The sequence below is a fragment of the Durio zibethinus genome, chromosome 15, assembly GCF_047325235.1.
Source record: "Durio zibethinus cultivar Kanyao isolate XHJ-2024 chromosome 15, ASM4732523v1, whole genome shotgun sequence".
In the NCBI taxonomy this organism is placed as follows: Eukaryota; Viridiplantae; Streptophyta; class Magnoliopsida; order Malvales; family Malvaceae; genus Durio; species Durio zibethinus.
In genome coordinates, this window is record NC_143176.1 from 7,325,579 (window position 1) to 7,397,667 (window position 72,089).

At 29.0% G+C, this 72,089-nt stretch overlaps 1 protein-coding gene, 3 long non-coding RNA genes and 2 pseudogenes across 5 annotated transcripts; 3 read left to right on the top strand and 3 right to left on the bottom strand.

Moving 5' to 3' along the window:
• Positions 1–4,978: 4,978 nt before the first annotated feature.
• Positions 4,979–6,463, bottom strand: LOC149514635 (uncharacterized). The gene is made up of 3 exons (XR_016327964.1): positions 6,088–6,463; positions 5,288–5,372; positions 4,979–5,171 (listed from the first exon to the last, which is right to left on the bottom strand). It is a non-coding gene; the product is annotated as an uncharacterized LOC149514635 (long non-coding RNA).
• An 18,157-nt stretch (positions 6,464–24,620) lies between these two features.
• LOC111302339 (putative disease resistance protein At4g27220) lies at positions 24,621–37,465 on the top strand. Its single transcript, XM_089744532.1, is given in 9 exon segments — positions 24,621–25,233; positions 25,331–25,413; positions 26,622–26,771; positions 26,867–27,962; positions 27,965–30,052; positions 30,931–31,440; positions 32,649–33,167; positions 35,572–36,195; positions 36,594–37,465. Coding segments are annotated over 6 exon segments (4,917 nt in total). The 5' UTR covers positions 24,621–25,233; positions 25,331–25,413; positions 26,622–26,771; positions 26,867–26,894; the 3' UTR covers positions 36,702–37,465.
• On the bottom strand, positions 31,199–39,640 carry LOC149514636 (uncharacterized). 2 transcript variants are annotated; one of them, XR_016328164.1, is made up of 3 exons: positions 39,424–39,640; positions 39,232–39,334; positions 31,199–31,333 (listed from the first exon to the last, which is right to left on the bottom strand). It is a non-coding gene; the product is annotated as an uncharacterized LOC149514636 (long non-coding RNA). The 2 variants fall into 2 exon arrangements; XR_016328163.1 differs by lacking the exon at positions 31,199–31,333 and adding an exon at positions 37,748–38,453.
• A 1,351-nt stretch (positions 39,641–40,991) lies between these two features.
• On the top strand, positions 40,992–42,412 carry LOC149514637 (uncharacterized). Its single transcript, XR_016327965.1, has 4 exons — positions 40,992–41,060; positions 41,146–41,228; positions 41,953–42,013; positions 42,154–42,412. It is a non-coding gene; the product is annotated as an uncharacterized LOC149514637 (long non-coding RNA).
• A 19,488-nt stretch (positions 42,413–61,900) lies between these two features.
• On the bottom strand, positions 61,901–66,581 carry LOC149514638 (uncharacterized; annotated as a pseudogene).
• Positions 66,582–70,833: 4,252 nt separating this feature from the next.
• Positions 70,834–72,089, top strand: part of LOC111301714 (disease resistance protein At4g27190-like) — a 7,121-nt pseudogene continuing 5,865 nt past the window's right edge.

Genomic DNA, 72,089 nt, shown 5'->3' on the forward strand with positions numbered 1-72,089 from the left:
TGTACAATTTTTTTTTTTTTCCAAAATTCAAAACCATGCAAATCTTTAACTTTGCTATGAATCTATTTGTCTCTCATTTCTCGACCAAGTCCTCCTCCACACTTCCTCTGTTCATTCCTAGAGTCTCCAAGACCCTCTCTTTCAGCTTTTTGTTTTTTCTTTTATTTTTTTCTCTCTCAATTTATGTTTTCAAAGTTCTAAAAGAAGCTGAGTTCCTAAGGTCACCTTAGCTTTGTTTTGTTTCCATTTCGGGGTATCTTTTGCTGGGTTTGCGACTTTTGGACCTAAATGCGGGACATTCACTTTGTTCTCCAACACATGCATGGAATTCAACAACATAGTTTATGCCTTTCAAGTACACTAGCAGAGACAGATGGTTATACAAGCCTGAAAGCTCTTTGAACCCTTAAAATTTAAAAAACCCCAGTAACATGAGGCAGAGATGAATGGTTATACAAGTCAAAAGGGGTCTTTGTCTCATCCCAAATTTTAAGAATAACCAAGAATCAAATAATCTATAAGTTCCACTCTTCATATGAATACTTTATATCTAGTTCACTCAGTTAAATTAGCTAATAATATTTTGAAATCCGAATGGCTTATTTGTGGAAGAACAATAAAGAGATATTGTAAAGACGTTTTTTGGGCAGTTAAAATCTATGCATGTTTATGCTTATGGGTGCGAACCTATCTTATGCAATAGTTTAAGAAAGATTAAAATCATATTATTTTTTTTGTTTATTTGTTATACCAATCAATTATTACTTACAAACCCTTAAAATCAAAAGCTTTGTTATAATAATTAGCAAGTGTATACTTGTTACAATCATAATTATATTCATTCAACAAAAGTCAAATAGACTTTCTAGTTTCTTCATAAGACTCCAAATCTATAATTAAGTATCAAACTTTTTTTTCTTTTTAATCAACCGCAACTTCTCTCCATGTAATTTTCATTTTTAATTTTATTTTAGATTTTTTCTCTTGTTATAACGCATTTTTTTTATTTAAGACAAAAGTTAGATTTGAATAACCTTTTAAAAGGTTAAAATTTTAATTACTTCTAATCTCAAAGTTTTAATTTTATTCTTTTAATGGTATATTTTTATTTTTCCTGTTTTGATAAAAAAAAAAGTTTTTTGGCAATTGGTTTTTTTTTTTAAAACCATTCACAATTTTAAGTAAAATGATTTATTTGATGTATTATGTTTCTTTATACAAATTGATAAAATTTATAATTTTGTAAGTTAGGTTTAGTATATTTCTATTTATATTGATAATATATATGGTAGGTTACTTGCGAAGAAAAAAATTAAAATTCATGTAATATTTTATGACAAAAAGGACAAAAAAGCCTCCGAACTAAATTCAATAATCATCTAAGTCTTTTTTTTTAATCTATTAAACCTTTAAACATTTATTTTCATTAATTGAACTCCTATTAGAGAAAAATGGTTAACTTTTTTTGTCTAATTGAGGGCTTAATTAAGTGAAAATATATCTATAAGGATTCAACTAAGTGAAAACAAATGTTTAAAGATTCAATTAGTTTGAAATAAAAGATTTAGGGCTTGATTAATTGCATTAAAATATGAAAAGCTTAATTGATAAATGATTTTTTGTTTGAGGGATTTTTTTACCCTTAAGCCAATATTAATTGACTCTCTCAAAATTAAATATCAAGATCCACCACTATACACTGACCAATTGCATTTTACTTCTTTGAGAGTTTGGTTGTCAACATTTTAGTTATATTCCCAATCAAGAATGCATTTCATATTTGAATAATGAATCAAATTTTATTTAATTATATAATTAATTTAAAACTCAACAATTTGATCCAAATTAACCTAAATTTGATGATCCAAACTTAGAAAACATCAATATCAAATTTAAAAAATTTTGAATTCAAAATAGTTTTTTTTTTTTTTAATTTGAAATAACTCAATTTGTCCAATTGTCATCTTCTTAAAGTATTAAGTTTAAGTTAGGAATACAATAAATATAGAGAGATTGGATTGTTTCAATCTTCAATTTCCTTTTCCTACTAAGGATGTTGTTGGCATTTGGATTACTAAAAGTGGAGATGGAATTGATTGATTGGTTTTTCTTAAGTTAGGCATAAATTTTCTTAATTTGAATGATGGTTTGCTTTTTATTAGGTCTTTGAAATTACTTTTAATCTTTACTTTTACTTTCTAATTTGGAGCAAAATGGAAGAATCAACCATAAATTAATTATAACAAATAAACTTTAAGTTTTCAGTAATTCTTTTTAATTTTCATATGTTTCCTTTTAGTTACTTCTATAAACTTAAAAATTCTTTTTATTTTAATTGTAAAATAAGAAAAAAAGATTAAATAGATATTTAATTTGAAAATTTAAGATGTAAATTGTATATTATTTTATTTAAATATTAATTTTTTATTGTTCTAAGTAACATATGTGTAATTAACTCAATGCAAATATAAAAGTTCCTAATCAAATCAAGCCATATGAAATTTCTTGCCTTAATATTAAGTATTAGCCCACCTTAATTTTCAAACTTTTAACGCCTTTATCTTGAGTTATAACACATGTAATTTTGATCAATATAAAATAAATTATTATTTTATTTTAATCTTTACACACATCAAATATAAAATAAGATAATATTATTTAATCTAATTCTATTGTAATATCATTTTATCATATCTTATCATAATTTTATATAATAAACACATTAAATCTTATAATTTAAATATTATACGAGGCAAAGAGCAGTAACATAAAAATATAGAACTGAGAAATGCTTCTTTATCCTTCTCTCTCTCTAAAAGTATGGAATTAATTTTTGGATGAAATAACAATATGGACAATATTTCTAAACCCTAAACAGCAATCCCAAAGCTCAGTTTGTGGGTTTTAGACGGGAGAGAATAACGGGGACCAATTATAACCTCAGTCTTAGCCCCAGCCGTCGATAGATAGAGACAAACAAAAGAGTTTTGAGTTTAGGGAAAAGACAGAGAGGGCTTTGCCCAACCAAAGACGACGATTCAAATAGCACCAGAGGGCTCTTTATTCTTCCTCTTTCTCTTGATTCTCACCTCTCACGCATCTAATCACCCTTCCAATTGGCTATTGTTCCACGTGGCACAACTCTATTCGTTGCATTGCATCACTCTGTCGTTATGTCTCTCACTTTTGTTCTCTTTATTGCTGGGCGACATCCTTTCTGTGACGGTCATGGACATATGGAAGTGTTTCTGATAATTTTAAATACATCGACATTTAGAAAAGAGTAAATTTTATCTTTGGTTACTGAATTAAGCTTTTATTTTTATTTGGATCACTTAATTTTAATTTGTATCAACAAAATCATTAAAACTTATTAAATGTAACAAATATGGCCACTTTAACTATTTTTATCCAAATTACTAATAAAAAAGTGATATGACCTCCACATTTTATGCCACATAAGTTTAAATTTTTTTTTTTCATTTCTTTTCTTTCCTTCCCTTAAATGTCACTCTTTCTCCGTTTAATTGTTCAGCCTCCATCTGCAGCCACCCAAAACTAACATTCCACCACCTCGTAAACGGGCCTAAAGTCGACTTATGAGCCCAGCAGAGTTAGTGTTACCAGGCTAGAGGCAGAACCACCCCAGCAAAGCCAAAAAAAAATCTCCTCCTTTGTTTGTCTCCAGTTGGTGCCCCTAAATAGAAGAAAGAATGTTTTAGATTGTTTCTATAACAGAATGTTTTAAAAATTGTTTCTTTGCTGGCTATATTTCTTGATTTTAACTTTATCAATGATAAAAAAGAAGAAAAGAAAGGTGCCCTTGTTTTAGCTACTCATAAATTATTACAACACTAATTCTACTAGATTTTATTTCAAGACTAATGTCTAATGGTATACATTTGTTTATTGAATGTGGGTGGAATTATGAGTGTTCGTGGGGGATTTCTCCTTTTTAACTTGATAATAATTTTCCCTTTTCTGATTTGGAAATGGGAAAATGAATTATAGTTGTCTAAATGGTGGTAGAAGGCTGAACAGATGGTAGTAGATCTTATTTTCAGGTTAGATCTAGGATACTTTAGAAAGTTTAAGGAGGAAATGAGCCAAGAAAAGAATGAGGAGGCTGAAATTAGCAAACAATTAAATTCTGATGAAGATCACATGCCGACAAATGACGATTGATGGCAGAGAGAGCCACGATACAGCGTCGAAAATTGAGTTTTGAATGGTGGCTGGCCAGTGTTGAAATTCTTTAGGAGAAAAGAGAGAGGGGGAGGGAGAGAAAAGAAATGAAAAAAATAATAATTTAGGCTTAGCTTATGTGACTGTTTATGTGGCATATGACATAACAGTCACATCATTTTTCTGTTAATAATTGGGATTAAAAAGTTAAGTGATTAATTATATTTGTTACATTTAGCAAATTTTAATGATTTCGTTGGTACAAATTAAAGTTGAGTGATTTAGATGAAAATAAAGATACAGTTTAATAATTCGGTGGTAATTTGTCGATATTCCGTAAGTAATTCATCAATATTTGGTTGATAATCAATCAATAAGGTTGATTTTCTTTGTCAACTTTGTCAGTATTTCGTTGATATTTCATTGATATTCCATTAATATTTTATCAACAATTTTTTATGTCCATCATTAAAAGCAAAAATTCTGTCATTGAAATCCATCAGTAAACTTCAAATTTTATCTGTAATTTGATTAATTTCATCTATAATTATTTAAGAAATTATTAAATTAAAAATAAAACATGTATAATTATTTTAAAAGTCTATTATTTATCTATTATTCATTAAATGATCAAATCCACATCATAAAGTTTGTTTATTATTCATTAAATGATCAAATTCACATCATAAAGTTTAAATCCACAAAAATTCTAAAACAATCCAAATTATAAATTTAAAATCCGTTAAATATAGTATTGAAATCCATAAAATCCATAAAATTCATAATACAAGTCTTGAATAATATAGTATTGAACTTCATCAATTACATCATTTACATCATTTGATCCATGAAACATCTAAGCTCACTCCTCAAAAAAATCATCACCATCTTCTTGCATGTTGCTTTACCAATTGTTATTGAAGACATTGATTGCTTGAAAACTTGTCTCACGCCAGAGATGCAACCGATTCAGTATTGCCACACACCTAAAAAATGCATTAATGGAGAAAAAAAAAATATGAAGTATAATATTACATCCCTCTACCCATCCGTCTTTTAGTATCAATAGCAGTTTAGAACAGACAAGCTAATAACATCTCACCGCTGTGGCATTTTTTGGCTGGTACTTATCAGTCCATAAGCTATTATAGAGCTGGATACTGCAACCAAGATAACATGGCACAAACCTACAACCAGTAATATAATGAAAAGGATCTTGCTTAGCATAATGGCAAACTTACATACGCAAAGGCAGAATCCATTATAGCAAGCAGCATTTTTTTTTTATAAATAAACTAAATTATTATTAGTATGGCTAATAGTTGCAGGAGTTTGTAACATTGACTATGACCATAAAACCAAGGCTTTAACAAGTTAGTGGGTACTAACTGGACTGGTTCCATTTGGTTAGCAAGTTTCCTCATTATTAAGGTGCAAATCCTATTTCTAACATAAATCTATTCTGCAATCTTTGAATTGAATAGTTGCAGAAACTACAGTAGCAAACGAGATTCTTTTAGTGCACACATAAAGTAGTTGTAATAAGAGATATATTAAGATAATCCTAAATCAACATATCAGAAAAGGAAGTTTAAAAGAAGGGCACAAAAGTTTTAATTCACAAAACTCCAAACTTTCTTTAAGTAGTCAACTTGGTTGTTCAGACTCTGAATTTTCCACATTATCAGCCTGCATAGAAAGGACAGCAACTTCAACTACTTGACCGTCCTGGCAATAACAAAATTATAGTGACAAATAAATCAAAGAACATTTAAAGTTACGATTAATCTTAAAAATCCTAATAAAAATTAACTATTAATTAAAAAAAAAAAAACCAAAATGCACGGCAGCCACAGATTTTGCAAAGCAAAGCAAAAAAACAAAGAAGCCGACGGGCTATACCTGTTGTAAGAGCCAACGCCAGACGACGGACGACATCATCGGACGAGGAAAGGAACCAACCGGACGACTGACGACGATCGACAGCACCGGAAAAGCCGATCAACGGCGTGGCGGTGAGGGGAGAATGGCAGAGATAAGTCGCGCAGAGAAAGGTGAAAAGGAGGGTTTAGGGATTTCAATGCAGGGGAGAAAATAAGAAAGGATTTAAGGATTTCATTTTTATCCACCTTACCGACAGAAGTTCTATAGGTAAATTAATTCTTTTTTTTTTTAAATTTGATTTAATTTAATTTTTTCCATAATAATTTATCAATGAAATAATCTGTCTGTATTACCTTTACTGATAGATTATTCTATCAGTATTTCTCGCACTAAATTTTTTTTCTCACTAATAATTTATTAATGAAATACTAATGAAATAATTTTCGTCAATAAATTTTTTTGATATTCTGTTGACAAATATTGAATTAATTTATAATTATGTTCTGTTAATAATTCATCGGTGATTCATTAATAATTATTGATAAAAATTTTTCATGAGCAAATTTTTGATTATGTTAATCATCTTAAGATTCTTGATAAAATAACTAAGGGGACTCATGACATCAATCAAAATTGTAATTTCATTATCAATCAAAATTGTAATTTCATTGAAAAAATTTTTAGATTCTTTGTCAAAAAGATATTAAAATGATAATTAATTTTTTATATATATGTAGAATTTAATATTTTTAACTTTTATGTAAATGATTTTACTATATATAAATAAAATGAAAATCACTAGATTGATCGAAAATTTAAAGACTAAATTATGTAAAAAATAAAAAATAAAAACAGAAGCTCTAAATGAAATTCATTTAATAGTTGATGAATGGTGAAAATTTTAATATTTTTTAGTTAAAGCGCCCATTGAAAACAACCTAGAGACCTGGCAATAGGCCTACCAATGGATTATCAAAAAAACCTAACCAAGGAAACCCACTCGCTTATTTACAAATGATCGAATAGGAGACACGTAGTATAACCTCAGTACAAAATTAGACTGATCAATTCTCAGATATACAAATAAGCTGTGGTACCATTTACAAACAGATTGAGATCATCACTCTCATGAGTTTCCCATTGCCGAAGCTTCAATGGTGCCTTGAGTCTGGAATGCAAACTAATTCTACATTGGACACTGATTTTCACCTTTTCTGGAATGTAACTATACCAATTCTCTTTGTTACTCATTTCTGCGGATTAAAATGTATGCAAATTCCAGTTTCACTTTTCAATTTCCCTTCCTCTAGACCAAGTCGTTAATATTCAAACTTTTGAGCTTAGGAGAATGTATTATGAAGACTTAATTTTTGGTTTTCTTGCTCTTTCAGAGAAGAGCTTAATTCTGGATTCAACCCATCTTTTAATTGCAGATGCCAAAAGTAATGTCCAATATTCATTCTTATGTACAAGCATTGAATTGTTTCCTGATTTGCAATGGCTTGCATATACTATGAGAGAAATTGTTGACATGTTTCATGTTGCAAATATTTCACCACCATCCAAATCCATTTCAAAACAATTCTCAGATGTAAGCCATTGTTCCTAAGGCCATAGCCTCCCGCTTTTAGAAAGTTGGCCCAGCGATGGCAAAATCTTTGCAATATTTTGCTAGAAATAACATGGGCGTAGGCACTTGGAGAAAGCTGCTATTTCATTGTTGCTAAGGCCATTAGCAAGATCTTCGGGAAGGTCTTGGAATGGTTATTATTTTCATAAGTAATGCTTTCAGTGTTAGCAGTTTTATTGGAATGGTTATGATTCAAATTAAAAGAATCAGGTTATAATAGACTGTATAAAACAAGGAATAGATGACATACCACCTTCAAATAAACTACACCATATTTTCCATTGGAAAGAAAGAATCTGGATTTAATAAAGTTGAGTCTTATACTTTTTTAATAAACTACACTATTTATTTTTTCACTTTAAAAATTTTTACTGGATTTAATAAAGTTGAGTCTTATACTTTTTTAATTAAAAATAAAAATATTTTATCTAATTTTTCTAACTAATTATTTAGTAACATGTCTTTTTTTAGCATTAAAATTACAAATTCATTAATATAATTCATAAGAACAATTTTTATGTAAAGGGTGGTGAATTTTTCTTTTGAATAAATTTTAATATGTAATTATATTAAAACTTAAGAACCTATTATTCTCTTTATGTCTTTTATATATATATATATATATATATATATATATTTATGTATATGACATATTTTGATTAAAAGATTCATAAATAATATTTAGCTTAAATGTCATAGAGCAAAACCACTTAAATATAATTAATATAAGTCAATTTTAAAGAGTTTTGGTCTAATGATATTTTTGTAATAATTGGCATGATTGAATTTTTTTGAATTCAACTCCTCAAAAATAAGTTTTTTTAAGAAATATAGATTTTAATGCAATTATAAATTATAAGAATTTATAATGTATCTTATTACTTAGATTAACAGTACAATATGTGAGTACATAAGATTTTCACTAATATTTTTTACATTTAATTTTGTTTTTGTATTTATCAACATATAATTTGTATTGTTTATAATAATAACAAGATATTATCATATTTTTAGATAAATAAATCACATCATTTATCAAAAAAATAAAATTAAAATAAATTAAAATCGTGATACAAATAATATTTTTTTCATCATCAAATAACTAAAAGAACAATAAAACTAGCATTTATATTTAAATTATTAAGGTAAAGGGAGCAATTTAATGCACTTTTACTATTGAGATTTTTCATATTTATATTTAAAATTCAAGTACAAAATTAAAAAAATAAATATTAATGATACAATATAAATTCGTATTATTAATAAAATTTTATAAATTCTAATACTATCTAATTATAAAATTAATTGCACAAAGCACGAATATAAAAAATGAATAAAATATAGAAATTTATTGTGCATAATGACATAATAAAGAGGTAAATCCAACGTCATAAAACAAAAATTAATTAAGTACTGCTATAGTTTGTACGAATTAATAAAGTCTACAGCAACAAGTCGAACAAACTCATTAGAATTTTAAATGCCGAGGAGAGAGAAGGCAGCAAAATTTAAAAATATAAATATAACATTTTGATATATAGAATTGGAGTGAATTAAAAATATAAATTTCCGTGTTTTCTGTTAATTGTTTGACAAAAGTAAAGAAGAAAAGCACGCATGAAGATGTTACTTCCAATTAATTTTGCCCAACTGCCACGTAGAGTGAGAGGTAATAAATGAAGAAACAAGAGAGGACGGTGAGTCGCTATGTTCATTTATTAGGATATTCAAAGTGTTGTGTTACTTGAAGCAAACACATTTATTACGTTTTTTACATAAAAAAACATAATTATTAATATTAAAAATTATATTTTTACATAAAAATATAGTTAAAATATTTTATTATAATTATGTTATTTATTATTATGTTTTTATATTTAAAAATATTGTTCATATTAAAAAATATTATATTTATTTTATTATTTTTTAAACAATTAATTACGTTTCATATGTAAAAATATAATATTTAAAAAAATAAAAAATTATCATTTATCAATGATTACATTTTTATATCAAGAAACATAATTATTAATATACACAACATTTTGTATTTATCAAATACTATATTTTTTAACATAAAAAAATGTAATTAAAAGTATCATAATTATTATATTATAATATTATATTAAAAGAAAAATTCACTACCCTTTACATAAAAATTGTTCTTATAAAAAATAATGTTTTAAACTATATATGTTACTCGATTCATGTAAGCATATACAGGTATGTATGTGCTTGACATTTAATTGTTCTTGCACCAAACCCCAGCTTACTTGTAATGCAAATTATTCAGATAGGAAAACAAAAACCCTTTATAGCAATTGTTTTCTTATATTTGAGAAAACCCTGTGATGCTGCAATTAACTTTGAAAAAGAATGGGACTATTGCTGTTGACATCAATTTTGTCCCCAAAAATAAAAATAATAATATTATACGAAATATAAAAAAATAAATACCAAAAAAATAATACAAAACAAAAAAATACAAAAAAAAAAAGAACAGCAAAAAAACAAAAAAAAATAATCGAGGATGGCAGTGGTGCCATCCCCGACACCACTGCCACCAAGCCCACCACCCATCCCATACCCTGTTCATTTTACCCTACTACCAGAAAATACAGAAGAAATAAAGAGGCATGGGGCTCGTGTTTACATCCCGTGACCGAGCCCCATGCCTTTCCCTCCAAACGCGTATGGCTGGAGCTCTATAAATAGAGCTCCTAGCGAAGCCAAAACAGAGAAAAAGAAGGAGGGGGAGATTTTGTCAAAAAAAAAGGAAAGAAAACCACAAAAAAAAAAAAATCAAACAGTCCTTTCCACAGGGAGGAACCTAGCGCCGAGAGCCCCTGCACAAAGAAAAATCAAAGTCAGTTCAAAAAAAAATAAAACCAGAATACAAAAAAAAAAAAAATCTGACTGAAACTTCACTAGCAGATCTAGGGAAGTGGGGACGCTTTTTGGTGAAAAGGACCCCAAATCTGAACTCAGGAGGTCGAGGGGAACGTTTTGGTATTTTCTGAGAATTTTTCGACCACTGTCAACGGCGGTCGGTGACAGACGAACAGCGGCGGTAGCGACGTCAAAACGGCCGGCCGACCATTTGCGTCTGGTCGGAGAGAGAAAAAAAACGAGAGAGAAAAGGAGTTTTTTTCTGAAGAGTGAAAGGAATGAAGGAAAAAAAAATTTTTAACTTTTATATAAACTGTCAATAGCCAAAACGACGTTGTTTCAATAAACGCCCAAAACGACGTCGTTTAAACCAAGGAGGATCCGCCTGTCGACCCGAACCCGACCCGGGATCCGCGCAACCGACCCGCTAACCCGACTTCTCAACGGCTTTGGATCGATTTGATCAGACCGAACCGAACCTATCTCTGGACCGACCTGAACCGCTGAACCAACCAGACCGAACCATCTAGCTGAACCGCCGTTGACCGGACTGTTGACTGGTCCGGTTCAGGTAAAAATTTTTTTTTTTGAATTTTTTAATTTTTTTATATAATATTATTTTTATTATTTTAAGTATTTTTTATGCATAAATGTTTAAATTTATTATGATAAATATTTAATTGTTATTAATAATAATAAAATGAAAACAATATAAAAAAATAGTATATTTTAAAAATGTTTAAATAGTAATAATAATGAAATAAGCCTTTTATTTTCCCTGTCTAGATGTTGGAGGGAATAAAAAATATCTCTTCAAACAAATAATTTCGCCTAGATGTTGGGGAATTATTATTAATAAATTTTCATAAAAGATATATATATAAAAGAAAATTTTAACTAGTTTTCCAAAGTTATAAAAAAATTTTGAACTTGCTCTGAAAGTCTGCCTAGATGATGGAGATTTTTAGAGATGTTCGCGTTTTAATTAAACCTCAAACCCTGAACTTAAACCCTAAAATTTTACCCTTAATTTATTTCAAAACTTTAAGGACACTTGTGGAAGTCTCACATGAGATGGTTTGTTCCCTAATACTGCCTAGATGATGGGGTATTTAAGAAATTTTATTTCATTAAGTTTTTCACACTGAGTTCTAAATTCATTAATAATAAAATTAATAAATAAAAAGTATAATAAAATTGGGATCTTAAATATAAACAATCGCACCTAAGCTCTGCTTAGATGTTGGAGAGTCGGAGTGGTCTCATTATACTTAAGAATCCAACTTTTAAATTACATTTCATGTTATATAACATTCGTTGGCATACATACGTTAGCATGTTTGCACTATTCTGCCTTTAATTTTTATTTACTACTTAGTGATAAAATATTTTACAATAAAAAAGAATAATACTTTTTAAAAAAAAATCTTTTTTTATGATGTTATAAAACAAAATAAAAATAACATTTCGAAAGAAATAATTTTTGATACTCTACCTAGATGTTGGAGAGTCACTAACAATTATTTTCTATAAAGATTGTTATTTCATTTTAAGAATTATTGTGTTAAATCTTAAACGAAAAGAGTCATTTTAAATTTTGCCCAGATATTGGAGAATTTTAAGATAATTCTTTAACTTAAAGATTTTCTCAATATTTCTAAATAAAAATTTTCAGCAAAATTTTATTTTTCCAAATGAAGGGAATTAGTGTTAAATTTCAAATTAAAACTATTTTTATCCAACATCAAAAATAGCGCATAATTAAATGGTACCAATTTATGGGCGTTGTGGGGGGTGCTAATCCTTCCCCACACATAACCGACTCTTGAACCCAACCTGATTTTCGAAGACCAAAATTCATCTTTTCGATAAACTTTAAACCCGCTTTTATAGTTTTATTGAAAAGATAAACTTTTGGGTGATCAATCACACCTTAACAAAAATTGGTGGTGACTCCATTTTATTTTTATCGATTTTAAAAACTCAATTTACGTCTGGCGGTCCTAAAACCGTTACAACAGCTTGACGACTCCACTGGGGACTTTTGAGAGTCAGGCCAAAATTTTAATTATACGCTATTGACAATGGTTGGATTTAATTGATTTAATTTGATATTTAATTTAATTTCTTTTATTCTATTTTTCGAAAACATTCATGTTAATAAATAAAATAAATTATGTGTTAGTTATTACTTCATTTGATTTTGTTTTTGGTTATGATTTATTCATGTTATTTTGATTAATACATTGCCTTGCACACACTTTACATATTCACTCGCATGCATGAGCTCTATACCCGGGCTCTATCCTTGTTAGGAGGAAGTGAAGTAGCTACGCTCTCGTGAGGTGATAACCTCCGCATTTGCTAGCAAAACACTTCCACTCAGATTGAACCATTTTCGTTAATAACCCATAATAGGTGAGGATCGTGGAGCCTCGCTAGTCTATAATAGGTGATGATGTGACATGAGATCTATAATTTTTTGAACATCATAAAATTTCTATCTAGTAAACTTGTAAATGAATCATTATAGTTAAACACCAGATGAATCAACGATTTACTAGAAATTTTCTAATCAATTTCTTTCGAGATCAACTTATAAGAAAGGACCAAGATACTTTGATTTCTTACATTTTCAAAAACATGATGTAGATTCCAGAAATATCATATATTGAATAAATTATTATAATGCAATTTATATTTGTAGGACTATTACTGTAAATATATCTTTCTACCTGTTAGCAAATTTATACATTTTTTGTTCCTATTATGAAATTTATTAAATACATATTAATGCATATTATTTAAAAATCTCATTAAATCATAGAGAGGTTAAAAATATATAAACATACATGACTATGTATTTTTATCCTGTTGAAAGCCAAAAGGTAAAAAAAGCAATACACAATAATATAATATGTATTTTTTTGAAATGATAAAAAATGAAAAGGTAAGAAAAGTAAAAATAATAATAATAATAATAAATTATTACAATTAATAAACAAACATTATTTTTATTAAAATTGAATAAAACCAAAAGATAAATAAAGTTAAAAAAAAAAAACATTCAATAATCACAGTTACTCTAATTTTAAATAAGTGAACATTATATTTAAAATTTTAAAAAACTAAAAGACAAAAGAAGCCTAAAAAATACAATCAGTTATTACAATTAATAGATAAATATAATTCTTAAAGTAAAAAAATTGAAAAGATAAATAACAAAAAATGAGTAATAAATTACCACAATTAATAGATAAATATTATTGAAAAACTCGAAAAAATAAAGCCAAAAGACAAAGAAAGAAATTCATAATCAATTTCGTATATCTCTTTTAAAATTATGAAAATTAAAAGATAAAAAATACAATTAATTATTACAATTAATACTTAAAATAAAAAAAATCAAAAGGTAAATAAAACCAAAAAATACGATCAATGATCATAATTAATCTAATTTTAAATAAGTTAATATTATCTTCAATATCATAACAAACTAAAGGATAATAAAACTCAAAAGACATAACCAATCATCATAATTAATAGATAAATATTATTTTTAAAATTGAAGAAATCAAAAAGATAAAGAAAGCCAAAGATACACAATTAATTAATACATATTACTTTTAAAATCCAAAAAAATGAAAAAGTCAAGAAAGTTAAGAAAACACAATTAATAGATAAATATTACTTTTAAATTGAAGAAAACAAAAAGGTAAAGAAAGCTGAAAAAAAAATAATTGTCACAATTAATTATTAAAATTTATTAGATATTATATAATTAATTTTACTATCATTAACGAATATATTTATTAACAAATTCATTAATTGAAAAATATTATTTTTAAAAGTATAAATAATTTATTTGTCTTTTAAAATTTTAAAAATTTAATTTCGAGGAATAAGTTCACTTGAATTTTTATACAAAGTTAAAATATTAAAGAAGTTCTAATGTGTGATAACAAAGTTTTAATTAAAATTTTTATGTATTTAAATTTATCATCTAATAATTCATAAAGTTATAGGAAGAATTATATTGTTTTACATTTATTTTTTATATTTTAATTGGATAATCAAATTCAATAATTTTTATTTGTTTCTTTTATTTACAAATAATGATAAATGCTCTTTGTACTATTTATTTTTTCACTTTAAAATATTTTACTGGATTTAATAAAGTTGAGTCTTATACTTTTTTAATTACAAATAAAAATATTTTATCTAATTTCTCTAACTAATTATTTAGTAACATGTCTTTTTTAGCATTAAAATTACAAATTCATTAATGTAATTCATAAGTACAATTTTTATGTAAAGGGTAGTGAAGTTTTCTTTGGAATAAATTTTAAGATGTAATTACATTAAAACTTAAGAACCTATTATTCTCTCTATCTTTATATATATATATATATATATATATTATTTTTTTATGCATATGACATATTTTGATTAAAAGATTCATAAATAATATTTAGCTTAAATCTTGATAGAGCAAAATCACTTGAATATAATTAACATAAATCAATTTTAAAGAGTTTTGGTCCAACAATAATTTTATAATGAATTCAACTGCAATATGATTGGCATGATTAAATTTTTTTGGATTCAACTCCTCAAAAATAAATTGTTTTAAGAAATATAGATTTTAATGTAATTATAAATTATAAAAATTCATAATGCATCTTATTACTCAGATTAAAAGTATAGCATGTGAGTACATTAGATTTTAACTAATATTTTTTACATTTCATTTTGCATTTGTATTTATTAATATATAGTTTGTACTGTTTATAATAGTAACAAGATATTATCATATTTTTAGATAAATAAATCACTCCATTTATCAAAAAATAAAATTTAAATAAATTAAATTCATGATACAAATAATATTTTTTCATCGTCAAATAACTAAAAGAACAATAAAACTAACATTTATATTCAAATTGTTAGGGTAAAGGGAGCAATTTAATGCATTATTACTATTGAGATTTTTCATATTTATATTTAAAATTTAAGTACAAAATTTTTAAAAAATAAATATTAATGATACAATATAAAATTGTATTATTAATAAAATTTTATAAATTCTAATACTATCTAATTATAAAATTAATTGCATAAAGCACGAATATAAAAAATTTAATAAAATATAAAAATTTATTTTGCATAATGACATAATAAAGAAGTAAATCCAACGTCATAAAACAAAAATTAATTAATTACTACTATAGTTTGTACAAATTAATAAAGTCTACAGCAACAAGTCGACCAAACTCGTCAGAATTTTAAATGCCGAGGAGAGAGAAGGCAGCAAAATTTAAAAATATAAATATAACATTTTGAAATATAGAATTGGAGTGAATTAAAAATATAAATTTCCGTGTTTTCTGCTAATTGTTTGACAAAAGTAAAGAAGAAAAGCACGAATGAAGTGTTACTTCCAATTAATTTTAGCCACAGTACTTCGCCCGCCGCGTCAAGTGAGAGGTAATAAATGAAGAAACAGGAGAGGACGACCAGTAGCTATGTTCATTTATTAGGATATTCAAAACAAACACATTTATTACGTTTTTTACATAAAAAAACAAAATTATTAATATTAAAAATTATATATTTTTACATAAAAATATAGTTAAAATATTTTTTTTATTATTATGTTTTTATATTTAAAAATATTGTTAATATTAAAAATATCATATTTATTTTATTATTTTTTTAAATAATCAATTATGTTTTATATGTAAAAATGTAATACTTAAAAAAATAAAAAATTATCATTTATCAATTATATTTTTATATCAAGAAACATAATTATTAATATACATAACATTTTGTATTTATCAAATATTATATTTTTAACATAAAAAACATAATTAAAACTATCATAAATATTATATTATAATATTATATTAATTATTACGTTTTCAATTTAAAAAATATTGTTGATATAAAAATATTTAATTTATTTTGTTATTATTTTAATTAATCTACTATATGTCCTATATAAAAAATATAGTGTTTTTGAAAATAAAAAATATACTGTGGACATTAATTTGTCCAAAAATATAAAATACGAAGTATAAATACAAAATATAAAATACAATAAAAAAATATACCAAAAATAATATAAAATACAAAACAAAAAAAAAAAACAGAACAGAACAAAAAAATCGAGGATGGCAGTGGTGCCTTCCTCGGGACCACTACCACCAGACCCTACACCCCACCCTTCTGATCACTATACCTTACCCTCCACCCCTCTAATTACTCATCTCGTTGACAAATTATCAAATAAGACAGAAACGAATAAAAGAGGCATGGGGCTCATGCTTACATCCCATGCCGAGCCCCATGCCCTTTCTTCAAGCACACACACGACCGAAGCTCTATAAATAGAGCTCCTAGCCAAACCAAAATGGAGAGAGAAAAAAGAGGAGAGACGCTACAAAAATGAAAGAAAAAAAACAAAAAATATATATATACACAGTCCTTCCCGTAAGGAGGAACCCAGCATTGAGCTTCCTGCACGAAAAAAAAAGGTTCAGTTAAAAAAAAAAAATCTCACCGAAACTTTGAAAGCAGATTTAAGGAAGTAGGGACCCTTTTTGGTGAAAAAGAGGTCGGATCTGCGTTCAGGGGGTCGATAGGAGTTTGTGAGAGTTTTTTTAAATTTTTCAGCACCGTCGATGGTGGCTGAAGTTCACCATCGGTGAGGACTGCGGCCGCTGTCGCGATGAACCGCCACCGGCCCAGGTCTACCGAAAAAGAAGAAAAAAAAAACTAGGCATTTTTTTTTAGAGAAGAAAGAAAAATGATTGAAAAAATAATTGAACCTTTTTATATAAATCGTTAGAACCAAAACGATGTCGTTTCATTAAAGGCCCAAAACAATGTTGTTTTAGCCTCTGAGGATCCGCACGTCGACCCATGACTCGACCCGGGGTCCCCGCACTCAACTCGACGACCCGTTTCTCCTTCAGCCCCTGACCGATCCATCTAAACCGAACCAGTCCGAATCGAACCGCGCTCAAACCGTTGAGCCACCTAGACCGTGCCCAAAATCGAGTCAAGCCGTCAAACCGAATCACACGTTGATCAGACCGTTGACCGGTCTGGTTCAGGTAAAAAAATTTTTTTTTTGAATTTTTCTTGTTTTTTATATATTATTTTATTAATATTTATGCATATTAAAATATTTACATTTGTTAGATTAAACTATGAAATATGTGGTTAAATTTTTTTTTATAATTTTGTTAATTTTTAAAATAAACTTTAAAAAACAAAATAATATAAAAATAAATTTATAATAATACTAAACTAATAAAAAATGTAAGAAAAAGAAATTTTTATCTAACGATGAGATTCAAAGGTATTCCGAGTAGTGATGTTTACGAAATTTTTAGGTAAAAATTTTTTTTTAAAAATACTACCAGTGTATTGGAGTATTTATAAAACATTTTCAATACAGTAAAATTTTTTTTTTTAAAATAATAAATAAAAATTGGTTAATGAATTAAAAATATAAGTAATAAAAATGGGAAGAAAAGAAAATTTATCCGATAATGGGATTCTAAAAGTATTCCGAGTAGAGATGCTTTAAAAAATCCCTAGGTAAGAAGATTTTTTGTAAAATATTACCAGTGTATTGGAATATTTATAAAAAATTTTCAATATAATAAATTTCATTTTTTTTCAAAATTTTAGTTTTAAATAAGAATATTAATAAAATAATTAATAAAATTTCTAACAAAGGAAAATAAAATGTGTGCATCAACATGGTAACATTTTGCATTACATGCATGACATTTTTTTACAAAAAGTAAATTTGAGCCTTCGAGGATAAGATTCTAAGGTATTCTGAGAAACGAGGCCTAAGAAATCTCTAGGTGAGAAAAAGTTCTTCTAATGTTACCAACGTACTGAAACATTTTAAGAATTATTTCAATAAAAGGGTTTTAATTTATTTTTCTTGAGAATAAATTTTTTTCTAATAAATAAAAATCAAGGAAATTATTTTTCGAACACCGAAAATTAGACTATTTTTATCAAAATCAAAGGATAACACGTTGTTAATTGGTACCGTTTTTTAACGGGCGCTGTAGGGGTACTAATCATTCCCTACGCGTAATCGACTCCCGAACCCAGACTGTTTCGCAGATCGTAAAATTATCTTTTTAATAAATTTTAATTAATTTTAAAACTTTATTAAAAGGATATGTTTTAGTAAGTGGCCAATCGCACCTAGCCAAAAAAGATTAATGACGACTTCATTATTTTTTATTTCGTTTTCAAATTCGTCGGGCAGACATAAAATTGTTATGACAGCTTGGCGACTCCACTGAGAAAGCCTTTTGTTTTCGAGAGTCAGGCTAAAATTAACTACTTGTTATCCTCAATTTTTTATTTAAACAGTCTTAATCAATTTCTTAAATTTTTATTTTTCATTTTCAGTAAAAAAAGGTAAAAAATAATTAAAAAAACAAATCAAAAATAAAAAGCAAAAAAAAATTCACACACATTTCTTTTACTATGCCTCTTATGTTTCATTTTTCTATATATATTGCTCTCAATAAATTAAGATATATTTGCACACAATGGCACGATGCATCTCATACATTAGCTCTATACCCAGGCTCCGTCCTTTATAAGAGGAAGTAAAGTACCTATGCTCTCGTGAGGTGATAACCTCCACAATGGCAATCAAAATACTTCCACTCAAATTAAACCCTTTTCGTTTTAGCCTGTAATGGATGAGGATCGAGGTGCCTTACTAGTCCAATATGGATGACAGTGAGGAACAATTTGGAAACCTTTAGACTTTGTCAATCCAAACCCAGCATATAATAAGCCTAGAAAACTAGCCTTATGTAGAGCCTTGTCCATCTTCTTGTAGGAAATACCTAAGAATAAAAGTTGTGTATAATACGAAACAAAATAAAACAAACAAAAAATCTCAAAACATAAAAAAAACACTAAAAAAATAAAAAAATATATTTTTTCTTAAACCACATCCTCACACTAACTCAATTTTGTTTCTTTTTCTTTTTCTTTTTGCATTAATCATATCATACAGTTTTACATTGAGATATTTAGTCTAGGACATATTTCTCTCAAGAAGTTTACATGGATCCCATAGAACTACAGATTTGCTCATCCTTAATCAGTGTGTCATGTGAGTCGTATAATAAAATACATATTTGGTTAAAAGAAGCTCAACAAAAGAATGAAAATTGTTTACCTACCGGTTATGTGTCTGAATTACTCGAGAAAGTGCATTTAGATCTCACACAGAATGATTTAAAAGAGTTAGCTGCTATCTGTGGTCGATTAAGTAAAGAAAAAAAAAGCTTTTACAAAAAGTATGGACAGATTACATCCTTCATTTCAGTAGTGATCGATGAACAGCTGGTTAAAGTAGCTATACAGTTTTGGGATCCATCCTATAGATGCTTCACTTTTAATCAGAAAGATTTAATGCCAACTATCGAGGAGTATTCGATTTTACTCGGGATAGGACTATAATGTCCAGATAAAGTATTTACCTGAAAGCTAAAATCAGGTTTTCGTAAAAAGTTAGCCAAGCTTATGGGGGTTAAAGTAGAAACCATTGATTCTTTCACAAAGACTAAAGGTGAACATCTCGGTATTCGTTGAGATTTTCTTCAAAACTTCATTTAGGAGCATTTAAATGATGATCAAGGTATGGCTGTGTTTGCTCTAGCATTGTATGGCATGGTAATCTTTTCGAAGACTTTGGGTTACATTGAGATAACTGTGGTAGACTTTTTTGAGTAAATTAAAATCCAAGCAATTAATCTCGCTCTAGCATTCCTAGTCGAAACCATCAGATCATTGAATTTCTGTCTGCGAAATGGAAAAGGACAATTCATAAGATGTACATCTCTATTATATGTATGGGTTAAAAGTCATTTCAAGTGTGGGAAGAGTGCATTTTCGAAACCATATCTTCAAAATAAGGCACCAATCGAAAAGTTTTACAAAAGTTAATGGCCAACATTAAAGACTAAAGAAAAATGGGTCCTTTTCTTGCAAAGACTTACTGGGGATGAAATCGAATGGATGGCACCTTGGATGCCTCGTGTGCCCTTGTTGTATCATGGAGAAAATGAGCCATGGATGCCGTGATTAGGGCTATGGGGCGTTATAAGTTATGCTCCATTAATGGTGCTTAAACAATTTGGTGCAAAGCAGTTTGTTCCTGCTACTCATGGCCTGGTCCAAGTAGAATTCATTTATGAGGAATCGAATCCATCGAGAACCTCAGAGTAGTTGATCCAAGCATGGAAGAGAACACGAAGAATGAGGTTAGGGCCTCTCATCGATAAAGTCACTTCTAATTATCAGATTTAAAAAATAAGATAACCTAGAGATATAGTACTCCCTTCTGATGACAACTCATATCAATTGATTAGTCTTTCGAAATAGGTGTAATTATCAGAAGTTGAGCTTGTCAAGAAAGAATTAGAAGTTGAAAAAAAAAAATAAGAAGAGAAAATTTGAGACTTCGTGAGAAAGTAAGATAATTGAAATATGAAACAGAAATACAATGGAGCAGATTAGAAAAAGTCATAAAAGAACGGGATCTAGCTAATAGTGATTTAAAAGATCTACATTAGAAAAATAAGAGGTTACGAGTTCAATTCAAAACTAGAAAAGTCACCAAGTCTTACTTTAGTCGATAATGTGAAATGGATGAGCTCCGAGAAGGGATGAATCAATGAAAGAGCAAAGTTTAAGAAAAGTAAGAGGAGACTACCAGAATTTTTCAAGAATATCATAATTGAAAGGGATTATACTCTACAACCTTAGCAAGATTGGTGGAATGCCAAAACAAAAAGGAAAGGTTGAAAGTCATGATCACAAAAGAGAGAAGAAAGCACTTCGAAGTACTGAATGAAAAAGAATCACTTCACCAGGTGATCCAAGGGTTAGAGATACAACTACAAGACCACAAGAGCCATATTTCAGCAATGATAGATGAGTGGCATAGAATAAAAAAAGATTGGATCTTCACATGTGATTTAGAAAGGGATGCTCATATGAGATGAAAAAAAGAAAGTTTAGGAAGGTAACAGTACATAGAGCACTTGACTAATCAAGTTTACAAGGTAATAAAGAAAGCATGAGAGATGATTGAAAAGGTAAAAACATTAAGAAGAGAAGTAAATTTCATAGAGGAATATGGATATCGCCTAGTGAACTTTCTAGATGAGGTGAAAGATCATTATGAGCAAGTCAAATGCTTCTATGGATATAACTCTATGATGGTAAATCCTATGTAATAAAAGTTATATGGGATCAATAAAAATTTTTAATGTTGAAATTCATCCAAAAGTAAATATCTTTCACTTGCATTCATGCATCATGTATATCATTTTTCATAAAATAAGTAAAAAATAAAAATTTCAACACATAGCATTCTAATTTTTTTTTCTTTCTTCTTTTTCAAAATAAAAACTTTGTGGTAATAAAGGTTCAAGAATAGCTTACCCCTCAAAAATTTTGACCCAACTTACTCATCATTCATACAATATCAGGACTCAGACGAGAATCATGGAGTAAGAACAGGCCAGTCGATTTGAGAGAATTGAAAAAGCTCAATAAGAACTAAGAGGGGATCTCAGTACAATAATAGATATGCTCAATAAACTTGACAAGAGAAAAGCAGAGGAAGAAAATCTTAGCTTTCAAGAGTAATCGCTAGATATGGTAGATCCTGTTTACCCTTCAGGGTTTGAGCCACAATTGACCCAACTTTCACAAGAAATTTATTTTTATATTATTTTATTTTTTTAAAATTTATTTTAAAAATTAACAAAATTATAAAAAAATTTAACCACATATTTCATCATTTAATCTAACAAATATAAATATTTTAATATGCATAAATATTAATAAAATAATATATAAAAAATAAGAAAAATTCAAAAAAAAAATTTTTTAACTTGAACCGGACCGATCAATAAACGGTTCCGTTCTACGGTTTGGTCCGACGGTTCGGCTCGGTTTGGGCATGGTCTGGGTGGCTCAACGGTTCAGTACCGGTTCGATTCGATCTGGGCGGTTCAGTTCTGGTCTAGTCGATCGGTCAGAGGCTGATGGAGAAACGAGTCATCGGGTCGGGTGCGCGGACCCCGAGTCAACGCGCGGATCCTCATTGGCCTAAACGATGTCGTTTTGGGTGTTTATAGAAACGACGTCGTTTTGGTTTTCACCGTTTATATAAAAGGTTCAAAAAAATTTTTTTCGATCAATTTTCCTTTCTTATCCAAAAAAAATGATTGTTTTTTTTTTTTCTCTCATTTCTTCTTCAGCCGAATGCCTTGTCGGCCCGCTGCCGTCGTCGTCGTTCGTCGGTTATTCGTCGGTCACCGGTCACCGTCACCAGTGGTCAAAAAATTCTCTAAAAAATACCAAAATGTTCATCTCGGCCTCCTAAGTTCAGATCCGAGGTCCTTTTCACAAAAAGAGTCCCCACTTTTCTAGATCTGTTTTCAAAGTTTCAGTGAGAATTTTTTTTTATGAAACTGACCCTTTTTTTTTCTTCGTGCAGGAAGCTCAGTGCTGGGTTTCTCCCTACGGGAAGGACTGTTTGATTTTTTTTATTTTTTTATTTTTTGGCCCTTTGGCAGCATTTTTTTCCTTCTATTTCTCTTTGTCTTTTGGCTTCGCTAAGAGCTCTATTTATAGAGCTTTATTTATAGAGCTCCAACCATGCATGTTTGGGGGAAGGGCATGGAGCTCGACATGGGGTGTAAGCACAAGCCTCATGCCTCTTTTTTTTTTTTTTTTGGTCATATTTGGCAATGGTAAGGTTAGGTGATGGGGGGTAAGACATGATGAGGTATGGTGGCAATGGTGCTGAGGATGGCACCACTGCCATCCTCGATTTTTTTCTATTTTTTATTCTTTTTTTTATTTTATTTTGTATTTTATATTATTCTCGATATTTTTTTTGTATTTTGTATTTTGTAATATTATTTCATATTTTGTATTTCTGGACAAATTGATGTCCACATCAAGTACCAAAAAATTTAATCATATAATGTAATTATTTTTGACAAAATAATGAAATTTGCCGACGTAGCCTTTATAGAAGGCTTAATGAATAGCCAAGCTTGTCTTAAATAAAAGCTTCCCCATTTTAATGGTATTATTATTATGTGTTTGTTTCATAATAACTTAAGATATAATTCTCAAGTGTATAAAAAATATGATTATATTTTTGTTGTATTTTTAGCTATTTATATCATATATTTTTTAATATGTTTCAATTTTTCACTCGAATTATATTAATAATTTAGTTTTTTTGGTATTAATTTAATTTTTTATGTGGTGAATCATGATTATTAATCTAATTATTAATTAGTGAACACGGGAAAATATTTTCAGGCCGGGCTTTTTTTCAGTTTTAATAGTTTCTATCACGAATTAGGAATAATCTGATTTACTAATGGGAAATTTTTTTGAATTAGTTATGAATTTCGTTTATTGACGATAAAGAGGATGAAACAATAGTTCCATAAACAAGAAAGACCTACGAAAGGTATTTTAATAAAAAAATATTTATTATTTGATATTATAATAAAAAATAATTAATTGGAAAGAAATATTTATATTCAAATTAATAAAAAATTAAATTTATTTTTATAATATTAATATCCAAAAATGTAATTATTTTATTTTTTTGGATGTATGTATTTTATAAAATAATTATACATACATATTAACTAAATATACATATATTATAATTTTGAATAAAGATCATTGAACATTACGATTATAAAAATAATTTTCAATTTTATTTATTAATATATTATTTTATTTTCACTAATTATTTTTAATATGGTACGAATTAATAAATATTTGTGTTACTTTTCGGAAATTTCCCCCAATAAAGGGACTGATTTTTGGGCTGTCTTGCATTGCTTAGATAAGAAAGGAAGAATAAAACAAAGAAGATCCCGACAAGAAACGAAGTGATGGGCAATGACTTTTATCGGTCACATGGCTATTGTCGGACACTACGAAATTTAATAATGAAATAACAATATTAAAAGAAAAAGAAGAAGACTTAGAATGAAAATAAGCCTTCCTTTTCTCTACATCTTACGTACTAATCTTGAAACAAATCCTTTGCCCATAAAACCTGCAAAAGAAAAACAAAAAGGCAAAAACCCATTTCTGCTATCAGAAGCTGAGTGATCTGTTAATCTCTTTTGTTCGAATTTTTCAGATAGATAAGTGAACGTTCCTTTTTCAATTTCCAAGCTTTTGGATCATTTCAGTGCGAGCTTGATTTCTTTTTTCTTTTGGCCTAAGAGTTTTAAGGTTGATTTCTACTCTGTTGGCTTTTCCTTCAACTCAAAAAGAGAAAAAAAAAAAAAAACTTCAGTTGAATTTTGTTTGATTATACCTTTCTGTCCTTGTAACTTCAAAAAAAAAAAAAAAAGAGCTACAGTTCAATATTTTCTTGGTCTTTAGTTTCCACTTTGTTTGTCATTTTCATCTAAAAAAACAAAAAAAAAAAAAGAGAAAAAAAATCCGACCTTCAAATTTCTTTTCTTTGTTTTCAATGATCCGTCATGAATAAATCCTTTCAGATCTAGAAGGCACCAAGTAAGGTAAATGCAACAACTTCTTTATCGCTTTCTCTTTGTACAAATAAGGTTTGTTTCTTACGTATTTTTGATCTAATTTGCAATTTTTTCAGTGAAGCAGATCGGATCTGAAAAGGTTTGGATTTATTTCTCAAGCAAATTTTCTCTTGAAAGCTTCGGATATATTACTTCTATCTGGAAGTGGTAAGGCTGGAATATTCATTTAAACTTTTTTTTGTCAATATTTAAAAAAATTTGGTTGTAGTGGAGGAGAAAGGCAGATGCAGGAAGCCGTTTTGGGTTCTACAGTCTTGATCTTGGGGTTTTGGAGCTTCTCTAGTTGTTACGGGGTAGAGCCGGATGAGAGGAAAGAGGAAACCGTGCCGTTGGTGGTGATAAGTGGTTGAGGGTGGCGTATCTAGTTTTTAAGGTCTTGGGTTTGGTTTTAAATTTAGGATTTTCTAGGAGGTTTTAGGAAAATATGATCTGATATAAGCAAAGGGAGGATCAAGGAGAAGACTTGAGTGATTTTTAAGAAAAACGGTGCCGGCGAGCGGCGTACGATGATAGCAGATGATGGTCCGACATCGGAGTTTAAAAAACTATGGGGTGCTTTTAAATGAAGTAGGGTCGTCCAGAGAAGTTGGAAAATTAAACAAATTGATTTTTTTTTTTTTTTGATAAGGAGCTATTTTTTTTTAAATAAATAATTTCACTCAGGCATAACCATGGGGCAATTGAGCTTTAGGTCATGTGGGAATATAAGTGTAGCTGTGACAGGGACCCTACCATTTCTTTATACTTCAATCTTATAATTATTCAATTACAATAAAAAATGAATATTATCTATTTTTTTTTATTACAATCCTAATTGTTATAAAAAAAATGTATGTCAAAGTCTATCATTTATAAGTATAGATTCTACATTTTGTGAACCCTACAAAAATATTGAATTTTAATTGGTTAATTGTTCTACAATAATTATAGGTAATAACTTCTTAATAAAAATTATGTAGGTAGGATCCACTTATGAAATAAAATTTTGATGCATCTCACACTATTATATATTATGATTGATTAATTGTGTACTATAAATATTATAGATAATATGATTATAAATGATATATTCTTGCAGTAATAGCATCCAACGGTTTTATTATCAAAGAAACAAATCTTTATAATGTTGGTGACTAAATCATTACTTTTCATAGTTTTGTGTCCAAAATAAAAAATCAACTAAAATTAGACGACCAAACCTGTAATTATTCATTTTTAAAATTGTTGCTTAATTGTTGTAGTATGATATGATTTTTGGTTTTCTATCATATCAATACTAACTTTTTTATTTCCTATTTTCTGAGTAATATTTCCTTGTAAATTATTTAAAATACTTTTTTATCTCGTGTTTTCAGGTTGGCAGAGTGCTGAAGAAACGGCATTTGGTTCTGATACTTTGATTTGTGTTCACCTTGCTTTGCTACGTACTTAGAAAGGGTTACTTGGCAGAAAACTGAAGAAAAAGCAGTTGGTTTTCACACTTTGGACTATCTTCACCTTGCTTGGTATGTTTAGAGAGTTCGCCTTCATTATTCTTTAATTTTATGTTTGTTATCATCACCATGATTTATCTCATAGCTAATATTTTTTCGCTTGGCAGAAGTTTCTTCAACTTGAGCTTGTCAAGAATGGATTGTGGGTTTTGCGAGTCAGCTCTTTCTGATTGTGTGGGAAAACTGCTCGTGGATTGGGTGGCGAAGCCAGTAGGACGTCAATTTAATCACATTTGTTGTTTCCGTAACAATGTTGAAATGCTCAAGGAAAGAAAAGACGAACTGATAAGCGCTCGAGCTCGGCTGCAACATGAGATTGAGGATGCTGACAGGCGACTTCTGGCAATTGAAGATCCTGTTGGAGGCTTGGTATCAAAGGTGGACGAAATCCTATCAAATATGGAAACATTGGAAAATGAAATAAAACAAAATAAGAGATTTTTCAATTGGTGTCCTGATTGGATTTGGCGGTATCGCTTAAGTAAGAAAGTAACGAGGAACACTCTTGTTATTTGTGAGCTTCTAAAGAAGACTACCAAATTTGGTCAACCTGGACGAGTGGGCTACCGTTCACCTGGTTCAATTTCCACAATAGAATTCCACTTATCCAAGGATTTTATGGCCTCTAAATCTTCAAAAACAGCTTCCAAGCAGATCATTGAGGCCCTACAAGATGACAATGTCAGCATGATTGGATTGTGGGGGATGGGAGGGGTGGGCAAGACAACCCTAGTGCATGAAGTTGGAACTTATGCCAAAAGACAAAATCTGTTTGACAAAGTTGCGATTGCTACTGTGTCTCAAAAGCCAAACTTTGAAACAATTCAAGATGCAATTGCAAAAGACTTAGATTTCGATATGAAGAATGACCAAGGAAGAATATCAATCCAAGAATTTTGGTTGAAACTGCGGAAGGAGAAAAGGATTCTAATAATCCTTGATGATGTTTGGGCAAAAATTGACTTAAAGAAGGACATAGGAATTCCATTTTCTGAGGATCATGAAGGAAGCAAAATTCTTTTAACAACACGCCGTCTTCCAATATGTGTTGCTATGGACTGTCAAAAGACAATATCACTTGGTTGTTTAGATGACCATGAAGCTTGGAATTTATTTAAGGCGAAAGCAGGTCTAGATAACTCTTCTGATGAAGCTTTTAAACATGTGGCATCTCAAGTTATCAAAAAGTGTGATGGTTTGCCCATATAGCTATAGTCACTTTGGGAAGTGCTCTAAAAGGTAAAAATCATCATAGGTGGGAAGCAGCATATTGGAGACTCGAAAACCGTAGATTGGTTGACATAGAGGACATGGATCAAAAAAATGCTTACCTAGTTCTTGAGGTAAGTTTTGATTATTTGAATGATACGGAGACCAAGATGTGTTTCTTGTTGTGCTCTTTATTTCCTGAAGATTTTGAGATTAATGTAGAGGAGCTGGTGAGATATGCATGGGGATTAGAGTTGTGTAAAGGTATGGGCTCAATTGAAGCAGTGAGGAGAGTAGTGCTTGCGGCAATGGGCAGCCTCAAGGATTCTTGTTTGTTGTTAAATTGTGGAGAAAGGCATGTTAAAATGCATGACATGGTTCGTGACGTTGCTTTGTGGATAGCATCACGCAGAAAGGAGTTTTCTTTTATGATAAAATCTGAGGTTGTTGAAATGTGGCCAAAGGATGAAAGTTTTGAGCCTTACGAAGCAGTCTCCTTCAAGACTAGTCGGATTGTTGAACTTCCTAAAGGACTGGTATGCCCAAATCTCAAAATTCTTTTACTTGGTGGAGATGGGAACATGATAACTTCAATTGAATTCTTTGAAGGAATGAAAGCATTAAAAGCTTGCACTTTGAATTCTAGATTAATATCTCCAGATGCATTTCAATTTCAAACAAACCTTAGAACTCTACATTTGGAAAGTTGCAAACTCTTGGACATCTCAGTGCTTGGGAAGTTGAAGAAACTTGAGGTTCTTTCATTTAGTTGGTCTGATATCAAAGAATTACAAGAAGATATAGGTGACTTGGATAATCTTAAATTGTTGGATTTATCATATTGTGAACAACTACAGAGAATCCCTCCTCAGTTAATGCGAAGATTGTCCCAATTAGAAGAACTATACTTGCATGGTTGTCCATTATTAGAATGGGCCACTGAGAACACAGTTCAAGAAGATATCTTTGCCAGTCTATCAGAGTTGAATTCCTTGTCAAACTTGATTATATTATCTTTAGAGGTTTGTTCTGAAGATATTCCAAGAGACTTTGTGTTCTGTAAATTACAAAGGTTTTATGTATGTGTTGGCTTTGGCTTTTCTGATTTTTATAAAAGGAAGATGGACTCGGAGATCTGCCCATTCTCGAGATCTTTAAATATTGAGTGGTCTGTAATAGAGGCATGCAAGCAGTTATTTGGGGATACAGAATCTCTTAATCTGAAAAATGTTGTGGGTTGCCAAAATCTTGTTCCAAGCTTGGAGTGGGGCCAAGCGGTATTCGGTAAGCTGACTTATCTGGGTCTTGAGAGTTGCGAGCATATGAAATGTCTCGTTGATACTAGAAAGCAGCAGGTGCTAACCAATGTATTCCCTAATTTGTTAGAATTATCTTTAACAAATATGCGTGGTTTGGAAGAGCTGTGCAGTGGTCATCAACCGCAAGGGTTTTTACTCAAATTAAAAACTTTGATGATAGATCAATGCAGGGACATGACATGTGCAATACCAATTCCACAAAGTCTTGAAAGGTTGGAGGTTGAATCTTGTGATGAGATGCAAGTGCTATTTCAGATTGCCGAATTGAGGAGCATACAAGAAGGACCCAGTCATCAAGTAAGCTTACAAAGTTTGAAGGTTGTAAGAATAGACAACTGCAATAAATTGAGATATCTCTTCCCAACGTCCGTTGCTAAAAGTCTTGGACAACTGGAAAAACTGAAACTATCTTCATGCTTGGAATTGGAAGAAATAATTCCCAAAACGGAAGTGTCAAACATCAATCTCCAAAGTCTAAGGAAAGTACATGTAAGTGGCTGCAATAACTTGACATCTCTTTCCTCATTGTCGCATGGTCAAAGTTTAGAGAAATTGACAACACTTACGATTCGGGATTGCTCTCGATTGGAATATACTTTTCCAATCTCAATGGCTGAAGGTCTTCCACAGCTGAATAAGGTTACATTGGAAGGTTTGCCTGAATTTAAAGGAAGGGATGGAAATGACGTTGTACTCACGCTACCATCTTTACAAGAGTTTGAAATGAGAGAGTGTACACAATTTATCATTTCGGTTGAAATACAGGTAAGCCTATTTATTTGTATTTTTTTCTTTTACTCTTGCAACTGTGCTTGGTTGGATGGAGTGGAAAAGAGTGGAAGAATAGAGAGTGGAAAGAAAAAAAAATCGATCAAAATTTAATCCTTTTAAATTGGGAGAAAAACATTTTTTTATACTTAATAAAACCTTGTTTCTAATAGTTTTTCTTCTGATCCTTTTTCTTTTTTCTTTTATCTTTGGTACCAAACAATAAACAAGAAAATTAATTTTTTTTTCTATCATTTCTTTTTGCTTTCCTCACCTGTTTCCCTCCCTTTATTTTTCTTCCGACCAATTAAACATGGTATTAATGTTGTCGACAGAATTTATTTTTTTCTTCATAAATTGGTGTTCGAAAAGTTCAAGTCCAAGAGTTACAATATTTAAAAGATAGACTTTGTATCATTTTGCATAAAATTAACGTAAACTTACTTCTTCACTACTTAAACAATGATTATTTAAAGCTCAATTGTGAAATTTTATGATAGCTTTCTTTATTTTACTTTCATTTATAAATTATGTGCAATATTATTTTACTTTCATCTACGTTATTATAAAATTCAATTTGTTTCATCTACGACTTTTTAAAATGTTTTAAGTTCATCTATTATTCCAATCATTGTTAAAAATTTAATAGAACACAACCTTTTAAAATATTTTAAATTCATCTATTATTCCAATTATTGTTAAAAATTTAATAGATGTGTATATGACATGAATTCTAACTTAAAAAGTCAAAGAACACCATATTACCACATGATAATTCACATGGACATACATACACATGATTGGGAGATGATATAGTTTGTCAAATTTTAATCACTGTTTATGGGATTTATGATGAGATGCAAGTGCTATTTCAGATTGCTGAATTGAGGAGCATACAACAAGGACCCAGTCATCATGTAAGCTTACAAAGTTTGAAGGTTGTAAGAATACACAACTGCAATAAATTGAGATATCTCTTCCCAACGTCTGTTGCTGAAAGTCTTGGACAACTGGAAACACTGAACATATCCTCATGCTTGGAATTGGAAGAAATAATTCCCAAAACGGAAGTGTCAAACATCAATCTCCAAAGTCTAAGCGAAGTATATGTGCGTGGCTGCAATAGCATGGCATCTCTTTCCTCACTGTCGCATGGTCAAATTTTGGAGAAATTGACAACAATTGAGATTCGGGATTGCTCTCGATTGGAATATACTTTTCCAATCTCAATGGCTGAAGATCTTCCACAGCTGCATAAGGTTACATTGTGTGGTTTGCCTGCATTTAAAGGAAGGGATGGAAATGACATTGTACTCACACTGCCATCTTTACAAGCGTTGGAAATGAGAGAGTGTCCACAATTTATCATTTCGGCTAAAATACAGGTAAGCCTATTTATTTGTGTTTTTACTTTTTCAACTATGTTGGTAGGAGGAATAGAAAGAGTGGAAGAATAGAAAGAGAGCGAAAAAAAAGGGAAACTTAATCCATTTGAATTGAGAGAAAAAAATTCTTTTTTTCTTAAATAAACCTTTTTTTATAAATTTTCATCTAATCTTTTTTTTTTCTATATTTTATCTTTGGAATCAAACACTAAGAAAGTAAAATAATTTAACTACATAGTGTTAATGTCGTTGACTGAATATTTTTTCTTGATAAATTGGTGACCAAAAAGTATCCAAGTGCTACAATATTTAAAAGATAAACTTTGTATCACTTTGCATAAAACTAATGTGAATCTACTTTTTCTTACTTAAATAATGATCATTAAAATATTAATTGTGGACTTTTATGATAGCTGTTACTATTAAAATGCATCGTGCATCCATAAGCTTTGTGTAATATTATTTTATTTTCATCCATAATCTTATAAAATCCAATTTTTTCATTTGAAACTTCTTAAAATTTTTTAAATTCATCTATTACACCAATCATAGTTAAAAAAATTAATACAACATATCATTTTTAATGTCACATGAATGTGCATATGACATGAATTTCAACTTAAAAAGTTTAAAAAACTCTCACTTTTTTATCACGTTTAAGTTCACGTAGTTATACACGCATACACACAAAATATTTTGAGAGGATAAATTTAGTCAAAATTTAATGATCGATTGTTCAAATTGATGAATTTGAATTTAAAAACTCGAGAACGAAAATTTTGAATTTTAAAATCGTGAATGAAATGAAATATGATACAAAAATCATAGATGCATGATGTAATTCACTCTAATTTTCATCGACATTTTCTTTGCTAATTGTCTTTTTCCTTATATTTGAAGTAGGTGTTGTCCATTCTAAATATGTTATTACTATTTGTTTTCAATTTTTAGGAGATTACTATAATTAGTTTCTTGAGTTGTTTAAATTGATCTCATTTAGTTATTTTTACGTTATAGGAGATTGAGTTTTTAGGAAATATCTAGCTAGGAGGTTTCATTTTAAGTTCAATTAATTATTTCATACATTGCTAAATAGTCCTTTCTTCTCATAAAAAAAGCCTTAAATAAGTAATACCAGGAACTAAAAAACCCTTAATATCACCATTTAGCACTATTGAATTTATAATGAGATGCAAGTGCTATTTCAGATTGCTGAATTGAGGAGCATACAACAAGGACCCAGTCATCATGTAAGCTTACAAAGTTTGAAGGTTGTAAGAATAGACAACTGCAATAAATTGAGATATCTCTTCCCAACGTCCGTTGCTAAAAGTCTTGGGCAACTGGAAACGCTGAACATATCCGACTGCTTGGAATTGGAAGAAATAATTCCCAAAACGGAAGTGACAAACATCAATCTCCAAAGTCTAAGGGAAGTACATGTAAGTGGCTGCAATAACTTGACATCTCTTTCCTCATTGTCGCATGGTCAAAGTTTGGGCAAATTAACAACACTTATGATTTGGGATTGCTCTCGATTGGAATATACTTTTCCAATCTCAATGGCTGAAGGTCTTCCACAGCTGAAATACCTTACATTGGAAGGTTTGCCTGAATTAAAAGGAAGGGATGGAAATGACATTGTACTCACGCTGCCATCTTTACAAGAGTTGCGTGTGGGAGATTGTCCACAATTGACTCCTTTTATCATTACAGCTAAAATACAGGTAAGCCTATTTATTTGTGTTTACTCTTTCAACTATACTTTGTAAGAGGAATATAAAGAATGGAAGAATAGATACGAGAGCGGACATAAAAAAAAATGGAAACTTAATCCATTTAAATTGGGAGAGAAAATTCTTTTTTTCTTAAATGAAACCCTTTTTTTAATTTTTTATCTTTGGAAACAAACACTAAGTAAAATAATTTGACTACATAGTGTGTCATTGATTGAATTCAAGTGCTACATTAGTTAAAAGTTAGACTTTGTATCACTTTGGGTAAAACTAATATGAATCTACTTTTTTCTACTTAAGTAGTGATCATTAAAATCTCAATTGTGGACTTTTAAGATAGTTGTTACTATAAAAATGCATCAGGCATCCATAAACTTTTTGCAATATTATTTTACTTTCATCTATGATCTTATGAAATTCAATTTTTTCATTTACACCTTTTAAAATATTTTAAATTCATCTATTACATCAATCATTATTCAAAAATTAATAGAACAAATCCATTTTAATGTCACGTGGATGTGCATATGATAAGAATTTCAACTTAAAAAGTTAAAAAAACAGAATAAATCATTTTTAATGTCACATGGACTCTTAAATTGAAAAAAGCTGGGAGATTTCATTTTAGGTTCAATTAATTATTGCGTAAAATGTTAAATAGTCATTTCTTCTCATAAAAAAAACCTTAAATAATTAACATCACAAATTTGTTATTTCTTCTCATAAAAACATATTGTTCATACTATTTAGTATTATTTATCTACTATTTTTTAATATTAAAATTAGTTTTGATTTTACTAATTACAATTGCAAGTATATAATTTTTTATGAAAATATTAATAACAAAGAAATTATAATTATATTTAAATATTTCACTTAAAAAATCAATAAATTATATATAAGATAAATTTAACATAAAATTAAATCAAATTCATAAATAATAAGATTTAAATTTAAAACATCAAATTTTTGAAAATTTATTTTACCACTAAATCAATGTTTTATTATTTAAATCAATAAAAAAATAATTTAATAAGTAATTATTTAATTACATTTGTATTGATGAAATGCATTGAAAGAATGCATTTCATATCTTAATGATGAGTTTCTGTCTGATTAGCCCACTTATCTCAATGCATTATTTTGCAAGTCACTCAAATGAAATATCCAAAAAGATCTAAGGGATTTTCTAAGTATTCCCTATTGGATTCCGGTTTTCCAAGGATCCCTATTGCTGGCATAACAGCGGCTACAGAACAATATTATTTCGGTTTTCTAAGGATTCCCAATCCCTGAAATGCATATCAGGGAGTCCAGAAATAATAGCATGGTAGCACAGAAATTTGTTATTTCTTCTCATAAAAACATAAATAATTAATACCATGAACTAAAAAACCCTTAATATCACCATTTAGCACTATTGAGAGTAGTGTGAGCTTTATTTGGCCAAAACAGAAAAATCAAGCTGAACTAGATGATTTGGCTTAGTTTAGTTTAATGCTAAAAACTTTCCAAACCAAGTTGAATTAATAATTTAGTTTTGAGTTAAAAATTAAATCAAATAAAATAATTAATTAAAAGTAATAATATTTTTGTAAATATTTTAACGCATATAAGAAAATATATTTCTTTAATCATAATTCTTAGAACAAACTTTATTTCTTAGATATATTGAAAAGCCATATGTAGTATGTACTAGTACTTTGTGTTTTTAAACGTTTCATATGTATTCATTTTTATTCATGATATAGAACTAATCTTTTCAAAACTGTTGTTTTATATTTTAATTAAATTATTTGTCTTTGACTTAAATTAATGAATTGAAAGTATTTCATTTATAATTATCTTTCTTACTATATTATAGTTAACCAATCACAATTAAGAATTATGTAGCCACCATTTAAAATGTGGGTTCTAAACAATTTTTTGATGGGCCCTGCATAATATTAAATTATGAATAGTACTATAATAATTATAAGAGATATGATCCTAAATTAAGAATTTTTCTAAATTTTAATTGATTAGAATAAAAAATTTAAGAAATTTAAATTTTAAACTTAATTCACATTAGATTTATTTATATTGGTCGTTTCATTTAATCATGATTTAAATGGACCTTTAAAGCTATATATTTAATTTAATGATAAGATTGTTAGAATCAAAATTTTATAAAAAATTTAAAAATAAAGAATAAATAAGTTTTTAGTTATTTTTTACAATTTTGAATTAACAGTTAAATGATATGATTACAGATGTTAGAATTTAAGGAAATGAGAGAAAGGAAGCAATCCTGCAATCTAATAGTTCCTATATTGGGACAAAAATTACCAAACATTGAAATATTTAACCATCATTAATTTTGAAGAGTTATTTGATGATGGATATAATTTTTCAGAGTTTGAGGCTACTAAGATTGTATGATCTACCTGAATTGCGGGTGGCATGGAAAGATCCCGTAGAAGTTGTCAACTTTCAAAACCTCACTCGATTGTGTGTCGATGGTTGCAGAAGGTTAAGATATATCTTATCACCTACCATCGCTCGGAATTTGCCACAATTGAGCACTTTATGGATAATTGAGTGTGAGGAATTGGGGCAAATTATTGAAAAGGATGGTCAAACTTCATCACAAGGTCATCATCTCCAACCTATATGCTTCCCCAATCTGACTGAAATACACATTTATTCATGTGAAAACTTGAAATGTCTCTTTCCGGTGAGTGTTGCTAATGGCCTTCCAAAACTACAAATTCTACGTGTTGTGAACGTCTCCAAATTAGAACAAGTATTTGAACAATCAGGAGATGAGGCAAATGGTAGCGAGGAAAAAGGGAAAGTGATACAGATACCTCAATTGGGCACCTTACTTCTTGAAAAGCTACCGAACCTTGTGAGCTTCAGCTCTGTGGGTTATCATTTCGTATTCCCATCTTTGAAATTTTTAGCCATAAGAGGTTCTCCCAATATAAGCACAAGCTTTAGTGTTGATTCAGAGGAATCTGGGCATGCCAAAACAGAGGTACGCTACGCTCCCTAACTCTCAATATAAAAGTATCAAAAGCTGCCCTGCCTTCTGTATAGCTGGACTTGTATGAGCTTATGAACAGAGAGGTTCATCTGTTTTACATTTTTCATGCTTTCATTTCCTCTTTCAGCTTTACTGATTATGCAATATTAATCTCGTCTGTTCAAGGGAGCTTGTTATGGATTTCAATTGAAATATGTCATCCATGTGTTTGTTTTAATTCCTAATGAAATTGAAAATGCAATTGGCTGGCAATATTACTTCCCTGTTCTATTGGGTGGCAATCTTTCTTATTGGGTTCATTCAATGGTCCTGATTGCGCTATTATTTCAATTTACTGAATTATACATGCTTCTTGTTCTTCACACGCCATGCCTTAATTTGTTTTGCAGGCAATCCGATCAATTGATGAAAATATAGTGGAAGACTCTACTACAGCTCAACAAACAACATGGCCAATTGGTAGTGATATAGAGTGGTGTAGACCATGGAGTGGATAACACACCTTTTCAGAGGAGGGAGATGAAGAAATGAATGTGAGTTTGAGGAGATGCAAGTGAATGAAGCAGTTGTCAATTTGCTGCAGCATTTCACAAACCTTACCCAACTTCATAGACTTACAGACAAATATTGCGATCATATTAGAATGCAAATTTCTATGAGGGTACAAAGACTGCATTCCTGTTTGTTTATGTCTTCTTGTTATCAGCTAAAAGTTTATAGTTTGTTGTCCTTTCCACTAGCAGACTGAAAACAAGGATCTTTTAAAACATCAATGCACACATTTTAATTATCAATTAATTTTAAATTTGACACTTAATAGATTATTAAAACTCAGGTTCTATTATGTTATTCTTATCAATTACTTTTTCAAGTTTGTATCAAAATTCAGTGGTAATTCTTGTTAATTGTGTAACTTGTTTAAATTGCACTAAAAAATATTAGAAAAGAATGCCATCGGAAACTTTTAATTAAAAAATAATCTCTTTTTTTTTATATATAAGAAAATGAGATAAATTGTGAAATTATAAGTTTAATCTTGACATTTAAGAAAAACTTGCCACTTTGCTGGCACTTCCTGTTACTTTTCATGTAGTCTTAACATTTACACAGCTCTCTAAACAGAATCTGATAAGTTATTTGAGAGAATTGATGAGAATGGTGATGGTGATCTTGATACTCCTTTTATTTTTTGAGTAAATTTAATCATATTATTGATTATCAAGCTAGTGTATAGTTCCAAGTGCATAAACACATTCAAAATTTTTTTATTTTGGAAGAATTTTAACTTATTTTTTTAAATATATTATTAGAGATGTAAATAAACTAAACATAAATAATTTTTGTTATATTTGTGATTTGTTCGTTTAACACTATCAAAAAATGAAATATTATCAATAAAAATTTTTATTGATAATATTTTATTTTTTGTTTATAATAATATTATCAATAAATTTACAGACAAAAATTTCTTCAATATAATCAAAATCTATAATATAAGTTCATCTGTAATTTACCATCAAATTTTTTGTTTTACCGACCAAATTTTCATTTTGTATATTATTTTAATAATTTTTCTTTTCAATTTTGTAAAAAAAAAAAATCATGCAGAACAAAACAAAATGATGCCAAGCAGAATATGCAGAACAAAACAAAATTCATCTTGGACAAGCACCATGTTAGCACTAATGCCAAGCAAATTGACACACATCACCAAGTGTTTAGAGTATGGAATTCTTCTTTTCACGTTCTTGAAAGATTTACTCATTTATGTGTAGGTAGATATTCTTGAAGAACATTTATAAAACTGGATTTTATTTACAATTAGGAGATGGATTCAAACTATAATTGCTAATGAAACTTAAAAAGCACAAGTCAAAAGAAAACCTCACTTGTATTAGAAAATAACAACTAATTGCTTCCAGCCAAAAGCAATTTAGAAACTAAGTTACAACAAAAAGTTCATGACAGTTAAGCCAATACTCAATATAAATTCACTCTTAAAAAGGTTAAGTTTCCACAAAGATTTCATCTTTAAACTTCTTTACGGTTAAGTATGTGCATGTATGCTCATGCATGATGACACTAACAACAATAATAACAATATAAGAGACCACAAAAGAGAGCTATAAAAACCTCAGAAACTATTAGCTTTTGACACCTAGCTCTTGTTATATGCTCAAGGTTGGACCTTGGTCCCTTAGAAGGCATTAGTTAATAGATGAATTGCAGGAAAAGTGAAGACAAAGAACCTACAGATGAATTAGTTAAGTACTAGAAATAAAAGTTAAATTCAATAAAAAGCATAGACAATGAAAAACACCAACTCACATTTGACAATGGTTCATAAAATTGTAAAATGGCTTATTGCTAACACTAAGTGATGTTAAATATATTAATTCAAATAGCCATGACCTTAATTAGAAACAGAACAAAAGATTCTCAACTCATTCATTACAAACAAACCTCAATAAGAACATAGTAAATTTAAATATGTTATTTATTGGCTTATAATAAGCAAGCATTTCACTTCCTTTTTACCATACTTTATCTCAAATAAGATGATTTGGTGTTTCAACAAATTGAATGACTTTCTAACTAGCTCTAGTTCATCACAAATCAAAGTTTAAAATTGCATAGAAAATATAGTTGATGGAAATTTTAAAAAGCTAAAATGAATTTCAACTTTACCGTTACATCAAAACCTAGAAAAAAACATCAAAGTTCTGTCTGATTTGTTGAAAATTGGAAGGAGACTATAAAAATAAAATACAAATTTGAGACATGGTGGACATTCAAAAGAGAGCATGATTCATCACACATAGTATCAAAGAAATTATAGATTTCATTTTCCTCGAAATTTTACTTTTCTTTAAGTTGTTCAGCCAATTAGTAAACGTCGTCCTTATTAGCTTCGACAAATTCAAACATGTCTCTTTAATTTTTCCTTTTTTTCAAATTAAATGCCATATAAAAACTCATATTATTAACAAAAAATTTAAAAAAAATAAAAAAAATAAAAAATTTCACCTGAAGCTTCTATGGACAGGTATTGCTCGAGCACGGCTACGGACATGCTGCCACGAGCCAAGTAAGCCGTGGCTGTCAACCCATTATGCCCATCTCCCATCACCTATGCATCTCATTTCTTCTACTTTAGTGCTTGTGTGGCTCTAAAAATGATTAAAAGAAGCATCAATTTAAAAAAATATATAGTTTCACCTGAAGCTTCCTCGACTACCCGTTTTTGAGATGTTCTCAGTCACAAATGATGTTATAGCAGTGAACGGTGGAGGAGAAAGGCCGTCGGAGGAGGAATTGAGGATAGAAAAGAGGGATGACGGTCTAGTGGAGGGGGTGGGAAAAGAGAACTGTGAGTGAGGGAGATAAATGTTTAAGACAAGAGTTAGGGATTTTATTCCTAAATGAAAATCACCAAAGAAATACCGATGAAAATGGATTTAAAATTTTCAAAATATAAAATTTTATTTATTAATTAAAAAAAAATTTCACACCTAAATTATTAATCAACAAAATTTTTTCTTGATATTCCATTGGTAAAATGTGTCTACATTGTTATTTGTATAATTTTTCATTCGTAAGTACAGCGTCAAAATTTGATAGACATGCAAAAAATTTATTGATGGAAATTATCAGTATTTCAATGGTAATAAATTGATAATTTCACTTTTCAACTTCATTGATAATTCGTTGGTATTTTATTTTTAATTATCTATGAAAAAAATTTGTCAAAAAATTTTATTGGTATTAAATATAATTCTAGTAATGTAATTAATGAACCATGAAATATTCTTTATAATCGTCTGTTAAATTTAATAAATAAACAAAAATTAAGAATATTCACAAATTGTTTGTAAAACATTATATTAATTTTTAAAAATGAATCGAATATGAATAAATTTTGTTATGTTTGTGATTTGTTCGTTTAATTAAAAAATCTTAAAATGTTGTTTATAATCGTTTATTAAAATAAAAAAATAAATATAATTTGAACATATTTACAAATAGTAAGTCAAACGATCTGTCCATTTATTCTGTAATATTGTATATATTTATTACTAAATTAAATAATCTAATATGAAATTACGATTATTGATAATTTATTGTCAAAAATATACCTTATAACAATTGAAGGTGTTACAATCCAAATCTTATAAAAAGTTGGATAGATTTGATAATTTAAAATATAATATAGTAATATGATATGAAAATAATAAAAAAAGACAAGCAAGTAACATGAGTTAAAATTTTAATAAAATTTATATATGGGTTTAACAAAAACTAAAAAATTATTTTTCGTATTTTTCATGTTGATATGAAATGTAATATTCAATTTTTGCATAAAACATAATACTAATACACTAAGTGTTTTAAACTATATGAACATAAAAATTATCGGATAGATAATTGATAAATTAATCTTATATCACTTTTATCAAACTTTCTATTAGCATAAATACGATTGAGTACATATCAAATACATTAATTACTAGTTCAACTCGAGGTATAATTGAGTTAAAAAGTTTGTGATATAAAATTTGAGTTCAACTTAAATTTAAAAAATTTACTTTAGGTTAGATTGAGTTTTAGTTCAACTTGATTTCTTATAAGTAATTAGCACAAAATTATAAGTATATATTACAAATATCACAACAAAAATATATAATTTTAATGGCATTTTTGTTTTAGGGTTTGTGCTGATAGATTCTTAAAATGTGGTACTGTGTTAGTATTAGTATTTCTTTCTATAACTTGGGAATTTGTGGATATTGGATGTAGACTATTGAAGGACAACAGCGAAAGCTGGAGGACAGTGAGCAATTGCTAAATCAAAGGAGGCAAGTAGTTGGTCCTGATTTGTGTTTTTTGCAATTGAATGTTTCTACTTGATGAATGTGTGCATTTTTTTTCTTCCAATTTTAGGGATCTGATAGCCAAGTATAGAAGCTCTGTTGAAGACCCTGTGAAGACTGAGCCATAGTTGCTTCTCACTATACTAAGCACAGGTAGGAAAATGCATACAAAACAATTTGACTTGAATATTGTTGATAAATAGTTGTAGTTTGCGCTGTTTATTGTAACTTTCAATTTAATTTTCAATTTGAGTGAGAATTGCTCATAAAAAATCTTGATCCAAATGGGCTATTTTGCATGAGCATGAGCTAGTTGCTTTTTGTGTACTCATTTCGTGTTTTGTGTAAAATAAGTAAAAGAGTGTATAGTTTTAATAACATATTGTTATAGAGTTTCAGTGAGGGCATATAGTTTTAATAACATAATGTTATAGAGTTTCAGTGAGGGCATATGGGTAAGTTGTTGTCTGGGAATGAATATGGGGAAAAACTATGTAAATGCTAGTATCTTGCACAAACACAAAGAAAACAAAATGGATCTTGCCTCAAACAAATCTTTGGAATGTGGTTGCACTGATTATAGTTCAACTTTGCAATGTGGTTGTCTTCCATTCATTTGCAGAACCTGCCTGCTTTAGAGCTTTATGTGAATCAAAGAGAAAGGATATAAATTCTTATTCTATTGTCATTGAAAACTCTTTAGCAAATAATTTCCAAGAAAAATCGCAAAAGTTGCTCACTGCTGTTTTAGAGCTGTCGAGTTGATTTATATCTTGCTTTGAAAGTTTGTTTCCATAAATTTCAATTTTTTCTTGCTATGGTGACCCTTGTCATGTGTTATAACTTTAATTATTCAATTAATATCTGTCTCTGACAGATACTCCCAGTTATGTTAGATGTTGGTACTAACAATCAAAGGCTACTTGAAGACCGGCTTTGTGAGTAAAATGTGTACTCAATTACTTTGTTCTTAAGAAGTTGTTACCTTTGCAGAGTCGACCATATGATATGATTGCTGTGACTTTGTTTTTTGACAGGTTGTTAGGATTTTTTTTGACAAGTTCTTTTAGCTTGACAGATTTAGGATTAAGACAACCTAGGTTAGAAGGGGAAGAATATCTATCAATTGTTGATGAGTTCATGGAAGCAGTTTTCACAGGTTGGCCTAAGGCTATTGTACAGATTTATTTCTTTCACAAGTGAGAATTTTGTGTTGTGCTTGGTTTATATCATGTTGTTTATTTGATGGTTACACCATTCAGTCTGAGGATTTTCAAATGAAAGGGGCCTTTGAAACTCTGGAACACTATCGGAAAAGGTTTTGCATGTTTAATGATGATATAAGGGTGAACTTTTGGTGCAACAACTCTCTATTTTTATGGACTAGATTAATGTCTAGTGTAATTCAGATTGCTCTGAAATTACTATGAATGCCACCATTATTATAAAGTTGTGCTTAATGTCTCTTAGAGAACTTCTGGAGTTACACTTGCTAGATTGTTAGAAACTGTAAGAGCACAAGGTTGATCATTGGCTGACTTTCCAAACCAAAAGATAGTTGTGGTGGGAGCTGGAAGGTACTTGAGTAACTTATAGATAAGGCTTTGGCTTTCAGCCTTTCACCAAAATTTTTCAGCTGTTCTCTGTGCCCATTCCCTCTTGGCTTTATTTCTCATGTCCACCTTTCTGTCTGTCTTCCAGTGCAGGGCCTGGTGTTCATAGCATGGCTGTGCAAGCTGTTGCGAGGATGACAGGAAAAGCCAAAATAGCTGCACACAACTTTTTCCTACTTGATAAAGATGTATGGTTTTATACTTCCACTACTCTAGTACTCTTCATCCTATTTGTGCAAAGCCTTTCCTGTTCTTCTAGATACGTAACATGCCCATTCTCTTGTGTAATAAAGATGAGGCTTGCATGAACAGAACATGTGGAAAAAGGTTTACTAGAAAAATGATTTAAGTTTTTTTTTTTAATTTCTTATTTCTTATTAGAAAATGATTATGGTTTGACTCTGGGAATCTAAATACTCTGATTTTAACTATATGTCAAATGACCATCTGGTAATTTTAATTTCATCCTCCACATTGTGGATAAATACTTAATTTTCTGTTGTTTCCTTTTTTTTTTTTTTCGTTCTTAATGGGAGGCAGAGCCCTACAACAAGGGGGGAGGCTGTGGTCGAGCCTCAGCCTTGGTGTCTTCCTAAAGCTTTCTTGGCCACTAGAGTGGCCAAGAAGCTGAAGACAATTTTTATTGTTTATTACTAGTTAAGGGTCTTGTTACTAAAGAGAGGAAAAAACTTGATCCAACAGCAGCACCACCTTTTGCTAAAGATCCAGGACAGAAAGTGGGACTTAGAGAGGGGGCTTCTCTACTTGAAGTGGTAAGTTCAATGTCAACGCTTGAAGCAACATGTATAAGTGCCAGGTTGGTGTTATGAAATTTTGTGCAAAGAAGAAAAGTGGTCAGCGCAGAATTTGCTGTCTATTATGACTAAAAGTTTGATGTTATGCTTCACTTTAATAGTGTAGTCTTCTATAAGTTATAGATGTTCTTTACATATATAGGTTTAAATGATCAATCACATTTGAGCCATGCCTTTATTCTAACAATTTTTTGCTTATAGCCCTAAATTGTTGCTTTTAGGATAATTAATGATTTTGTAATTGATGACCCAAGACAGGGAATGAGCCTAGAAAAAAGAAAATTCCATTAATTCAGAATTTAATTTAGTTAATTCATGTAATTATCTTTAAAAGATAATATTTAAGATGTGTGTGATTCAAATTTCAATATTTACATCAGGAGAAAGTAATTAACTATGCTTGCACTAAGGTCTAAGAGTAGATACAAGAAAATGTTTGGCTAGACGATTCAGTTTGTGTCGTTTGGTTAATCTATGTACCACGTTTAAAATTGCATCCAGAAAGACGTGATTATGTGACTTTTTCCAGTCTCTTTTGCATGCCTATAACCGCAAGATATGATCGCCATATGAATGTTTTGTCGATTCCAATAATCGGTCTTAGATCATGTATCCCTCAATGAACAGAAACTTGATGACAATTCAAGTCCAACATTTTTAATGAAATTATCAAATTACGATGTTATCAAAAGTTTTCTAGAACATTTATAAGTTCACTACAACAAAATGACGTATTAGTGGCAGTTTTGTAGCGGCCTTTCATTTACAAACGTCACTAACTTCCGTGCTTTTACAAAACTTCAGGCGTTTATTATCTAAACGCTACTAAATATTCAAATAGCAGCGTTGTTACTTATAAACACCACCCAATACTTGATATTAGAGGCGCTTCTTGACTAAAATGCCTTGAATATTTTTTATTAAAAGTTTCGATGAATAGTTAAGACGTATTTTTGATAGAAAACGTCTTCAATAATCACATCATAAAAAATTGTATGATTTTAAAGAAAGTGTTGTCTACAAGAAACGCCTTTAATATTTAGACCCAAGGCTTATTAAATTTATTTTCTTCAAAAACCCATTGAATATTAAGCTTATCAAATTGTTTGGATCATAAAAATGTTTAATTACCATAAGATTGTTGGTTCGATCCGTCCTTCAGGTTTTTTCGAGTTTAGGCACATATTATTTATTATTGATTATTCTAGGCGTTTTCTTGGCATAAATGACTTTACCAATTGCTTTAAAAAAATTTAGTATAGAATATTGAAGGCGTTTTTCGTTGAGAGACGCCCTTAATAAGAATTAAGAAAAATATGGGGTCGATTATTGAAGGCGTTTTTGGCTGAACTCGCCTTCTATAACCAAGCAATAAATTTTTTTTGGATTGTTAGAGCCAGTTTTATAATAAACGCCTTCAATATTCCATAGACAAAACTTGGATGGGATGGTTGAAGGTGTTTTTGGCTCGAAACACCTTTAATATTCGTAGGGTAATTTTTAATGGCCGGATTATTGAAGACGGCTATATCCAAAACCACCTTCATAAACATTTAGTTAGGATTATTGAAGGCGTTGCCTGTAGGAAAACACCCTTCATAATCTATTCGATTTACTTTTAGTTGGTATTATTGAAGGCGTTTTTATGCCCAAAATGCCTTTAATATTTCAAACAATAATTTCATTGGGGGATTATTGAAGGCGATTTTGATAAAAAAATGCCTTTAATGTTTTCTGTTGGGGTGAATGACAGCGTTTTCTTGCTAGAAACGCCTTCATTAACCCCATCAAAAAAACATAATTGATACTTTATATGTGAAGTCAGTTGTACGTTTATGCTTAGAAAAACGTTTGTTGTCAGTTGTATATTTATGCCCAGAAAACATTTGGTTTATATATATGATACTATGAATTATATTTTGGAATTTGTATAATGAACATAGCTGTATTCCAAAAAATTTACCACACATCCGAAATTATTACTTATAACTTTGCCATATTAATATACTTTTTTGCAATAATTGTACTAAGTAATTTAATAATTACGCATATTGTATTCATATTAAGTATAACAATAATATTAAACCAATACCCCTAATGTACAAACTTAAAGTTTCCATTCAACATTGCATGCTAAAAACATTATAACAATTTGTTCCATATATATTTACAATCAACCAACAATGTCTAACCTGAAGGTTTATCAACATTGATAAATGATAATACATAATCACACCATTCTTTACGGACTTCATCCACCTCCTCTATTGTGAAGCTTTATTTACCTTCCCACTAAAAAAAATATCAGAAGTAAATGTTAAGAAATGAGAACATAATGTACCATTTTATTTTTTTGAATATATAACAAGTTTATAAAATTTATACTAACCTTGAATGGTGTGGTCATAAAATCATGTAGCATAATCTTCTGCATAAAATGAAGGACATAATATCCACATTCAGTATTACCAGGTTGATGAAGTACCTGAAAATTAAATTGAGTCAGTTTAAAAAATAGTTATATACACAAACTCAGTATTAAAAGAATAAATTTGACATTTACCGGTAATGACACCCATTTCTATTTCTTTATCTTCTTATTGAATGCAGATATTACCCTAAATTGAAAAGATAAAAAATTAGTGAGAACATAAATAAATTTTACAATATGAAGAAACAAAACATATATAATATAATAAAGTACTGTAATACATCTTTATAAAAGTTTCAATATCAGGGTTAGGCATCCCCATTGGATTAACTGAATTAAGAAGGTATGGCATTAACGATTTTGTGTCAATCACAATAAGCACCCAATGATGACTACAAAATAATAACAATGATATAATCAGAATAAGTATCAGATCATAGAATGGAGCAGGTTGGAGTAATTAAGGTTTGAATATAGCTTACTGCGCATTATACGGGAGCAAATAATAATTAGTCGATCTTTTCATGCATTGGATCACATAATTAGCATGATACACCACTATGCCACTCTACTTACTAATGAAGTTGGGGTCAATGAATCGAAATTTGTTCGTCAACTGTCTCCTATTCAACTGTTTATATAGGAAGCTATATGATAACAATCAACAATGATCGTTAGTATTACACCCTAATACTAACTTACTACATATTGAATGTGCATATTTGTATTTATAAGCTTACCTCATATAAGTAACGAATTCAGTAGCTGATAATTCATCCATTTCACAAAATTGTTTCACCTCATCCACACCAATGAAAGAAAATGATTGTTTATCAAATAAGTCTTCCTCAGACTCAATGGATATGAAGTTTTTGCTGGTACAATTATCCAACGAATAATTTATTAACTCATCCATGAAAGCCTGGGCAAGGGACAAACATTGAGGTTGAACATCCTCCTACAATATTAAACTTATCTATAAGTATTAAAACCAAATCAATCAATATAATAAACAAATTAATATTCAAATTATAATAAAAATCTTACTTCTTGGGTGGTATTGGATGATGCGATTGCTTCCTTACTTGTAACGACAACTTCTTGCATGGGGACGATGCTATCAGGCTAGGGTACTGGCATTACCTGCTGCATTGCTGCCAACATAGACTCCAAAGCAGTGAGTTTTTGCTATTGGTCATTGAGGCGTTGCTCCTGGTCATTAATTTGTTGCTATTGTTGCGAAATTATTGCTTCATATTGTGCATTTCTCATTCGTGGAGTTTTTGGTTGTTTACCAAAATACGTTGATGGCAAGACAAATTTACCAACCCCACGAACCTGACCAGGCCTTTCTTTAGCGCCTAATGCTAAAGATAAAGGATTTTCGTCTTACTGGGTTACCAGTTCACCAGATTTTACTTTCGCAGTATAATCATCTTGAAAGATAATAATAAGTTGGGCTGTTAGAACAAATCTACACAAGCTAGTATACACTCATGCATATAACCACATTGCCAATCGTACATTATAGCAAAAAAATAGTTATACATACAATCTTTCTTGCCAGTTTCTCGGTTGTTTCATTTATGAATAATCCATCATTTCGTAAATGTCCTTATTTCCAAACATCCCATCTGGAAACTTCTATGTTTGAGCTCACCTATTAAATTACCATAATAAAAGAATCAGAACGTATAAAATGAATGTTCATAAATATTCATTAATGAGTATAAAACAAGTGTGCGAAGACATACAAGCTCATACTTCATAGTTGCGTATCCTTTTCTTGCTGTTCGATGGTGATATTACTGTTTTGTCTGAATATCCTGATGTTGTTCTTTGATTTTTTACAAAATCAAGAAAATACGTTAATCACATATGAAAATCAAAGGCTATATTGCATAAAGACTTATAAACTTGGTTTAATTTGGTAATGGGTTTACGTACCAAGAAATCTTTTGAAAGTCAATATTGAACAAAATTTGTCCAATCTTCCACACTTATGACATCTACATATGCCATAGGTGGAACAGCCAAAACATCACCTTCATTAGCAATCGGTAAAATATATTAGGTTTTCAATCTGCTTTTAAAGTCTCTGAAAGCTTTCCCAGTAGATTGTAACACAATATTCTTACACTCAATTGGGATGTCGAATCGTTCCTAAATAAGTTAACACAAATAGTATCAACACATTAAATTTCATTTAAATGACCATATAACAAATTTTACGATATAGTGGCATAAACATACCACAACGGACTACCATATCTCATCTTTTAGATCATCAAAAACTCGTTGCCAATTGGTGTACGTAATTGAAATTCTCCGACGGACTATGGCTCCAATATGAGTGGCCATCTTGGCAGTTTCTTCCGACATAGGCTGCCTACTTTGATTGAAGTCAACATGAATTTTTGTGTCCGTCAGTTTGATTTGTTTATTTGGGCCTTTTCTCTTTCTTTTTTGGCCTACACTTCTTTTTTCTACATGTTCATTAGAAGGAGAATGATGTTGTTCAAAGTCCATATTACCTGCAATATTGATCATAATTATACGAATTATACAATATGACCCTTTAAATTGATCATTGTACTTAATTTAATACAACCAATACCATACTGAGAACAAAAACATCATTTAGCACACTCTTCAGCAACGTGCTCATACACACCCTTCAGTAAACCATTCAGAAACACTATTTAGTCCCCATTCAAACCTATTTAGCAAAACAATATTAGACAACAAGTTTAACAAACCATTTAGCATGAATTATTATTCAAACCCTCAATATCATACAATATCATTTGGCAATATAATATCAGTCAACAAGGTTCAGCAAACCACAACCTAGAGGAATGTGTACTACATAGAAACTGCATACTTGCCAATATTAATGAAAATATATAAACGCATATGCCAGTATTAAGGAAGTGAAAAATGTAAAAATTTTGTATTGAAGGCGTAAATAATACAGTAAACAAAAAAAAGACTTACCAACTTAAAACAAAGGTTTGCAATGATGATTTGTTGAAGTTCGAAGATGAGGAATTGGAGAAAGAAAGCAATGGTCTAGTAGAAATATGTTTAAGGGTTTGGTTTGTTTGGTAGAAAAACGTAGCTTCTAATAATTTTATATACCAGGCCTCTATAACTTCCTATGTTCAAGGCAGAGAAATGAATATAAAATTAATTAATAAAGGTATTTCCATGGAACAACACCTTTAATAATCACTTGAAAATTTTATTAGAGATTATAAAAGGCATTTCTTACAAAAAAGATGCCTTTAATTATAAGCCTTTTAAATTATGCACCCAACTTATTGAAGGCATTTTTTATAGAAAAATGCCTTGTCTAAATCTTAAAAATTATAAAAGGCATTTTGCAGTAAAAAACTACCTTCAATAAGTATGGATTTCCAAAGTTTATAACAAATTATTGAAGGCGGCTTATAATAAAAGACACCTTTAATAATCGGAGAAATTTTTTTTTAGAAATTATTGAAAGCGTTGGTATCTGAAACCGCTTTCAGTAATTATATACAAATTACGATATGAATTATTAAAGGCATCTATCTTAAATATATGCCTTCAATAACAGTGTTACAATTTATATGGTGGTATATAGAAGGTATTTTACAGTAAAAGATGTCATTACTAATTCCCAAAATATTTAGTGAGAAAATTTTGAAAGTGTCTGTTATTAAAAAACGCCTTCAGTAATTGAAGGTGCCTTTTCTCATAAACACCTACTAGCTATATCGAAGGCGTTTAATAATAAAAGACGCCTTTAATAAGCCTGTAAACTTTTCCTAGGGAAATTATTGAAGGCGTTGTTTTTTTATGAAACCACCTTCAGTCATTATATACAAACTGTGAGAGAAATTATTAAAGGTCTCTATCTTAAATTTATGCCTTCAATAACAGTGTTACAATTTGTGTGGTGGTATGTAGAAGGCATTTTACAATAGAAGAAGCCATTACTAATTTTCAAAATATTTAGTGGGAAAATTTTGAAAGCGTTTGTTATTAAGAAATGCCTTCAGTAATTGAAGGCACCTTTTCTAATAAACGCCTGCTAGGTATATCGAAGGCGTTTTATAATAAAAGACACTTTTATTAATTCCCAAAATATTTAGTGGGAAAATTTTAGTGGCATATGTTATTAAGAAACGCCTTCAGTAATTGAAGGCGCCTTTTCTAATAAACGCTTTCCATTACCATTGTGATATATCGAAGGCGTTTTATAATGAAAGACGCCTTTAATAATCTATGAAAATTTTATTACAAACATTATTAAAGGCATTTTTTTATGAAACTGCATTCAGTAATTATATACAAACTGTGAGAAGAATTATTAAAGGTGTCTATCTTAAACATACGCCTTCAATAACAGTTTTACAATATGTGTAACGGTATATAGAAGGCATTTTATAGTAAAAGATGCCTTCAATAATTCTCAAAATATTTAGTCAAAAAATTTTGAAGGCGTCTATTTCTAACAAACGCCTTTTGTAATGGATTACTAAGTTTAAAGGTATATTGAAGGCGCATGTTCAAATAAACGTCTTTCATTACCATCGTGGTATGTTGAAGGCATGTCATAATAAAGGACGCCTTCAATAATCAGCGAAAATGTTTTTAGTGAATTTATTGAAGGCGTTGTTTTTTGCAATCGCCATCAGCAATTAACTGTAAACTGTGATATGAATTATTCAAGGTATCTTTCTTGGATATACGCCTTCAATAACAATGTTAGATTTTCTGTGGCGATATGTTCAAGGCGCCTATAATATATTCAAAAAATATTTATGAGGTAATTATTTTTGGCATTTTTTGTTAGTAAATGCCTTCCATAATCCTGTCCAATAAAATTCTTCCCAAACTTAGCACATCCAATCACCAACTTCAAGCTTCGTCTTCATTATTATATCTTTCGAACCAAGTACAATTTACTTTCCCTTTCCTTCCATTTTTAGTATTCGAGTATTGTTTTTTAAAACCCTATTTCAACTATTCATAACTTATTGACTTAAGCTTTTACTTTATTTGACTATTCCTTCAGCTCTTGCAATTTGTGATTTTTTTTTTCGTGAAAAATTTTTTTTATAAAACCTACCTTATTTCACCTTATGTCAACCCTAATACCAAATACTCTTGGGTTTTGTATACGTTAGCAGCAGAGTTTTAACAATCATAATATCTGGTAGCTGATAAATTACTTCACACCAAGAAGTTATCATTTTATGTACATGTTATTCTTGTTATTATCTTTTGTTTAAAACATAGTAAATTATGCAATTGTACATGTTCATTTTCATATTAATTATTTCTATACATTGGTTTGATTATGTAGCAACTAATAAATGAATAAGAGTTGGATACAAAAGTCTAGATTAAGTCAAGAATACAGAGATGAAATGAATTTTTTTTTTTAATTTTGCATCTAAGAATACAAGCGAAGATAATATGATATTATACCCATGTGTGAAATGTGCTAATATCAAGTGGCAAATGCGTCAAGTTGTTTATGAGCATTTAATTTGTATTAAATTTTTATCGGGATATGTTAATTGGTATTTTCATGGAGACTCTGTACCATCAAGGTTTTCCATTACAGTTTCTTTAACATCAAAGGCTTTCCATCACCAAACGTGATCCCTTTATAGCAGATGACATTGAAGGCATGTTGCGAGATGCTTTTAACATTCATAACCAAAATTTTCATAATCTTTCTCACGAAAATGAAGGATTTAATCAGTCCAATGTTGAAATACATGAATTTGGTGAACATGGGATAGGTGTACGTGACCAACAACCTAGAAGAGAAGCATCAAAGTTCTATAGGTTGCTTGAGGAGATGAATGAAGAACTTTTTGAGGGATCAAAGCATTCAAGATTGTCTTTCTATGTTTGTCTTTTTCACTTGAAATGCTTATGTCGATGGACGGGAAACTCTTTGACTTTATTATTACAGTTTATAAAAGAAATGTTTCTTTTTGTAAAAATCCCTGAATCTTGTAAGAAATCAAAGAAGATGATCAAGGATTTAGGTCTCAAATATGAGAAAATTCATAGTTGTCCCAATGATTGCATGTTGTATTGGAGGGATAGAAAAAAATCAAGAATCTTGTCATTTGTGTGGTATTTCTCGTTGGGTCGATAAAAATCTCGATGAAAGGTTGAATGATGATGGTGATGAAGTACGTGTCAAAAAAAACTTGTTGAGATTTTACACTATTTTTCATTAATACTGAGATTGCAACGACTCACATGTCTTCCAAAATTATAGATTCAATGAAGTGGCATCATGAGAAATAGACGGATGATGGATCATTGAGGCATCCTGCAGATTCAATGGCATGGAAGTCATTTCATTTTAAGTTTTTAGAATTTGCATCTGATCCTCAAAATGTTATGGTTGGACTGGCATCTGATGGATTCAACCCATTTCAAATGATGAGTACTTCTTATAGTACTTGGCCAGTTGTAATGATTCCTTATAATTTACCACCATGGATTGCTATGAAGCAACAGTCATTAATATTGTCTATGATAATTCTCGAGAAAAAAAGTTCGAGTAATGATATAGACATCTACTTACAACCTCTTATTAAAAAGTTAAAGCAATTATAGGAATAAGTTGAGACATATGATGCATCAAAAGCAGAGAACTTCAATATGCATGCTACTTTATTATAGACTATCAATGATTTTTTTGCTTATGCAAATTTATCTGATTGGAGTGCAAAAAGTCGTTATGTTTGTCCATGTTGTGTTGTACAGACATGTTTGACGTGATTACGTAATGGTAGAAAGTTCTGTTATATGAGACATCGTCATGGTTAGATGATAATCATCGATTTAGATTCCAAAAACATCTTTTTGATGGAACTGAAGAGTTGAAAAGATCGTCTTTACCCATTAGTGTGTCTACTATCTTGTCAAATTTAAAAGATATCAATTTCATATATAGAAAAATGAATCTATCAAGAAAAAGAGTGAGGGACATCTTGGAAGGTGTCTGGCCTCGTATTACGCAAGTTGATGATAGTCATACAGAAGTTGGTAATCTTGATTTTCAAAGTGATAAAGAGGATGATGAAGTAGATGACCCCAATGAGTATGAGTTATGAAAAAAAAGTATATTTTTTGAGTTACCTTATTAGAAATATAATTTATTACGCCATAACCTTGATTTGATGCACATAGAGAAGAATGTTTATGAAAATTTCATCGAGACAATTCTTAATATGAATAGAAGATAAGAGTCAACTTGACCTAGTTGATATGGGGATTCACCCAGACCTCCATCTGATGTTGCTTCCTAATGGCAAATATCGATTGCCTACTGCTTATTTTGAGATTTCTAAAGTCAAAAAAGATGTGTTTTGTAAGGTTTTGAAAAATTTCAAATTTTTGGATGGCTATGCGTCAAATATATCAAGATGTGTGAATATCAAGGAGCGAAAACTGTCATCATTCAAGTCACATGGTTATTACATTTTAATGCAAGATTTACTTCCAATTGCTTTACGCTCATCAATGTCAAAGCAAGTGACTTCTGTGGTAATTGAATTGAGTAACATATTTAAATATCTATGTCAGAAATGTATGAATGTGGAAGAGCTTGACAAAGTTCAAGATCGACTCGCGATTACTTTATACTATTTAGAGAAGATCTTCCTTTTAAACTTCTTTACTATTATGATGCATTTGATTATCCACCTTTCATATGAAGTAAAGGTCAGTGGGTCGATTTATTATCGATGGATGTATCATATTGAAAGGTATTATTTGTTAATATATTGATTACGTTTTTATTGATTCTTAAGCCAATCTACTTAAAATAACATATGAGTAATGTTTTATGCTATAGGTTTTTGGGGAGGTTAAAGTCTTATTGTCGCAACAAATGCTATTCGAAAGGTTCTATTACTGAAAGATATTTAGCAGAAGAGTGTATGACATTTTGTTGTCATTATTTGGAAGATGTTGAAACGAGATTTAATAGACCTTCGAGAAATGTAGGAATGCATCATACAGACTCAGCCTACAATTATCTTTTTCAAAGTTTTGGACAACCCATAGGCAAAGCTAAATTGGTGGAATTAGATAATAAATCTTGGGCATAAGCACATCAAAATGTTCTTTTTCATCATGACTCAATTGAATCATTTCATACGTAAGTTGTTTAGCAAGCTAATTATACATTACAATAGGCATAAATTATTGTGTTTTTTTAATGTTAATACTTTATCATGATGCTTTATAGTGAGTATAAAAATAATACAGACTCGGCCTACAATTATCTTTTTCAAAGTTTTGGACAACCCATAGGCAAAGCTGAATTGGCGAAGTTAGATGATAAATCTTAGGCACAAGCACATCGATATGTTCTTTTTCATCATGACTCAATTGAATCGTTTCGTACGTAAGTTGTTTAACAAGCAAATTATACATTACAGTGGGCATAAATTATTATTTTTTTTGTGTTAATACTTTATCATGATGCTTTATAATGAGTATAGAAATACTTTGCGAGATCTTGCATATTATCGACGATCAAACCCTTAAAAGGTTGATAAGTTGTTCGCTGAAAACTTTTAAGAATGGTTAAGAGCAATTGTAAATAATGCCATACTTCCCATTATATACTCCCCATTATTTTCTATCTACATAGAATGTTTATGGTAAAAATAACATTAATAACATATATATATTTATTCCACTTTTATAGGTTTGGAGTGGAAGGCTTGTTAGTGAAGAGGTGAAATGTCTTTCACTCGGTCCGAACCGGATTGTAAAATGATACAAAGGTTTTATCATCAATGGATTTAGATTTCACATAAAATCCCATGAGAGATTTAGAAGTACATAAAATTCAAGAGTTATTGTGACTTCATCAACTACTAGCTATGCTAGTGCTAGGGACACAAACCCTTTACATGGAAATGTTGAATATTATGACATGATTAATGACATAATTGAGTTGGATTATTATGGCAAGTGAAAAGTTATCTTATTTCGGTGTGATTGGGTAGATGTGAATAATGCAAAGGGTCTTAAGAAAGATTAGTATGAATTTACACTTGTTAATTTTTCTCGCTTAATTCACATAGCACCTCATCGATGAACCTTATGTATTTTCATCTTAAGTGAAACAAGTATTTTACTCTGAAGATCCAAAAGAATTGGGTTGGTTTGTTGTTCTTCGAAACACACCTAGAGACTTATTTGATATGGAGTTAGATGCCAAAGATGATGATAAACATGGAACTGAATGTTATCTTTTTGCTAAACAAAACTTGGATGAGAATATCTACAGTACCAATGCTCAGTGGGTCCGCGAAGATGTTACTAAAAATATTTACGAACCATGATTCTGTGCACCTATAATTTGTAATTCGAGTATTTAAGACATAATGTAGTAAACAATAGTATGTAAATAATGTCATATTCGCAATTGTATAATTATTGTCTTCTAAATCATACATTATATTTTGATTTAATTAAATTGATGTGTTATTTATATATCGTAGGTTTTGATTTCTTAAATTAAAAATGTCTTTATATATCTTCTGAACTAAAATTTTTTCTATATTCACTTTTATGATGTAGGTAAGCTATAATGCGGAGAAATAGGTTGAAAGGAAAACATATCAGAGATATTAGTTTAGAACCATCTGCGGCACCTGTAGATATTGGCCATGGACTGAATCCTTTGAAGGAAAATGAACGTATTGTCAGATCTAACTACGTCACTTTTAACCCTTCAATTGATATTGGATCTGACAATACAGAAGGTCTAGATTTAGATAGTACCCTATCAATCGATTATACTTTAAATTCGAATGCATGTATGATATACTCCAATGTCTCTGAAACTACAACCACTACAAGAGTTTTGGTTTTTAGTGGCATTTTTTTAACCGTTTAGTGGCGTTTATTAATGCCACTATAAGGTTGTGGAGTTTGCGAAAAAATGCCACGCAGAGTGCCGCCATACACGCGTCGCGATAAATAGCGGCGTTTTCAAAAAAATGCCTCAATATTAGTGGCATTTGTATGAGAAATGTTGCCATTTTAACAGCGTTTATATCTTAGAGATGCCGCTATTTCAGTTATGTTTTTATGAAAAAAAATTCGTTGCATTGACGGCATTTGTAACAGAAAATGCCGCTACTTTACATGACATTTGAATCTAAAAATGCCTTAATATTTGCGGTATTTGTATCTTTTAGGTGCCGCTAATTCAGTGACGTTGTTATGAGAAAAATGCCATTGCTTTTCTGGCGTTTCTATAAAAAATGCAACCTAACTAGCGGCGTTTGCTGGAAAGAGCACCAGTACTTATAGTGGTGTTTTATGCCACAAACACCACTAAATTATTTATTCAGCGGCATTGCCCAATGCAAATGTCGTTATTATGTAAAAATATTTTTTTTTACAATTTTTATAATAAATTCTATTTTTCGTAAAGAGCTTAAATTCAAAAAACTGAAATTAATACTAACTTCATTCACGTTTAAATATACATCTAATTAATACAAAATTTAATTTGAATAATAACATTTTAAATATTGTAAATACATTAACCAAATAAAAAATTAAAATGTATGCAATGGATGACTACATACATTTTGCTGGCTACCAATTGATGAAGAAAATTTTTCACCTTAGTCACTAGCGTGCTCAACAACCTACTGAATAATACCATACAATTTTTAACACTTAATTGTATGTTTATTTTTTATTTAAAAATTTTAATATTTACTAAATATAATACCTGAGTTGATGGAGCATCAAGATCATTTCCTGGAAATTGTTGTTACACAAAATTCATAAGATGATCGAATTGATCATGCAACTACTGAAATTTTGCACGCCCTAGCTTCATTCTAGCATGTTCTTTTTTAATTTTGGCATGCTTCTGTTCTCTTTCTGATTCCATTTGTTGAAAATGTTGTTGCATAGTTTGCATCTCCCCTCTCAATATTGAAATGTGTCACGAAGACTGATTTGTTGAGAGTGTAAATTGTGAAGAGTTATGTCCATAATAGGCAGATGGTGTTAGACCCAATCCAAGGCCTCGAACCCATCCATGCCTTTCTTTTTCAGCAACTTCTATGAATATCTAATTTTCCATTTCTTGCATGTTGAGAGAACCTTCAAATGCTACTTCAATCTCAACAGTCATTTTCTCTTTCATTTTCTCTTGTGAATTTGTCATATACAACAATCAAGTTTAATGACTAATTAATTATATCTTAAAAAGAGTTAATATTTACTTTATGTTAAAATAGATGATTCAAATTACCGTAATTTTTATGTTTCGACATTCATGTAAGATCCATCCTTTTTTATGTGTGTAATGCAAAAAAGTTTTACTCATCCAATTGTACTGCCCATCTCATTCTCTTATACAAAAACATATGTTATTTGATATGATACATATCAACCGTAACTTATTTATGTATATCAATCCTGTCAATCAAGTATGAAAATTTCGAATAACTTTAATTTTCTTTATTTATATTTTGGCCTTGTAATAACACAATAGTCTTAAATATAAGCAAAGAATAAAAGCATTTTGGGCTTTCACACATATCAATCATGAAACCAAATTCAATTATTTTCTCCCGGTTTAATATGAAAGATTGAAGTCATTCAATATATTGAAAGGCATCCAAAATTTATTTGTATATTTGCCTTTTATATGCAAAAATATTCCCAAACAGAGATAACTGACAACTTTTTCTCCCATATCAACCATAGAAACCAATTTCAATCAATCGGACAAGCTTAATATCAAGTATTGAAGGTATTGAAACTATTAAAAATCAATAATAACAACAACCGGATAATAAAGGCATAAATATACGTAAACAATAACTTTTCATACATATCATCTGTGTAACTAAGTTCAAAACTTTCGATAATGACCTTATCAAATATTGAAACAATCAAATCTATTAAAACAGAACAATAAATGTTAATTTCCATATTTACCTTTCAACAAAAAAAAGTTTATTAATTGGAATAAGTTAATTATCATAAACTTACAATTTCTTTTTGCTTTCTTATAAAACTTTTTGATCCACTTGTGTGGCTATATTTCTGTTGCTTTCTACTACCAATCCTAATCAGTTCTCTTTCCTGTCATAAAAAATAATTACTTATATGATAAAAATACAATTATTACCAACTAAAACCATCAAACATTTTCATCATTTCATTCTATTATACAAAGTTATAAACTAGTACCTCTCTTTTTCTTGAGAACCAAAATCTAACTAATTGTTCATATTGCCACCTAATCACATTACGGTGTAGATTTTGCATCATCGCCTCTACAGTACTATTTCGATCGAAATACTTATTCTTCAAACTATGCTTATAATCTTTCCATTTTTTTCCCAAGGACTTAAGCACATATAAAATTGGTATTTCAAGTACAAATCTTGATTGTAATAATACAATAAGAAAAGTTTGAATAAGTAAACAAAATGCAAAATAAAAATTTTGAATATATCTAATTAATTATGCTAATACCTCAATAAAGTTTAACGCATCAGCCTTAACTTTTTCTGGAATATTATGCCATGTTTCATAATGAATAGGCAATTTCATTCCATTACGGGCTAGCATGCCTAGAAATCTAGCCAATAGTTGAGCCTCTTCACCAATTGGTTATCTATCAAAGTTTGTAGACATTACAATATGCTTGTTAGGAGGTAGTGCAAATAATTCCTTCAAAGTTGTCCAGCCTCTGGTCTTCCATTGACCATTGTTATCAACTGCAACAAATATATAATATATTTGTAAAATCGTAATACTGTTATCATTATACTCAATACTCAAATGGATACTAATTTAATCAAATATAAATGTATCAAATAATTGATTAGAGAATGAATTATTTTATAATTGTAATTGTAATATTTATTAAATTATTAATTAATCATATATTGGTTGATTTAAGTTGTCAAATTAAGAAAATTTTAAAATTTTAATACTTTTAATATGAATTGAATTGAGAGTGATTTAAAGTCAATAATAAAAACATAAATATAGTCAATTAATAAGATTATTTTAAATTATGAAAGTTAATATTGAAATAATAAAAACTGTGAGTGAATAATGGTATAACAATACCAAGTTAATTGATATTGAAATATTTTATTATGCTATTAACATTTAGAAATCCCTTAATTTAGAATAATAAAATAAAATAAATTTATTGTATTTAATAACGGTAATAAAACAAATTAAATTTAATTAAATCAACGTACATTAATATTAAATAATAAAATTATAAAATGTTACAAATGAAAAAAATAAAATCAATATGGATTAATATTTTATCAAATGAAATCATATTTAATGAAATATAAATGTATCAATCAAATATAAATTCATAAAATATTTTATTCCATTAATTTAATGATAGAGAATTAATTTGATATATTAGCTTTATATATTTACGTACATCATGAAATACATCAATTACTCAAATGGATACTATATTTAATTAAATATAAATATATCAAATAATTAATTAGAGAATTGACTATTTTATAATTGTAATTATAGTATTTATTAATTTATTAATTATATATTGATTGATTTAATTTTTCAAATTAAGAAAATTTTAAAATTTTAATACTTTTAATATGAATTGAAATGAGAGTGATTTCAAATCAATAAGAAAAATATAAATATAATCAATTTAGTTTTTTGAATTATATTTGCTGTATATATTTACACATGAAATATATCAATTACTAAATACTATATTTAATCAAATATAAATGTATCAAATAATTGATTATAGAATCAATTATTTTATAATTGTAATTGTAGTACTTATTAATTTATTAATTATATATTGATTGATTTAATTTGTCAAATTAAAGAAATTTTAAAATTTTAATGCTTTTAATATGAATTGAATTGAGAGTGATTTAAAGTTAATAATATAAATATAAATATAATCAGTTTAGTTTTTTGAATTATTTTTAAATTAAAAATGTAGTAAATAAAATAAAATGTATTTATTAGATGTTATGTGACGATTTTTAAGACAATCCTCCTGTCAACATTTTAAGCCATCCACATAGGATTTTTTTCATTTTTGCCAAAAGCTTTGGCTTTTATATATTTATATAAGAAAATCAAATAAAATCATATTTAATGAAATATAAATGCATTAATCAAATATAAATTAATAAAACATTTTATTCCATTAATTTTATTATGGAGAATTAATGTGATATATTTGCTTTATATATTTACACATGAAATATATCATGAAATACATCAATTACTCAAATGGATACTATGTTTAATCAAATATAAATGTATCAAATAATTAATTAGAGAATCAACTATTTTATAATTGTAATTGTAGTATTTATTAATTTATTAATTATATATTGATTGATTTAATTTGTCAAATTAAAAAATTTTTAAAATTTTAATACTTTTAATATGAATTAAATTGAGAGTGATTTAAACTTAATAATAAAAACATAAATATAATCAGTTTAGTTTTCTAAATTATATTTGCTTTATATATTTACACATGAAATACATTAATTGCTGGATACTATATTTAAGAAAATATAAATGTATCAAATAATTGATTAGAGAATCAATTATTTTATAATTATAATTGTAGTATTTATTAATTTAATAATTATATATTGATTGATTTAATTTGTCAAATTAAGAAATTTTTAAAATTTTAATACTTTTAATATGAATTGAATTGAAAGTGATTTAAGGTTAATAATAAAAATAAAAATATAATCAATTTAGTTTTTTAAATTATTTTTAAATTAAAAATATATAAAATAAAATAAAATATATTTATTAGATGTTATGTGACAATTTTTAAAACCATCTAACATTTTAAGTTGTCCACATAAAATTTTTTTTTTCATTTTTACCAAAAGTTTTAACTTTTATATATTTATATCACCATTACATTGGCTAATATCACTTTCATTTTTATTTTTAATCTCACTTAAAGCAATCTTATTACATTTAAATGCCCCTAAAATTGGGGGCAATTCAAATTTTGCCTTAAGCCTTTGAAAATGATTTTTACGTTTTCAGCAAAATTACTCTCTTCTTTCTCTCTATAATCCAGTGTGGACCCTTCTAGATGTCACCATCTGCAACTTGCATAATGAAGGGTCTGACTTGTGGACCCATCTTACAGAGACAGGACAAAGCGTAATCAGATCCCCACAAACCCCACACGCAAAAGTTTGTTACCAGTGCCTGCCTCTACCTGACTCATTCACCACACAAACCAACGAAGAAAATTAAAAAAAAAATTGAATTCCTTCAAAAGACCCTAAGCAAACTATCAAGCAACTAGCACATCAATAGCGAAACTAACATATAAAACTTGGCCAAGATTTAGGTTGAGATGTGTTTTGGATTTTGATTCTCTTATTAGTGATATAAAACCTTGGTTGACATTTTTGTGTTTTAAAAATGATATAAAAATATCTTCGATCATGTATAATTTTATTAGATTATTTTTTTGTAAATTGATGATAAATTTTTATATTTATACACAATTATATAAAATTTTACATATGTTAAATAATGATTATATTTTTAATAATTAATGATGTTTTATATCTCTAAAAAATGAGTTTAGATGTACGTAAGTGTTCATGTAGTGTATATATAAAACTGTTTATGATGAAAAATTCTATAATCTATATATAAAATGATTATTACAAGAATACCGATAAGGAAAAGTATAAGAAATGGGAAATTCAATTCTTTTTTATAGTACATGACTTTTGAACCAATGATTCAATAACTCAAAGTCTAAGATTTGAATTTTTTTTGTTTTTTATTTGTTTTCATACTGAATCGTACAAGGAAATTTTAATGATACAAAAGAAAGTACAAGAGATTTGATATCTCTTTTTAAGTATTTTATAGTTTCAAATTGAGATCAACATGTCCTACTTCACCACCTTTACAATTGGTTATGGTTATTGTAGTTGCTTGGCCAATTTGCACCATTGTTGGTGGAAAGAAGCTATAGTAAAGTCAATAGTACATATTTAATCTGCTAGCTCCTTGCCGGAAAATTGAATCTTCAAAGCTTGCTTTTGACAAATAACAAAATTATAGATGAGCAACTGAAGAACAAATGATCATACAAAAGCATAAATTAATGAAAATGGAGATGGTGTAATTTGTTGTTTAAGCTCACTTGATAAGCTAATGACTTGAGGTCAGGCAATTCACAATTGCAATAGATTAAATTGGATGGAGGGTGCTTGAATTTTGAGCTTGAACACATTGAAGTAGTTGTTGGAGGGGCTAATGTGAGAAAATCTCCATCAAAGACCCCATTTTGTTTGATGCTCTTCTTGGACTTTGAATCCAAATTTGATTTGAACATGAAAGTCCTTCCCTAAAAATGATACAAAGAAAACATAAATAGGGAAAAACTTATATAGATTCAATTATGATATTTTTTTATTACATATGATAAGGTACAAAGAGAAGTCGGGATTTGACTATTAAACCTCAATACTCATTATGTCTAAGAGATGAAAATTAATCAAACCTGAAATCCGGGGTGCCAGGTTTCAAATTGAATGCTCTACCTTGCTACTTGAAGCAGCTTCAACTTGTTCATTGATGGAATGAGCAATGGGAGGATATTTGTTGTGAATAGGCAGGCCTGGAGCATTGTATAGAGAGAAGGGATATGATCTCTTCAAGCCAACCACCTACAATTTATTGTAACCAAATTCACACACAAAAAAGGCAACCCTGTTAGGCTATTACCATTACATAATATCAAGGTCTAAAAGAGAAAGAAGCTGCATTCCTAAGACTTCTAGAAAAGATGAAAAAGAAAGGAAACCTAATATCTTTATAAAAACTCTTGTATAAATATATATTTTTTAGGTTAATTCAGCTGGCAATTTTCCTACTATGAAAGGCGATGTTTAGAGGCTTCTATAATTAAAAAAGAGAAAAAGATGTTGATGAAGCTCTTGATGACAAATTCACCTACATAAAAAATAGAATTCCATTAATTCACGTAATTCTTTATCAATCAACAATACCAGAAATGAAAATATTTTCCGAAAAATAAATTAAAGATTCCAACTATTACAACACAAAATCAACTTTCTTACAATTGAAGAAGAAGGTTGTTAAAATGGTTGTTCCCTTTGCATCAAACCAGGCAAAGGCCAAATGGGTTCAGATTCATAAGTCAAACTCAAATTTGTCCTGAAAGCCAATCCAGGATCCAACCCAGAATACTCTTTTTCAACGTTATACTACAAGAGCTCCAAAATTTATGACCATTATTAACACTGTCATTCCCTGGAAGTACCGCTACACCAGGATGCCATGCTGGAGAACCAGTGCATGTCAATGGAACAGTGTTTGCTGTACTGACAATATCAATATTTTGAACAGATAAAGATTTTCTAAAGATTGAATATGGTGGTGAAAGATCAGCAGGAAATGGAATTGAGGAAGCAGAAGAAGAACAAGATTGATTAGAAGGATGGAAATTTGGGATTGGAAAATTTGGGATGTAAGAGAAGATCACTATATCTGAGAGTTTTCAGATTTTCTCTCAAAGGCCTTGTTTGTCCGAGGGATCAAAAAAAATTATATACTAAAAAGTTGTACATTCAATTATTTTTTCAAAATTCAAAACCTTGCAAATCTTTAGCTTTGCTATGAATATATTTTTGTCTCTCATTTCTCGCCCAAATCTTCGGTCCACTCTTCCTCTTTTCATTCCAATAGTCTCCAAGACCCTCTCTTTCAGGTTTTTCTTTTTTTTTTTTTTTTCTCTTTCAATTTATGTTTCCAATATTCTAAAAGAAGCTAAGTTCCTATATTACTCGGCAACGCCACCTTAGTTTTGTTTGTTTTCATTTCGGGGTATCGCTTGCTGGCTTTGCGACTTTTGGACCTACATGCAGGACCCTTACTTTGCTCCCCAACATATGCATGGAATTCAGAATCTATTTTATGCCTTCCAAGTACACTGGCTACTTGTGTTCTAAATCTTGAGAGTTTGGCTGTCAACGTTTTAGTTATATGTCCGATCAACAATGCATTTCATATTTGAATAATGAATCAAATTTTATTTAATTATATAATTAATTTAAAACTCAAGAATTTGATCCAAATTAACTTAAATTTTATGATCCAAACTTAGAAAACTTAAATATCAAATTTAAAAAATTCAAATTCAAAACAGTGATTTTTTAAAAAATTTGAAATAACTTAATCCATTCAATTATCATCTTCTTAAAGTATAAAGTTGGGAATACAATAAATATATATATATAGAGCTTGGATTGTTTTCAACTTCAATTTCCTTTTCCTAATAAGGATGTTGTTGGCAATTGGATTACAAAAGGTGGGGTTGGAATTGATTGATTGGTTTTTCTTAAGTTAGACATAGATTTTCTTAATTTGAATGATGGTTTTTTTTTTATTAGGTCTTTGAAATCACCTTCAATCTGCTACTTTTACGTTCCAATATGGACCAAATTGGAAGAATCAACCAGAAATTAATTACAACAAATAAACTTAAGTTTTCGGTAATTCTTTTTCATTTTCATATTTTTCAATTTAGTTGCTTCTATAAACTTAAAATTCTTTTTTATTTTAATTGCACAATCAGAAAAAAAGTAAATTATTTACTTGGATCAATAGTGTGTTGCCATGTGGCATTCATACGAAATTTTTAAAAAAATTATTAAATAATTTATCTTAATATGTAGTCTACACAGGGACTGATTTTATTGATGAGATGCCGGGTAAACAAGCTGAATTAATGATTTTTACTGTTGGATAGATATCTGAGTTAATAATCGATTATTACTACATCTGAAAGTTTAAAATGTAAATTATTTTTTTTTTTGTTTAGATACTAATTTCTTATTGTTCAGAGTAACATTTGTGTAAGTAACTAAATGCAATATATAAGTTCCTAATCAAATCAAGCCATGAATTAAATTTGCTGACTTAATATCAAATATTACCCACCTTAATTTTCAAAATTTTGACTCCATCTAGAGTTATAGCACGTGCAATAATTTTTTAGAGGGAATTAACCTAATTAATTTGCAGGTAAGAAACTTCACTTAGGTCTTATAATTTAATATTACACTAGGAAAAGATAAGTAAAATAAAAGTATAGAACTGAGAAATCTTCTTTATCCTACTCTCTCTCTCTCTCTCTCTCTCTCTTTTTGACTAAAAGTATCGAATTAATTTTTGAATGAAATAACAATATATAACCAATATTTCTTTATCAAAATTATATTCATTATGGTGCAATATTATTAATAATTTTCCTTTATGGAATAGAAGAATTCAATCCTAAATAATGATCTTTCCGATTAACCTTAACCTTTTCAATATATGATAGTTTATAATTTAATTTTTTATACAAAAATGTGTAATTTGAAGATAGAAAAAAGAATTGTCAGTATTTAGATTTGAATTCCACACTTGATAAATAATATTTCTTAAAAATAATTTCATGAATCAATTAAGTAAATCTTGTGTTTTTATAATTTAATTTCTAAGTTAATATTAATGGCTTACCAAGCTAGAAATTCAGGATTCAATAATTTTTCTCTCCTCTTGAATATATAATTTTTTCTCTTAGCACTATGAAAATATATAAATTCTAATTAAACATTATAATATCGAGATAAAAGATGAATTTGCTTTTGATGTGTGATCCAATAACATATGTATCAAGTAATTAATCACCTTCTAATAGCCCTTATTAAGGACTTTTATTATAATTATACAATTGTTAAAATTTTTCTAATAAGGAAAACTTTACATTTAATGACGAGAATATCAAAGAAAGATAGGAAAATTCAAGGTAAGAGGTTAAGATATAGATAGAAACATGAAAATCTCTTATTAATTATTTTTTATTAGCAACAAAATATTTTTGAACTTTGCACGATATATTTTCTTTTCGGAGCAATTTAAGAAAATTCTTTATTAATTATGTCAATAATCAAATCCCATGTCAATCTTTTCCATTATGGACCCAGCTTAGCCACAATAAACTATCTTTTAACTTATTGTAAAGAAAGCAAAACTTTTGTCTTCAATAAACCCATCCAATTGCTAAGTTGTCATCCTTTCTTCTCTATCCTTAATTTCAAAGATGACAACATCCTTCTTGTCATATAACATGCCAAAATCTTGTTAGATACACAAAATATTAGGACCCCATTTACGGCATCTATTGCTAAGATTCTCTTTCACTATAGGTTTATTCCTAAATAAATAAATAAATGAATATTTTTTATTTTTTAAGAACTAATAGGTTGGATTTAGTGGACGCCAATCGATATTGTAGTTCATAACAAGTGACAATGAAATATATATATATATATATATATACATATATACATATATATGTATACACTCAATATCAATGTTATTGCATGGGCGTATTAAAAAAAATGGAGTTTACCAATAACAGGTAATCTTTGTTGAATATGAATTTTAAATAAGTATTATAGATATATATAAAACATTATATTTTCTTAACATATAGAAGTTTCGCATACCTTTCAAATTCAACAATCATGTACATATTATTATATGTACATATGTTTAAAAGATGAACTACTCTACACCAACCCAAGGTGTGATTGTATTTTTTTTTTGTTTTTTTAACCCAACTTGACCACTTATGATAGGCTCGATTAGTCCTTTTCCTTAAGCACTACTCTTATCCATATTATTATCCTCACTACTTTGAATTTAATCATCTTAAGATTTTGATAAAAAAACGGATAAATGATTGAAAGGGACTCATGGCAATATTTTATTAATCCAAAATTGTAAATTTCATTGAAAATTTTTTTTAGATTCTTTGTCAAAAATCTTAAAATGATAATTAATTTATATATATAAATTAATATTTTACTACTTTTATTAGATGATACGCATGCATTATGAAGGCAAAATTTTTTTATTTTGTCATCTTTATTTATTGATTTTTTTTTGGTAAAATTTATCCAATTAAAAGAAGGTAAAAGGTAAAAAAAAAAAAAAAAACTATATAAGGGTTCAATTTAACAATTTAAAATATGACATAATAATACGATACGAATATAATACAAAAAATGAATACAAAAGTGATACAGGATTTAATAAAGCCAAAAAAATATATATCATATTTTCATATCAATACGAATTATGATTCATAGTTTTCATTTAAAACATGATACAAATACACATATTTCAATATTTTACATGACACTAACACTTAATTACAGGATCTAATAAAGGTGATACATGGATATAAAAAAAATAAATGAATTCACAAATAGTTCTACATAGAAACTCCAATTGAATTTAAAATATTAATTTTTAAATTAAAGTATTAAACAATAACTTTATTACTATAATACATATACATAAATATAAAATTAAAATAATAGTAAAATATATACTTTTATATATATTTCGAAATTATCCCTATTACTGTAAATTTAATCATCTTAAGATTCTTGATAAAAAAATTATCAAATGATTGAATGAGACTAATGATAATTTTTTTATCAATCAAAATTATAAAATTCATTGAAAATAATCTTTTGATTCTTTGTCAAAAAGATATTAAAATGATAAATAATATTTTTATATATGTAGAAATTAATATTTTTAATTTTTATGTAAATGATTTTACCATATATATAAATAAACTGAAAATCAATAGATTGATCATAAAATTCAAAGACTAGGTGAATAATATGTAAAAAAATTAAAAACAAAAAGTCTTAAATGAAATTCATTTAAAAGTTGATAAATGGTGAAAATTTTAATATTTTTTAGTTAAAACGCCCATCAAAAACAACATAAGAACCTTGTAATAGGCCTACAAATGGATTATCAAATAAACTTAACGAAGAAACCTGATCAAATTTTAATTTTTTAAGTTCGAGTTCGATTCAAGATAGAAATCAAACTATTCGAGCTTGTTCTATTAGGCTCACTTAATAAAAAAATAAACTCAATTCTCATACTTAATTTTAAACTCAATTATATATTCGAATTTAGTTCGAATTGATATATATATATACACATAAAAGGATAAAATAATAATTTTTTAATTAAAAATAAAATTATATTAAAACATAAAAGTTTCATTAGGCTCATGAACTACTTATACAATGTATTAAGATACTTAATCTTAACTCACTTGACAAGTCAAATTTGAATTTAAATTCAAATTTTATCTAAATTAAACTCGAATAACTTGCAAAATTTATTGTACTATTTGTATCCCTAATATGTATCAATAATAAGAAACACATGAAAATAGAGTAATAAAGTTTAAAGTTAACGATCGGATTATTCTATAGCCTTTGGATTACTTTCAATCCATTGGTCATATCCTCACTATTAATCTTACTAGGTCTAGCAAATTTATAACTTGTCAATGCTTTGTTCCCCAAGTAATTAAGTAAAGTGGTTTACCCCTGTAGCTCTTTATATAAATTGAATACTTGTTAAGTTCATTATTTACCTTTTATGATTTTTTTTCTTCTATTCTAATGGATATAGATAAAAAAAAAACATATAATATATTAAAAAGAAAAATAATATATGAGATTAATAATACATAAATGTTTACAATGAAATTTTAATTCAAATACTATAATTAATTATACAAATTTGATATCCATGAATAGCTACATTACCATGGTATAGTCATCCGCAACAAGTAGGTCTGTAATTAATATAGAAAAGAGATCCTTTGGCCATAAAACCTCCAAAAGAAAGAGAAAAAAAAAAAAAAAAAACAAAAAGCCATTTCTGCTCTCAGAAGCTGAGTGTTCTGTTAATCTCTTTTGTTCGATTTTCAAGCTTTTTGATCATTTCAGTGCAAGCTTGATTTCCTTTTTCTTTTGGACAAGAGTTCTAAGGTTGATTTCTACTCTGTTGGCTTTTCCTTCAACTAAAAAATAATAATAATAAAATTCAGTCGAATTCTGTTTGATTCTACTTTTCTTTCCTTGTAACTTCAAAAAAAAAAAAAAAAAGAGCTACTCTTCAATATTTTCTGTCTCTTTAGTTTCCACTTTGTTTGTCATTTTCATCTCAAAAATACAAAAAAAAAAAAAAAAGAAAGAGAAAGAAAAAAAATCCAATCTTCAAATTTCTTTTCTTTGTTTTCAATGATCCGTCATGAATGAATCCTCGCAGATTTAGAAGGCACCAAGTGAGGTAAATGCAACAACTTCTCCATTGCTTTCTGTTTGTACAAATAAAGTTTGTTTCTTACATACTTTTTATCTAATTTGCAATTTTTTCAGTTAAGCAGATCACATCTGAAAAAGATTGGATTTATTATTTAAGCAATTTTTCTCTTGAAAGCTTTAGATCTATTACTTCTTTCTGGAAGTGGTAAGGTTGGAAATTCATTTAACTTTTTTTGTCAATATTAAAAAAACAACAAAAAAATATTGGAGCTTCCTCTAGTTGTGAAGGGGTAGAGCCAGAGGAGAGGAAAGGAGGGAGCAAAACGGTGCCATTGGTGGTGAAGTGGTTGAGGGTGGCGTATCTAGTTTTTAAGGTCTTGGGTTTGGTTTTAAATTTAGGACTTTCTAGGAGTTTTTAGGAAAATTTGATCTGATATAAGGAAAGGGAGAATCAAGGAGAAGACTTGGGTGAGTTTTAGGAACGAAAACGGTGCCGGTGAGAGGCGTACAGTGGCAGAGGATGGTCCGACTTCGGAGTTTGAAAAACGATGGCGGTGCTATAAAATAAGGCAGGGTAGTCTCGAGAAGTTGGAAAATGAAACAAATTGATTTCACGTAGGCATAACCACGTGGCAATTGAGCTTAGGCCATGTGGGAATATCAGTCTAGCTATGACAGTGACCCTATTATTCTTTTTACTTCAATATTATAATTATTCAATCACAATAAAAAAAATTATATCACTTAAATTTTTTTATTATAATTTTATAATTAATTATAAAATAGAATTATGTAAAGTTTCATCATTTATAAGTGTGGATTTTACATATTTTTTGTGAACCTTACAAAAATATTAAATTTTAATTGGTTAATTATTTTATAATAATTGTAATTAATATGCTTCCAATAAAAAAATTATGTAGGTAAGGTTCACATATGTAAGTACCTAATTTATATAAAATTTTAATGTGCTTCGCACTATATACAATTATGTATTGTGATTAATTAATTGTATATTACAATTATTGTAAGTAATATAATTGTAGATGATATATTCTTGTAATAACAGCATCCAACATTTAACCCTAAATGGTTGGACGATCAAGGAAACAAATCTTTGTAATATTGGTGACTAAATCTTACTTTTCATAATTCGGTGTCCAAAACAAAAAATCAACAAAAATTGGTTGACCAAACCTATATTTAATAATTTTTAAAATTGTCACTTCAAGTGTTGTAGTATGATATATTTTTTTGGTTTTCTATCATATCAACACTAATTTATTTTATTTCATATTTCTAAGTAATATTTTCTTATAAATTATCTAAAAATATTGTTTTTTATCTCCTGTTTTCAGCTTGGTAGAGTGCTGAAGAAAGGCATTTGGTTTTCATACTTTGAATTGTCTTCACCTTACCTTATTGCGTACTAACAAGTGTTACTTGGTAGAAAAGTGAAGAAAAAGCAGTTGGTTGTCACACTTTGGACTATCTTCACCTTGCTTGGTATGTCTAGAGAGTTCACCTTCATTGTTCTTTAATTTTCTTTATAGTATCATCACCATGATTTATCTCATAGCCAATATTTTTATGCTTGGCAGAAGTTTTTTCAACTTGAGCTTGTCAAGAATGGCTTGTGGGTTTTGTGAGTCTGTTCTTTCTAACTGCGTGAGAACATTGCTCGTGGATTGGGTGGCGAAGCAATAGGAGATCAACTTAATTACACTCGCCGTTTTCATGACAATGTTGAAAAGCTCAAAGAAAGAAAAGAAGAACTAATAATGGCACGGGCTCGGCTGCAACATGAGATTGAGGATGCTGAAAGGCGACTTCAAGGAATTGAAGTTGATATCAGAGACTTGCTATCAAAGGCGGACAAAATTCTATCAGATATGGAATCTCTAGAAAATGAATTGCAGCAAAACAAGAGATGTTTCAATTGGTGTCCTAATTGGAGTTGGCGGTATAGATTAAGCAAGAAAGCGATAAAGAACACTCTTGTTATTTGTGAGCTTCTAGAGAAGATTACCAAATTTGGTCAACCTGGACGAGTGGGCTACTGTTCTCCTAGTACAATTCCAACCATAGAATTCCTTTCATCTAAGGATTTTATGGTTTCTAAATCTTCAAATATTGCTTTCAATCAGATCATTGAGGCCCTACAGGATGACAGTGTTAGCATGATTGGATTGTGGGGGATGGGAGGGGTGGGCAAGACAACCCTAGTGCGTGAACTTGGAACTCATGCCCAAAAATTAAATCTGTTTGACAAAGTTGTGATTGCTACTGTATCTCAAAAGCCAAACTTTGAAACAATTCAAGATGAAATTGCAAAATACTTAGATTTCGATATGAAGAATGAACGAGGAAGAAGATCAGTACAAGAATTATGGTTGAAACTGCAGAAGGAGAAAAAGATTCTAATAATCCTTGATGATGTTTGGGCAAAAATTGACTTAAAGGAGGCGATGGGAATTCCAATTGGTGAGGATCACAAAGGCTGCAAAATTCTTTTAACAACACACCGTCAACAAGTATGTGTTGCCATGGAATGTCAAAGGAGAATACAACTTGGTTTTTTAGATGACCATGAAGCTTGGATTTTATTTGCCACCAAAGCAGGTCTAAACGACTCTTCTGATGATGCTATTAAAAATGTGGCAACTAAAATTGTCAAAAAATGTAAAGGTTTGCCCATGGCTATAGTTACATTGGCAAGTGCTCTGAAAGGTAAAAATCATCATAGGTGGAAAGCAGCACATCGGAGATTCAAAAACCTTAGATTGGGTGACATCGAAGACATTGATCAACATAATGCTTACCTATGTCTTGAGGTAAGTTTTGATTATCTGAAGGATACGGAGACCAAGATGTGTTTCTTGTTG